Source organism: Salvelinus sp. IW2-2015, linkage group LG19, assembly GCF_002910315.2.
Source record: "Salvelinus sp. IW2-2015 linkage group LG19, ASM291031v2, whole genome shotgun sequence".
Taxonomy (NCBI): domain Eukaryota; kingdom Metazoa; phylum Chordata; class Actinopteri; order Salmoniformes; family Salmonidae; genus Salvelinus; species Salvelinus sp. IW2-2015.
In genome coordinates this window covers 37,526,801-37,588,311 of record NC_036859.1, presented here as the reverse complement: position 1 = coordinate 37,588,311, position 61,511 = coordinate 37,526,801, and the positions used below count along the sequence as shown (strand labels likewise).

The 61,511-nt window shown below is 42.8% G+C and overlaps 4 protein-coding genes and 1 long non-coding RNA gene across 9 annotated transcripts; 2 read left to right on the top strand and 3 right to left on the bottom strand.

The window, feature by feature from the left end:
* Positions 1 to 1,270: 1,270 nt before the first annotated feature.
* riok1 (RIO kinase 1 (yeast)) lies at positions 1,271 to 10,977 on the bottom strand. The gene is made up of 17 exons (XM_024010184.1): positions 10,839 to 10,977; positions 9,699 to 9,900; positions 9,382 to 9,472; positions 8,508 to 8,577; positions 8,340 to 8,382; positions 7,646 to 7,738; positions 7,172 to 7,284; positions 6,633 to 6,713; positions 5,154 to 5,240; positions 4,529 to 4,666; positions 4,098 to 4,201; positions 3,483 to 3,589; positions 3,211 to 3,276; positions 2,970 to 3,089; positions 2,692 to 2,745; positions 2,278 to 2,409; positions 1,271 to 1,893 (listed from the first exon to the last, which is right to left on the bottom strand). The coding sequence occupies exons 1-17, from the start codon at positions 10,892 to 10,894 to the stop codon at positions 1,783 to 1,785; spliced, it is 1,668 nt and encodes a 555-aa protein (XP_023865952.1). The 5' UTR covers positions 10,895 to 10,977; the 3' UTR covers positions 1,271 to 1,782.
* A 6,746-nt stretch (positions 10,978 to 17,723) lies between these two features.
* Positions 17,724 to 19,425, top strand: lyrm4 (LYR motif containing 4). Its single transcript, XM_024009994.1, has 3 exons — positions 17,724 to 17,846; positions 18,552 to 18,672; positions 19,065 to 19,425. The coding sequence occupies exons 1-3, from the start codon at positions 17,761 to 17,763 to the stop codon at positions 19,134 to 19,136; spliced, it is 279 nt and encodes a 92-aa protein (XP_023865762.1). The 5' UTR covers positions 17,724 to 17,760; the 3' UTR covers positions 19,137 to 19,425.
* A 2,780-nt stretch (positions 19,426 to 22,205) lies between these two features.
* rpp40 (ribonuclease P/MRP 40 subunit) lies at positions 22,206 to 30,529 on the top strand. The gene is made up of 8 exons (XM_024010523.2): positions 22,206 to 22,451; positions 22,684 to 22,828; positions 22,954 to 23,022; positions 24,357 to 24,452; positions 24,604 to 24,729; positions 24,996 to 25,194; positions 29,616 to 29,750; positions 30,147 to 30,529. Exons 1-8 carry the CDS (start codon positions 22,335 to 22,337, stop codon positions 30,343 to 30,345), a joined length of 1,086 nt encoding a protein of 361 aa, XP_023866291.1. The 5' UTR covers positions 22,206 to 22,334; the 3' UTR covers positions 30,346 to 30,529.
* A 9,354-nt stretch (positions 30,530 to 39,883) lies between these two features.
* Positions 39,884 to 42,626, bottom strand: LOC139029313 (uncharacterized). Its single transcript, XR_011481624.1, has 2 exons — positions 42,032 to 42,626; positions 39,884 to 42,001 (listed from the first exon to the last, which is right to left on the bottom strand). It is a non-coding gene; the product is annotated as an uncharacterized lncRNA (long non-coding RNA).
* Positions 42,627 to 42,756: 130 nt separating this feature from the next.
* Positions 42,757 to 54,147, bottom strand: LOC111979454 (chromodomain Y-like protein). 5 transcript variants are annotated; one of them, XR_011481627.1, is made up of 9 exons: positions 53,914 to 54,147; positions 48,970 to 49,777; positions 48,058 to 48,323; positions 47,519 to 47,691; positions 46,912 to 47,122; positions 45,412 to 45,555; positions 44,357 to 44,899; positions 44,187 to 44,254; positions 42,757 to 44,156 (listed from the first exon to the last, which is right to left on the bottom strand). XR_011481627.1 is itself a non-coding variant. In XM_024010005.3 (7 exons), exons 1-7 carry the CDS (start codon positions 53,935 to 53,937, stop codon positions 44,741 to 44,743), a joined length of 1,785 nt encoding a protein of 594 aa, XP_023865773.1. In that variant the 5' UTR covers positions 53,938 to 54,147; the 3' UTR covers positions 42,757 to 44,740. The 5 variants fall into 5 exon arrangements, 2 of the variants coding, with proteins under 2 accessions (XP_023865773.1, XP_070305123.1); XR_011481626.1 differs by having other exon boundaries at positions 44,187 to 44,899; XR_011481625.1 differs by having other exon boundaries at positions 42,757 to 44,254.
* Positions 54,148 to 61,511: the final 7,364 nt, after the last annotated feature.

Sequence of the window (61,511 nt, the reverse complement as noted above, 5' to 3'; positions counted from 1 at the left end):
ACTCTTGCTGCTGGTGATTCTCTGATCCACCTCTACGCAGGCGACACCATTCTGTATACTTCTGGCCCTTCTTTGGACAATGTTAACTAACCTTCAGACGAGCTTCAATGCCATATAACTTTCCTTCCGTGGCCTCCAACTGCTCTTAAATGCAAGTAAAACTAAATGCATGCTACCAGCACCTGCCTGCCCGTCCAGCATCACTACTCTGGATGGTTCTGACTTAGAATATGTGGACATCTACAAATACCTAGGTGTCTGGTTAGACTGTAAACTCTCTTTCCAAACTCACATTAAGCATCTCCAATCCAAAATTAAATCTGGAATCGGCTTCCTATTTCGCAACAAAGCATCCTTCACTCATGCTGCCAAACATACCCTCGTAAAACTGACTATCCTACCGATCCTTGACTTCGGCGATGTCWTTTACAAAATAGCCTCCAACACTCTACTCAGCAAATTGGATGCAGTCTATCACAGTGCCATCCGTTTTGTCACCAAAGCCCCATATACTACCCACCACTGCGACCTGTATGCTCTCGTTGGCTGGCCCTTGCTTCGTATTCGTTGCCAAACCCACTGGCTACAGGTTATCTATAAGTCTTTGCTAGGTAAAACCCTGCCTTATCTCAGCTCACTGGTCACCATAGCAACACCCACGCGCTCCAGCAGGTATGTTTCACTGGTCATACCCAAAGCCAATTCCTCTTTTGGCCGCCTTTCCTTCCAGTTCTCTGCTGCCAATGACTGGAACAAATTGCAAAAATCACTGAAGGTGGAGACTCATATCTCCCTCACCAACTTTAAGCACCAGCTGTCAGAGCAGCTTACAGATCACTGCATCTGTAAATAGCCCATCCAAATACCACATCCCCATACTGTTATTTATCTTGCTCCTTTGCACCTCAGTATCTCTACTTGCACATCTATCACTCCAGTGTTTAATTGCTAAATTGTAATTATTTTGCCACTATGGCTTATTTATTGCTTTACCTCCCTTATCTTACCTCATTTGCACACTATGTTTGTTTATTCCACGTGTAACTCTGTTGTTTGTGTCGCACTGCTATGCTTTATCTTGGCCAGGTCGCAGTTGTAAATGAGAACTTGTTCTCAACTGGCCTACCTGGTTAAATAAAATAACGTCTTGGATTGGATTCAAATGCAGGCAATTGGTTTCCAGAAGAAATACACTTTCTCTATGGGCACAATAAAATTAGTAAAGTGAAATTAAGTACTTAATGTTAAATAAAAATGTACACTACAAACATGAGGTAAATAATATTTAATTATTTCCATCCCTATAAAATGTGAGGACTGGCTGGTTGCAAGCCACAATTTTCATGTGGTTATTTTGGTTTCGTAATGACTAGCTTTAGTACAGCCCTGCAAGCTGTTGCAGTAACTGTACATAGAAGAGCCTTGAAACCTCTTTAGTAAAATGTTTCAAGGTAAAGTACAACCTCATTTAGACTTATGTATTTATAATTTTTTTTTTACATTTAATTGAACTGCTTTTCTATAGCGATTATCATAAAACACTAAAAGCATTGTGCATGACACCTGACATGGTCAACAATATTTTTCCCCACATACTTCTTATATAATAAACATGTCATATTTTTTCACTGGCTGTTAGTGTGGCCTAATACTGCACTTCTGTTCACCAGTTTCACTACAGTGTTACTGAAGGCCTGTGTGTTGAGCATGGAGGTTCACATCAGTTCATAAAGTCACTGGGATAAAAGTTCATGTTTAGGTCTGGCGTATTCCTGAGTCTACTCATTTGCCTTTCTTCATCTTTGAAACCCTCTCCTTTCTCTTCTTCACGTGTTTCGGTGTTTTGTTTTTTCTCTTTTCCCTCTGGGCCTCCTTGGCCAGTTTCTTCATCTCCTAAGAAACGCAGAAACAGGTTTGGGTATAGAATGTTAGATTAAAACAAACCGGGTTGGGTATAGAATGTTAGATTAAAACATTGATGTAATTTTAGGTGACTTAAATTCAGACTGAAAGAAATCAAAATAGTTTGGGATATTTGCAGAACATGCTCCAGATGTAGTTTTGTATAGGCCATGTAATAACCTAAAAATAGTGGGCACAGCTGCAGGGTTACAATAACCACAAGGTGCTCACTCCCTCTGGTGGTCAATTTTGTAATTTCCTTATTTATTTTTTATTCATACCTCCAATGCAATAAGATTTTTTATTTGCTGATCGCAGTAAAATATTGCAAGATTACTTGACAAATTCACCTTCACAGCCTTAATAGAAACATACCTTCTTGTCAATCTGAGACTCCTCTCCCACAGACTCCTTTTTGCCACCATCCTCATCTTCATCCTCATCTTCATCTTCATCCTCTGAACTTGAGCTCTCCTCCACATCACAGTCCTGCAGCAGGGCAGGTACCTACAAATGGAGGGACGAAATAACAGTCAACAATTAAACATTTACAACAGTCAATAAACAATCATACTTACCCATTCCTCAACTCATGCAGGGTCATGGTAAAAATATTCACAACCACACATTACTTTATTCTCAATAGAAGCCATTATTAAAATCTGTTTATTTCAGTTGACAGTCGACACAGAAAGCCATACCTCTAAAAAAAATATCAACCTCTCTAATGGACATGTAACCTTTTCTGCCAATTCACAAGGGAAAATGGTGGCATTGAGTATGACTTACTGTCTGAACTCCAGACAGATCCTTCTTCAGGCCCGTCACTGTCTGGTAGAGGATCTATATCACAGCCATCAACACGGAAGAGACAGATTAATAAATCACACAGTGTAGGGGTTGGATCAGTCACATTGCTACTGAAAAAAGTAACAATAAATATCAGGAAGTAGAGAAACCTGTAATTGTGCATACGTTTAAGTGAACCATGAGTTAGGGGGTTGTTGACTACTTTGGTATCAGAATGGTGTGTTTGAGCGGTTACACCAGGGTTTTAGTCAACTCACGTTGTCATTCTGCATGTTGCGCGAGGACTCGTCGTCTTTCATGTTTGTCATGGCATCCACGTCACGTTCGTAGTGGCTCACTTCTGTAAGCGTGCGTGGGATGTACGCGTTCTTAAACACCTGTCACAGTTCAACAATAAACCAAAACAGAGAACGTTAGAATATCGTGGAGGAGCTCAAAAAACATTTCACCTTCATGGTTATCAGATCTTTAAAAAATGAAATAAAAATCAGCCTTTACCTCCTCATTCACACTATCCTGATTGGACCTCTCCTCTGCCGTCCTCTCGGAAGCAATGTCCATCGCCTACAATGAGAAGAGAGCCATCATGAACACAGGCATATCAAATGGCCATGCTCGCTGAGTACTGAGCGTGCACAGAAACGCACTGAGCGCCCACAGTGCAACTTTTGACTTGACAAAACAAATACAAAAAAAACAGCATACGGTTATGATTCAATCGTGTAGATAAGCAAACTTCACATCAAATGAAACATGCCCCCCCCCCCTACCTTTTCCAAGTAGAGGTTGATGTTGCTGCTGGTGATGGAGGGATCGGTGACAAACTCAAAGAGCTCGCGCAACGTCATCGCCGCTACACCTCGCTTCAGGAAAAAGTCTTGAGGAACACAGGACCAAATCTCATGGAGTCTTTCATTCAAACTCATACCCTCATACTTCAACAGAAACCATAGGCACTGGACACTCCCTAGTATATGCACTGCCTCTTGTCTTATAACCTCTGTCTACATTAACCTCTACGTTTCACATACTACGTGCATGTCAGGTTGAAGTGACGGCAATCTCAGATCAAATGTAGCACCATTTGACGATATTAAACAAAACAGAACTTTCATACATGTTTTGTTTGCGAAAACCTTTTAGAATATTAGAACGATATGGCTAAAGGACGCTTTGTCAAATAATAAAGAAAGAATCTGCGATTTAGAAATGCTATATTCTATTACCCACAAGCATTAAGGCTGTGGTTGGTTGACAACGTCACCGAGCACTGATCTAGGATCTCCCCCTAGCCATATGTATTATGATGGTAAAAGGCTAAACTGATCTGGTATCAGAACTCTTTCTCTGGCGTCTATGTGAATACGGGCCTGGACCACACGTACCATTGACATTGGTACAGTCTTTGCGCAGGAACTCCAGAGCGTGGGGGTGGTCGTGCTCCACAGACTGGGACACGTCGATGATGTAGGCGTCACCGTCGTTGTACCTTGAAAGATAAGCAATAATTTAAAAAATAATAATAATAAAAGATATATATTAAAATTAATACAATTGAATGTATGAATTTAGTCAACCCCAGTATCTGACAAAATTACACTTGCAGCGATCGGAACTTCCATAATTGCACCAATGGAAGGGTTTTTACTTAAAGGCACAATCAGTAATATTTCCTGTTGTTCAATTCAAATGGTAATTTCAATGTATGATACAACACCATTGATTCTCTATGAATATATAACGAAGAAGAAATGCCTTATGAATATAACTAATAAGCTTAGTTCACACACACGTCAGATAACAGGAGGGAACTTACAGCATGTTGAACTCACTGAGGTCTGAATGGACCAGCCGGGCCTCTTGGTACATAACCCTCATGTTGTGTATCACCTGGAGGTACAGCTCACGCGCTTTGGACTCGGACAGGGAAGCGTTCTTCAACAGAGGAGCAGGTCTGGGACCAGAGATACAGATTAAAACAGATCTTTAAAAGCCCGGAGAAGCATCCACGTTCATCAATTTGCTATAGTGAACGTAGATTTGTGTGCAGACCAGCGTAGAATGTATCTCAAACACCACACACACACTGCTATAACACAGCAGCAAAAACAACAATGTTCAACATTGACATAGTCAAAGTATAGAAAAACATAGCCTTAACAGTAGTTACCAGAAGTTCCAGAACAAACCCCCTATTGAACCTATTTGCTCTCAATTCATCACATTAGCAATGACTACAGTTGAATAAGTTAATTGTTTATTGTCCTTCTTGAGAGAATTCATTTGGACCACAACTTCACTACACACATACATACAGGCTAGATAAAACCAGAACTTACACATAGAACTAGGAAACAACCTTTAAGCCAGACATACAAACCAAACAAACCGGTATATAATATTGACATGTTAAAACAGAAACGAAGCCTGATCATACTCACATGTCATCCTTGCCGATGAAACTCATAAGGAGTACGTGGCTACGCAGCATGATTGGCTCCGGACTCGGGATGCCTGCCGTCTGCAACCTGGAGACAGGCAGTAGGGAGAGACAAGCAAAAACACAGGGTCGTAAATTCTTTCGGGTACACCGCAGAGTGTTGCAAGTGAAACGGAAAACCGGCGTTTCTTACATTTAACATTTACATTTAAGTCATTTAGCAGACGCTCTTATCCAGAGCGACTTACAAATTGGAAAGTTCATACATATTCATCCTGGTCCCCCCGTGGGGAATGAACCCACAACCCTGGCGTTGCAAGCGCCATGCTCTACCAACTGAGCCACACGGGAACATAAAGTTCTCTTAATTTACAGCATTTCCCTCACTCTTATTGGACAAGTCCAAGTAGTCCCTCCCCTTTTCCAGTCAGTTTTCAAAACGAATTAAAACTTGTTAATTTAGGGTCAAAGGTTATTCATTGACACAAGCGTAGGCTTGTACCATTTGGTGCCAGGTAGTTGCCCAATGGTGCCAGGTGGTTACCCAATGATGTTGAATTATTTGATGTTCCAGAAGGTATCTAGTATAGGTTCTTAACCATTTACACTAAATTAAAATGTTTCTTACAGAAGGAATATGAAAAGTACATGCATAAGCATGGTAGCAATTGAAACAGTCTGGAGATTATGGGAAAAATTATTAGACCAAATGTGAGGACGACAGTTCACCTGACAAGACTGAATCCAAACATTACACTTGGTTTTATGCGCATTTTACATTTACTGTACTTTTCGCTGCATTTTGTTGATAGCGAAATCTGAAAATCCTCTGGATACCTTCAGTAACACGATGAGAAAATTCGTGGACAATGTGTTGTAGGTGCAACATAAGACAAGAGAATGACAAGGGTTTGAGACAGAGGACTAACTGGTGTCTCAAAGTGGATACACACACACAGACCTCTCCAAAGTGTGCATATTTCCTAAGAATATTGAACAACAATATGAAAGCAACATGTAAAAAAAATAAAAAATAAAAAAAAGTGTTGATCCCATGTTTCATGAGCTGAAATAAAAGATGACAGAATGTCCATATGCATAAAAAATTAATCTTTAAAAATACATAAAGTTCTCTTAATTTACAGCATTTCCCTCACTCAGACAAAACATTTAGCAAAAGCCCAATTATAGCGGAAGGGACGGACGCAACTTCTTGTCGCATGCAGTGCTCAAGTTCAGATTGTCTGTCAGTCAAAACCCACACAGAGCTGTGAAGCGCAGTCTGAGCTCTGACGTCATGTACAGCATGTTACTGTACAGCCACCGCGTTCCAATTTAGGCTCTTATTAGTGCCCAAATCTGCAATTTTCAACCAGTATACGGGTATGAGTGTAAAGAGGGTAAATACCACCTTAAACCGGGCGTAAAATAAAGCGTAACCAAGGTTACTTTTCCCATGGCTCATCTTGGGGCTGCTCACCTGATGAGGTTTCTCATCTCCTTCTCGGCCCAGGTTCGCACCATCTTCCTGGGGTTTCCTTTACAGTAGCCATGGCGGAACCTGGAGGGCAGACGACAGACTTCATCAGCTTTAAACATGGCTGATGCAATCCAAGTCTACTGTACGCTAGGGATGGGGGTGAGTACTCGATTAGTTTATATTGGATTAATAATCCCATACAGGTACTCAATATAAAATTGCAATTATTTAGCAGGTTACATTTCTAAGCACTGACAAAATCAACTAATATGCGTTTGTTTGTAGAGTAGGTAAAGTGCAGTAAAAAAAAAGTTTTACTTTCAGCCCTATTTCACATTTAAAAAACGCTAACATGTGAGTACTCAAATATTTTTCAATGCGAGTAAATCCAACACGGAATCTTTCAAATGCCCATTCCTACGGTACACAACAGACCTCACCAAATAGTTAGTTCCACATTGACCCCTTCTGAAATATTGGTTACTTTTAGGTCTTGGTTTTATAACACCATCTTAGACAAGCCAGGAAATGCTGTTCACCTGAATTCTCCACTAACATATTTGTCACGGTCCTTGAACAGTAAGATGGAGGTCTTGTAGATCTTGATGGCTCTGCTCTCACCATTGGCAGTGGTTGCGTGGTAAACATTTGCCTGTTGGTAAAAAGCACTTTGAAATAATGAAACTGAATATGCCATTCGTAGGACGATAAGTTGCCCACATTTTTTATTTATTTTTATAAATATAACTAGAAAAGTCAGTTAAGAACAAATTATTATTTACAATGACGGCCTAACCCGGCCAAACCCTGACGACGCTGGGCCAATTGTGCGCCGCCCTATGGGGACTCCTGATCACGGCCGGATTGTAATACAGCCCGGGATCGAACCAGGGTCTGTAGTGATGCCTCTGGCAATGAGATGCAGTGCCTTAGACCGCTGCGCTACTCGGGGAGGCCCGAGTGTTCCACAGTGGTGGATACGTTTGCCTCATGACGTTGTGCGATCAACTTGCCTCTTTGCCTGTGCTGATACAGCCATTGATCTCTGAAATGACACCCCTGCTGAGCATCTTAAACAGAATCATACGCGTCCGCGGGTCCAACACCTTTCAAACAAACAATACAAGGAAATCAATTCACTGTTGATTTTCTGTTTCTCAGGCTTATGCTTACAATGAAATCAGGTATGAAATCCAAACAGAATGTCATCACCACATAAAATAACATGTCATTTTCATCTCTGATTTAGTACTATTGATTCAATTGGGATATTTTTCTAATCAATCTATAGACAATACCCCATAATGACAAACCAAAAACAGGTTAAGAAATGTTGACTAATTTACCAAAAAAAAAAAAAACTGAAATATCACATTTACATAATTATTCAGACCCTTTCACTCAGTACTTTGTTGAAGCACCTTTGGCAGCAAATACAATCTTAAGCCTTCTTGAAAAAAAAATTACAAATGTGTTTTCACTTTGTCATTATGGGGTATTTTGTGTAGATTGATGAGGGTGAAAATGATTTTATACATTTTTGAATAAGACTGTAATGTAACAAAATGTAGGAAAAGTCAAGGGGTCTGAATACTTCCCAAAAACACTGTATGCATGTATTTATGTATGTATGTATGTATGTGTAATATATATAAACACACACACTATAAAACTCCAACGGGAATAAAACTATTTTTAAAAGCACACCTGCTCAACTGTAGCCCGATCAGATTTGTCTTTCACTCGAAACCTAGCGGAAGGAACCACAAACAGCCAACAAAATTATTCTTTATACTATAACAGAAATAAAAGTACTCTTTATTCCAAGCAGTGCAATGTCATGATGAATGTCATGTTCAGTGACAGGTTACGTACGTGTCAGCATTTTGTTGTTTCTGCATCACGGTCACTTTGTTGATCACAGAGTCAGCATAGTTGAGCTTATCTACAGTAAAACAAAATAACACATTCAGAGCTCTATACAGTTAATTCTCACATTGTATTATCCATCTACCCAGCTAAAATACTTAGTGCTGAGCGATTGGTGCTTTGAGGACTGTTCGGTTTCTGGTTGGATTATCAAAAAAATACCACGGTTTGCGATTATTTGGGTTGAATGCTATAACACAGAATAAAACAACTAATAAAAGTCCCATGATGGTATTAACCATAATTTATCCACATTACTTTAATAAAATATTTCAGTTGTTGTGTATATTATTTGATTACTTTTATTATTTCACTCCAAGTCATCTCTATAGAGCTACTGCCTATGCTGTCTGACAAAAATCACAATTTTGTAGTAAATAAGGCATGCTGAACACCAACTATCAATCACTTTCATCATTTCAGGTAGAGATGTCGCTAAGCAACAGCTGCTCTCTATATGACCTCACAATCGTGCATGCTTGTCTCTTCAGTAGCAGGCGTAAAAGAAACAGACTGTACAAGTAGATGTGCAATGGATTATGGTCATTGTAGTTAATTACCACGTTTTATGCGCCAAAATATGTAGAATATTGGCCTGTTGGAAACTACAACTCCCTACTACGGCGCACAGTTCAGGGTGGATCTTGATTTATCTCTAGAGAAACTGAAATGTGCGCATTGAGCTCAGATAGAAATACAGAACGAAATTGAATTAAAATAATCATTAAATTAAAATAGTCGTCAATTAGTTGTTTAAAAAATGAAAAATTGCCAAAATGTCAGTTCATCGCTCAGCACTAAATATTCTACTTGAACTCACCTAAATTAATTTTGTGTTCAAACTTCCTCAGAGCTTTGTCAGTGGGGGTTGACAGTTTCTGTGATTTGTTACTAAGATTTTGTTTATTTGCCTGAAAAAACAAAAACAGATGACATCAGTTTGCTTCATCGTCTCATATACCCAATATTGGCTTCTGCTATGGGAGCAGATTATTATCAAACTCCACTAGTACATGTACATTCTGAAATAATGATTGATTTTCTGATAGTCTATAAAGTTCCATTTTGGGCTGCCTGGGACTCAACACCACATCAGCCTGGGACATGGCCCAGAATATGTTGAGGTCCTGAACTTACCTGGTGATTCATTCCTGTTCTATTAGCCATGTAGCGTTTGGTCAAGTCCCCAGTCTCATCCCAGTCCCAATCATCATCATCCTCTTCTTCCTCCTCCTCATCATCATATTCACACAAATCATGATATTGTGTGTCCAGGCTAACTCCACTGACCTGGCCCTCTACTGCAAGCATCTCCTCAGCTGGTTGGGTGATGGCAACACTATTTAAGAGAAACATAGCTAGTGTCAGGCTCTGTACATTGAGACAGTGACAGAAAGGAAGCACATAACTGGCTTAGCTAGCTACATGAACAATGGGAGGGGCAATACATGACATGTAGTGTGCTGTTTGTCTTGAGTCATAACATACGTTCCTTGAATAACCTCTGCTAGATTTGCCATGCTAAATGCAATGTAAAGAAACATGGGCTACCTTGTTTTATAGATAACGTTTTATACTAGCTAGCCAGCCCAAAGACCGGCAGATGGCGATATTCTGGCGCATGATTGTGGGAAATTATACATATTTTCCCAGTTCTCTCAGCCTTCTCGCCATTAAATTGAGTTAGGGAGGAAATCAACGCAATTTGTAACCTGAATGGAGAATGTTACGTACGAACCAGTCCACTGTGGATATGAATGTATAAGCTGGCTGCGTACAACAATATCGCCATCTGCCGGGCTTTTGGATACTAGCTAACACTAAGTGAGTAGGCACAGGACATGGGCACAACTCTACTAGCGTTTTAATTTTTTATTTAACTAAGCAAGTCAGTTAAGAACAAATTGTTATTTACAACGACGGCCTACATCTGACAAACCCGGACTACGCTGGGCCAATTGTGCGCCGCCCTATAGGACTCCCAGTCACGGCAGGTTGTGATACAGTTAGTTGGTTAAAGTAGCTAGCTAGATCATTTAGTCAAAACTCATGTTGTGAAATACAAATTCAACACGCTTTTTTTTACATATCCAATAAGTTGTTCAAACAATGAAATAGTTAAATACTTAGCTATAGCTAGCTATATGCCTGTGGTGTAAGTGGTTGGTAGCTAACGTTAGCTAGATAACGTTAATGCCACGCATGCTAGCAACAACAAACAAGGATATAAGTACGACTAGCAGTAAAGGGCTACAAATAAATGATATTTGTCGACACCTGTTTGATTCATCCGCATCATCAAACTGTCCTGGTACAATCTGGGCCATGGACATTTCAATTCAGTATTTTACTCCAATGTGAGTAGCAACTCGTGTACGAAGCTTGTCTGTTTCTACACACTTCCTTCTATTTTTCTTCTTCTTCGATGAGGTTTAACAGCGGTTGGCATCCAATAAATGTTGCATTACCGCCACCTGCTACACTGGAGTATAACTACCTTATACTTTGCTTGAATAAAAAAATATATATATACCTTACCATCTAACACTACACTCACAAAAACATAAAAAATAAGACCACCCTACTCCACTATTCAAATATATTAGTCCTACCTCAGTCCAACAACCTGAAGGATGGGACACCACCCCTTAACACACCCTGTGACACTTCTGATGTCAAGTCTCGCACACCCAAATACTTCTCTGCAGCTGCCACCACAACCTCAATATTCTGCGACTATTCGGAACTCTGACATTTCTGACTTGCTAACTCATTGAAAGTGGAACGCATTATACATATAACTACAACCAGTTAGCAAGTCGGACATGTAGACATTTAAATCCAACTGAAGGAGTACAGGTTTTTAGGGTAGTAGAGGGAATTTTGGTTAGTGTTTCTTGTTTTTGGTAATTAGTCTGAATTTTTTCAACCAAAACAGCTTTTGTTTTTTGGGATGTTTGTTTTTTACTAACTCATACAGTGTGTGGTGGAAATACACCTTATGAGTGTAGTCTGCCTACAAACCTAAAAAAAAATATATAAAAAAATATGTCCAAAATGTCAGAGTTTCCTATTTTGGTCTAGCACGTGAATGTGGCATTACCCCTGGTTGAATGCAGGGTGCAACATCAGGAAGTAGCATTAGCCACTGTAGCATGGTGGTGTAAAATTGTGTTTTATTAAGACAGTATGCATATTTTTTCATTTTTTTGTTGTTGGGCGGCACGTCATTAATGTTAGTTAAGGTGGAAAGCGATGGCTTTGCAGCCTGAATGGAGGATGTTTTATGTAAGAACCGGTCACTGGGGGACACTAGTGTATTACCGGCTAGGCACAAGCCCAGACGATAGTGGTGACCCATAGTGCCCACAATGACCCGACACACCTCAAAGCTGTGTAAGGGCTATTTGACCAAGAAGGAGAGTGATGGAGTGCTGCATCAGATGACCTGGCCTCCACAATCACCTGACCTCAACCCAATTGAGATGGTTTGGGATGAGTTGGACCGCAGAGTGAAGGAAAAGCAGCCAACAAGTGCACAGCATATGTGGAAACTCCTTCAAGACTGTTGGAAAAGCATTCCAGGTGAAGCTGGTTGAGAAGAAAAACCAATGAATGAGAAGGTGCGTCCAAACTTTTGACTGGTACTGTATATATATCTATATATATATATATATATATATATAATAATTGTTTTTCTTTCTTTAAAACAACAATACAGTACACAGACAATACAAATGGCCGCTCCCATCAGTGAGTGCTCTGGTCAGTGGGTGCTCTGGTCAGTGGGTGCTCTGGTCAGTGGTGCTCTTGAATCAAGTGGGTGGCTCTGGTCCATGAGTGCTCGGTCAGTGGGTGCTCTGATCAGTCGGTGTTCTGGTCAGTGAGCTGCTTCTGGTCCAGTGGGTGCTCTGGTCAGTGGGTGCTCTGGTCAGTGGGTGCTCTGGTCAGTGGGTGCTCTGATCAGTGGGTGCTCTGGTCAAGTGAGTGCTCTGGTCAGTGAGTGCTCTGGTCAGTGGGTCGCCCCAAAAGGGATTTCCAAGGGCGGGAAAAACCAAGCTCCGCCTGACGCCCGGCAGCATGGAAGCGAGCAACCTATAACTACCAGGACCAGCACACACACACGCTTACAGCATGAAACCAAACCACAAAACATATATAACGAAACGCAACAAACAAATAATCACATCCCCCACCCTCACCCTGATTGGAGGACCTCGAACATTTTATACTGTACATTTGTGTATATAATTATTCCAACACTCATCAATTCCACCCTTCAGACAGCCACAGATCAGCCCATCTTTCCCAATGAATCATCATTTTTATTTTATTTTATTTAACCTTTTTTTAACTAGGCAAGTCAGTTAAGAACAAATTCTTATTTACAATGACGGCCTACCGAAAGGCTCCTGCGGGGAGGAGGCTGGGATTAAAATAAATAAATAAACTAAATATAGGACAAAACACACATCATGACAAGAGGACAACACAACACTACATAAAGAGAGACCTAAGACAACACCATAGCAAGGCACAACACATGACAACAGCATGGTAGCAACACAATATGACAACAACATGGTAGCAACACAACATGGTAGCAGCACAAAACATGGTACAAACATTATTGGGCACAGACAACAGCACAAAGCGAAGAAGGTAGAAACAACAATACATCACGCAAAGCAGCCACAACTGTCAGTAAGAGTGTCCATGATTGAGTCTTTGAATGAAGAGATTGAGATAAAACTGTCCAGTTTGAGTGTTTGTTGCAGCTCGTTCCAGTCGCTAGCTGCAGCGAACTGAAAAGACGAGTGACCCAGGGATGTGTGTGCTTTGGGGACCTTTAACAGAATGTGACTGGCAGAACAGGTGTTGTATGTGGAGGATGAGGGCTGCAGTAGATATCTCAGATAGGGGGGAGTGAGGCCTAAGAGGGTTTTATAAATAAGCATCAACCAGTGGGTCTTGCGAAGGGTATACAGAGATGACCAGTTTACAGAGGAGCATAGAGTGCAGTGATGTGTCCTATAAGGAGCATTGGTGGCAAATCTGAGAGGTAGTAATCACACCTGTGGGGAGAGCGGCATTCTTCTTACCACATTACCTTTACTTTGGAGGTGTTCAGAACAAGGTTAAGGGTAGAGAAAGCTTGTTGGACACTAAGAAAGCTTTGTTGTAGAGCATTTAACACAAAATCCGGGGAGGGGCCAGCTGAGTATAAGACTGTATCATCTGCATATAAATGGATGAGAGAGAGCTTCCTACTGCCTGAGCTATGTTGTTGATGTAAATTGAGAAGAGCGTGGGGCCTAGGATTGAGCCTTGGGGTACTCCATTGGTGACAGGCAGTGGCTGAGACAGCAGATTTTCTKACWTTATASACTGCMMTCTTKGAGARAGGTAGTTAGCAAACCAGGCCAAAGACCCCTCAGAGACACCAATATTCCTTAGCCGGCCCACAAGAATGGAATGGTCTACCGTATCAAAAGCTTTGGCCAAGTCAATAAAAATAGCAGCACAACATTGCTTAGAATCAAGGGCAATGGTGACATCATTGAGGACCTTTAAGGTTGCAGTGCCACATCCATAACCTGAGCGGAAAACAAACAGATTGCATAGCAGAGATAATGCTATAGACATAAAAAAAAACAGTCAGTGTATTATTGACAAGTTTTCCAACACTTTTGGTAAACAGGGCAAAATAGAAATATGCCTATAACAGTTAGGATCAGCTTGATCTCCCCCTTTAAATAATGGACAAACCGTGGCTGCCTTCCAAGCAATGGGAACCTCCCCAGAAAAAAGAGACAGATTAAAAAGGTTGGAGATAGGCTTGAGTCTAAACCATCTGACCCAGATGGTTTTTTGGGGTCATGTTTCAGGAGCTCCTCTAGCACCTCGGACTCAGTGACTGCCTGCAGGGAGAAACTTTGTAGCGTGGCAGGGGAAAAAGAGAGAGAAGCATCGGGGATAGTCACATTAGAAGAGGTGGGAGATGAGGAAATGTTGGACGGGCAAGGAGGCATGGCTGAGTCACATAGGAATCCTGACTTAATGAAGTGGTGATTAAAGAGCTCAGCCATGTGCTTCTTGTCAGTAACAACCACATCATCAACTTTAAGGGACATTGGCAGCTGTGAGGAGAAGGGTTTATTCTCCAGGTCTTTAACCGTTTTCTAGAACTTCTTGGGGTTAGACCCACAGAGAGAGAACTGCTCCATAAAGTAACTAACTTTGGCTTTACGGATAGCCTGAGTGCACTTATTTCTCATTTGCCTGAGCTAGAGCCAGTCAGCCTGAGTGTAAGTGTGCTGAACCTTTCCTCAAATGTAATTCTTGAGGTGGAGTAACTCTGCAAGATCTCGGTCGAACCAGGGGCTGAACCTGTTTTTAATTCAAATTTTCTTTATGGAGGCGTGTTTGTTAACAATACCACTGAAAATAGGTCCAAGCGTCTTCCACAGAGGGGATCAAGCTGATTCTAAACCATTTTACAGAGGCCAGTTCATGAAGGAAGGCTTGCTCATTAAAGTTTTTTAGCAAGTGTCTATTACAAATCAGGACAGGTCGTTTCACTGAGCAGAGGCTGTAAAACACAGGCTGTAAAACAGTGATCACTAAGGTCATTACAAAAAACACCAGACAGAAACCTATCAGGATTATTTGTGAAGATAACATCAAGAAGAGTAGCCCTTTCTGGGTGTTTGGAGTCATACCTTGTGGGATTGGTAATAATCTGAGTAAGATTTAGGGAGTCCCATTGCTTTAGGACTTGGTCAGGTGGTTTAAGCATGTCCCAGTTTAGGTCACCTAGCACAACAAATTCAGACTTGGTGTAAGGGGCCAGGAGAGAGCTTAGGGCAGGTAGGGTACAGGCTAGTGCTGATGGAGGACGATAGCACCCAGCAACAGTCAACAAAGAGCTATTTGAAAGTTTAATACTTAAAACCAGCAAATCAAATTGTTTGGGGACAGACTTGGTGGAGACAACCGAGCACTGAAGGTGATCCTTGGTAAAGATTGCCACTACCCCACCTTTGGAGGATCTGTCTTGCCGAAAAAGATTATAACCAGAAAGGTTAACATCAGTATTGAAAACGCTCTTCCTTAACCACGTCTCACTAATGACCAAAACATCTGAATTGGAGCTGTGAACCCACACTTTCAATTGATCCATTTTGGGTAATAAGCTTCTAGTGTTAACCAGCAGAAAACCCAGGATTTTACGAGAGCAGAAATCAGTGAAGCAGTTATCAGAGCACAAGTCAGAATTGGGGCTAGCAACAGTAGATGGGCCAGGGTGTACATGCACATTTCCAGATATCATCAACAGTAATACAATCAAGGCACGGCATAGGACAGGGAGAGCTCTGCAGTGCTGATTTATGACATCTGAATGTGCATCAGATGGCAACAAGATCATATTGTACAGCAATTTCATCAGGTAACACGAATACAAAGCCGGCGAAAGGTGTTTAGAATGGGATGGGAGGCCAAAAGTCAGTGTAACCAATAGAGAGTCAGAGTACCGAGTGTGGGAACAAACATAGTCTGTCCCACGGTTTGGTAAAGAAAGTTCGTAGTCAACAAAGCATGCAGGAGTCATGAGGCAAATAGCAAAATGCACAAGAAAAAGGCCAGGGAAGACGGTGAACAGATCGCCAGGTGGAATCCAAGCAGCAGTGCAACAGGCAATGGGAGTAGGTGGGAGATGGGAGCAACTTGGGAGAAGCTTTTATTTCTGGAGGCAGATTTCGTGTAGAAAATGCCAGTGGATGGTCTTTGAACAGCAGGAGGAGGCTTCAAGAACTCTGGATCTGGGTGGGGGTAGCCTGCCAATTGTTGGGCTCAGAGGCTTCGACACCTCTCGCTTCACACGTCAGGGCTAATTGAAGTTGTATCTTTTTGTCCTAGCAAAGCTTGGTAGCCTGAGCATTCAGTCCTTATTATGTAAAATATATAATTATAATGTATTTTTCTTCTTGGCTTTTGAAAGTACTTTTTTTTTTGCTTCAGACTATGGAATCACTCAGCTCCAGGTTGGATGGGGTTTTCAGGTCTCTGCTTGTTTGCCAGAGCATTTGATGTATAGTTTGGGAATAATAATCCTTGAATGTAGGAAGCCTTTCAAGTAATTCCATCCAAAATCAGGTTGTAGGTTTGGAGTTTCGATTTGGAGTGAAGGTTATGTTGTTTAGGGTAGCATCCTGTATATGTCCTGGTGACAAAGTGTAGGTTATGTTGTTTAGGGTAGCATCCTGTATATGTCCATCCCCCCAAAATCTAAGTTTGTCTAACTCTAAATCTATCTATTTTTAAAAACATGCTGAAAAATGTGGGAGCTCATCTGCTCATGACCTCTCTCTCTCTCACATGTTATCATTCTACCATTTCCTATCGCAATTCATCCCTCCATTCTCCCATGGTGTCTCACTAGGGACTTGAACCTCTCCCAATTCACCCCTCCATTCTCCCATGGTGTCTCACTAGGGACTTGAACCTACCCATCTGCAACATTTTACCCAAGAGCACAATGATATTTCCTATTGACTGACTGTGGTCCTTCAAATCCCCCAGCAATACAGTTTGCAGGTCCAACAGCACCCTGACATTATGGCATAACAACCATTCCTGGACCAGACTCCAAAAACAAGCCACCGATGGACAGTGCTAAAAGAGATGCTCTATTGATTCTGTTTCTGTATTCTCCAGAGACTGCACTGGTCTGACTGTTGAAGACCCCATATACTGAGCATTCTTTTTGTAGTAAGAATGTTATTTAATAGTATATATTGAAAAGAATGAATTGATGCATCAATTGTTGTTTTGTATATCAGTTCATAAACCTGATGCCATGGTATCGGGACATCAAAAATCTGTTCCCAACTATCTCGAATTTTATGTGGCATAGTTGTCACTCTTCTTCACCGTAAGTGAAACTGATACGATATATTTTGCGATTTATATTAGTCATTTTAAGCCATTTATGATTTTTAATTGGTGGCAGACAAACTAATTCATTCCTTTCTCTTTTGAGAAATATCCTGTCAGACTGTATCACCGCCTGGTACTTCTCAAAACCGATTGGAGGAGATGGTCAGAGGGGCAGGACATCTGACTTTCTTATCCAATGGGTTTTGAGAAGGAGGTGAGGAGTCAAGGGAACGCAATCATAGTGTTTACATTAACCAACATGGCGTCATGCAGCAGAACGCAGGTGATCTCCTTGTACAGGATGCTTATAAAAGAGAGCAAGAAATTCCCCTCTTACAATTACAGGTAAGGGATTTAATGTAGCTACACTGGTTGGAATGATATGTGTTCAATCTAATGTTGATATAGCTAGCTTACAGTAAGTTCGAAATGTCTTTCACAACGTCGTTAGCCAGTCGTTAACATTTCCATTGCTAGAAGTTGTGGAAATCACAACTTCTAGTGTGAGTTTCTAGTACCACCTTTTTATATAATATATACTTTTTATTTTATTGTGTTGTAACGTTACAGGTAGCTAGCTAACTAGTTTTTTTTAATGAGGTGTAACGTTGCTAGCTAGCTCACGCTGGCGAAAGTAGTGAACGTATTCAAACAAAACACTTTGGGCTTTGCAAAGATCTGACACCAATGATATGATAGCTAACTATCTAGTGGTTGCCCTGACAGGATCTAGCTATGTGGACCAAGCAATTAAACTAACCTCGATAAACTGCTAGTGGTCGCAGTTTTTCCTATCTTTTCCACTTGCCTAAGTCAAGACAGGAACAACAGCGTCCGCTAGCGCTCTCTCGAGGCTACAATCAAATGTAGGTATGAGTCGCATGATTTTATACTGCACAAAAACAAGCCTGCAAGGCGAGCATACAGTGGGCTTTTCTTTATTACCGTCTGAAATGTTTGTTGAATGACAATGCAAGTAACGCAACTTATATAACATTTTTCTCCAGCAGATTTAAGATGTATTTACTTTTTGCTCCTGCCTTCTTTCAGAACATATGCCCTGCGCAGGGTAAAGGATAGCTTCAGGGAGAATCTCCATGTTGACAACCCCAAAACTCTGGATATGCTGCTCAACCAGGCCAGAGAGAACCTTGCTGTCATCAGGAGACAGGTGAGTGACTCTTCAGTAGTGTTGATTTAGATGTGCATATTAGGGATGTTAAATGTTAGTAGAATAGCCTATTCAAATATTCAGTAAGACTTTGTACATGAGTTAGGCAATGAATTGTGAAATAGTAGTTTATCAATATTCAGAAATATTTGTCTCAAATGCAAGGGTTCAGTGAGTACAAACACATTTCTCTACCTGACAATGGCCAAGTGTTGCTCTTGTTTCCTCTAAATGAAACAAATAGCATAAAAAACTTTGAAAATCACATTTTTGAGGGCAGACCTTATACAAATCCATCTACTCTAGTCCATACAACCTACTACAGCCTATAAAAAGTCAGAAAATGTCTGTGCATTGTCATGTAGAGACTGATTGTTCTCTTTCTATTGCAGGTGTCCATTGGACAGATGTACACTGCTCAGAGGACCATTGTTGAGGAAACTGGAGTGCACAGGGACCTCTGAGTTTGTAGTGGTGTTGTGATTGTTGTTATCATAGCATGTCTTGGACCACATTTTGGACAGTTAAAGTCATGTTTTGCTATGGTAACAGCACTGAGGAAAGACTTTAGTCCCAGAAAGCACTTAGACCAGACAACATTTCTCTCTGATGTATTGAAATGTATGATTTTTTTTTTTTTTACTCTTAACTCATGTTATCATTTATATGTATTTGTAACAGCTTGTAGTGATATGTAATACCCTTTTGTTGCAATGATGGCAGCATCTCAATTAAACAGTAATATATGAAGTATGTGGTTTTTAGAGTTTGGCTGGATGTTTTATAATACTATTTAATAATTTCACATGATTTACTCTCAATGTTTAAATTTCACTAGTTCTGGTGTCTAAGCCACAGATTCTTATAAATTCATGCTCTGATTGTTGAGTCAAGCCTCAACGATCACAGAAGACACCGTTTGTACTATGCAGATGTTTAACTTGTGCAGAAAAGCTTTTTCCAAACCGCTGTTGTTGAAGCTCAGATTAGAGAAACTAAGGGTGATAAACATGAGCGCAAATCTGGCCAAGTGGCCCGAAAATTAAGCGGATATCAATGAATATAAAATTTATTATTAGCTTTGTATCTAATGAAATTAAATAACTAAAGCTTAAAGGGGTTAATCTACGTTTCAAACACCAATACCAATATTGGTTAACCAAACAGCTGAGGGATGGGGCTGGAGAAATCGAACCACTCTCAAATTCATAGACGGGGCGATGGAGGCAAGGACTGACCATTCATCAAATCAACGTGAAAGTTTGTAAACAGACACTGTATAGCTTCAAAACAGTAAGACGGTTGAACTAAACTCATTGGGCGTTTATAAATATTCTTCAAGAATCAATGGCAACAGTAAGTCAATTGATGCAGCTCTCGCTGATTGCCCCTTTAATAATACATTTTAACATGACAAATTATAAATATGGAACTGATAGACTTCTCTGACAAGAACTGCCGTAAAGCGCTCTACTCTTAACACTGCTCAACCCTTGTAGTATTCGTCAGTCTGTTATTGTTTGTTCTCACATAAATGACCACAATCTAATACAAATAAATGGGAGAGTGCTCTGATGAGATATTCAGGTAAGGCACAATGAATGTGAACCTCCTCTCCTACCAGATACACTTTCCCTATCCATCACAAGCAGTGGGGGCTGCTGAGGGGAGGACGGCACGAATGGAATGGCATTGATACCTTTCCACTTATACCACTCCAGCCATTACCACATGCCCATCCCCAATTAAGGTACCACCAACCTCCTGTGATCTACATCTTGTATATCTGGAAATGTCTGCTATAAATGACTACTCGTGGCGTCACCAGCATGCAGTATTAATTTCCATTTCATACATCATGAGCTTTCAGCAGATATACCAGGCAGTGGAAATTAAAGTTTGTATCATGTAGAACTCACAAGGGTCTTCCCTAAAGGTGCAATCTGTAAGATTTTCTGCTGCTCGTTGGTCATTTCAACTATGCTGAGCAAAAATATAAACAGAACATTTTAACAATTTCATTGATTTGACTAAGTTACAGTTCATATGAGGAAATCAGTCAATTGAAATAAATTAATCAGGTCCTAATCTATGGATTTTACATGACTGGGAATACAGATATGCATCTGTTGGTCACAGATACCTTTAAAAAAAAATGGGCCTCAAGTATTTTTGTGCATTCAAATTGCCATTGATAAAATGCAATCGTGTACTCAACGTTGACATCAGCAAACTGCTCGCCCACACAACGCCATACACGTGGTCTGTGGCTTTGAAAACGGTTGGACGTGGTGCCAAATTCTCTATAATGACGTTGAATGCGGCTTATGATAGAGAAATTAACATTAAATTATTTGGCAACAGCTCTGGTGGACATTCCTGCAGTCGGCATGCCGATTACACTCTCCCTCAAAACTTGAGACATCTGTGGCATTGTGTTGTGTGACCAAACAGCACATTTTAGAGTGGCCTTTTATTATCCCCAGCACAAGGTGCACCTGTGTAATGATCATGCTGTTTAATTAGCTTCTTAATATGCCACACCTGGCAGGTGGATGGATTATCTTGGCAAATGAGAAATGCTCACTAATAGGGATGTAAACAAATTTCTGCACAACATTTGAGAGAAATAAGCCTTTTGTGCATATGGAACATTTCTGGGATCTTTTATTTCAGCTCATGAAACATGGGGCCAACACAAAATGTGTTTAGATTTTTTGCTCAATGTAATTGAAGTTCCTTCATATTTTATTAATGTGGATACATTGATTGGTATTTTTTTAATGTGTATTTTTTATTACCATCACATCACATTTTAGGGCTCCCGAGTGGTGCGGCGGTCTAAGGCACTGCATCTCAGTGCAAGAGGCGTCACTACAGTCCCTGGTTCGATTCCAGGCTGTATCACATCTGGCCGGGATTTGGAGTCCCATAGGGCAGTGCACAATTGACCAAGCATCGTCCGGATTTGGCCGGGGTAGGCCGTCATTGTACATAAGAATATGTTATTAACTGACTTGCGTAGTTTAATAAAGTTTATTTTTTTAAATAAGCTTTTAAACAAATGTGTAACTTCAATTGCACAGAGTCTCCACACCTTAAAACACATGCACTCACTCACTCACCCACACATCACAACTGCTGCTACAAGACTCTTATTTACTATTGCTAAATACTGCACAATTTAAACACTTGCCCCCCCAATCCCCCCTTCCCCAAAATGTGTAAATATTAGACTATAAATTGTGTATTCTACTGAGCCATTTACTTTACGTTCGAACGTTGCAGATATAAATGCTGTCATGAGAGATTATGTGATTCCTTATACTACATGTAAGAGAGGTATGTTTGTTCTACATAGAATATTTCTATCTGAACGTTACAAAACCTCGCGTCCTTCTGAACGAGCCCAAGGCATATTTGATGGTTTGGACAAAGACTACAGGTTTCTAAACTGTGGTTTAGATTTTTGCTACTGTTTTGCTATTGGCTACTTTAAACACGTGACAAGCAAGCACGCTGGCTCTCTAGCCGGAAGTAGTTTACACGTTCAGAGAGGAACATACTGTATTTCACATGTTTGATTCACAAGTGTGTGCATAGCTAAATGTCTTTGGTTTAAATGTGTTTAGATTTGTTGTTGTTGATACAAGTCTAATAAAATGTACCCGGAGCTAGACAAGTGTCCAAGAAGTTTACTTGTTTGCGAGAAATCGAACTTTGAGCATGAAAAGTCTAGACACGACACTCACGTGTCAAAACATTATTTTAACCACAAGGTAAGCAATTTTATGGTTCTGTGGTAGCTAATGTTAGATGGTTTAGATTATCTGCACGGAACCTGCTGCCACTTCGTTTGCTTTGCCACTTGTTTGACCTACGTGTTAAATCTAAACAACACGGTTTGCTAACTAGCCAGTCTGAATTAAGCAAATTACCAATGTAATGTGTGACACTATAGATGCATGTGATGTGAACTAAAAACATGAGGTAATTAATTAATCCTCTCAGGTGTCGGTTGTAATACCGGAATGTGGTGCCCTTTCTTCCCGGCTGGCCAGTGTCATAAACAATTTCAGCAAGTATTTTCTGGTGAAGAATTTACCAGTCTATGAGTTTTTGGATAAAGACTTCTTGAAGAATGTTGTGTGGAATGGTAAGTGCATAGAAGGAGAACACTATTGCATGCACTATTAAATTGGGTAAATGAAACAACTACCATTCAGTAAAAAAAGTGTTATTTTCATGCTAGTTATAAAGTATGCCTATTTGTTTCCCCAGGTGCTTTCTATGCTCTTTCCTACAAGACAAGCATTGACCAGGATAATACCATTGCACTTCTGCCTAGCAGTGAGTTCCCTTACCACTGTGTTCTACCTATTATCATATTATTACAGGACATGACTCACACTGTAGTCCTATCGCTGTAGTCTTAATAAAAGACCACTGGCAACTTTTAGCCTGTGTGTAGAGTAGTAGCCATGGTCCAAAACAGGCTAGGAAGTACACTACCGGTCAAAAGTTTTAGAACACCTATTCATTCAAGGGTTTTTCTTTATTTTTACTGTTTTCTACATTGTATAATAATAGTGAAGACATCAAAACTATGAAATAATACATATGGAATCATGTAGTAACCAAAAACTGTTAAACAAATCAAAATATATTTGAGGTTCTTCAAATAGCCACCCTTTGCCTTGATGTCAGCTTTGCACACTCTTGGCATTCTCTCAACCAGCTTCATGAGGTAGTCACCTGGAATGCATTTAACAGGTGTGTCTTCTTAAATGTTAATTTGTGGAATTTCTTTCCTTAATGCATGTGAGCTGATCAGTTGTGTTGTGAAAAGGTATGGGGGGTATACAGAAGATAGCCCTATTTGGTAAAAAAACAAGTCCATATTTTGGCAAGAACTGCTCAAATAAGCAAAGAGTAACAAGAGTCCATCATTACTTTAAGACATGAAGGTCAGTCAATATGGAAAATTTCAAGAACTTTGAAAGTTTCTTCAAGTGCAGTCGCAAAAACCATCAAGCGCTATGATGAAACTCTCTCATGAGGACCGCCACAGGAATGGCAGAGGATAAGTTCATTAGAGTTACCAGCCTCAGAAATTGCAGCCCAAATAAATGCTTCCCAGAGTAGTGTATAATATTGGGATCAGAAGACATTACAAAATTGCGGTCATGTTGTCCTGGGCAATAGAATCAATGGAAAAGCCAGGCGTGTATTCACTAGGAAGCAAAGTGTCTGAAAACGGGGAGAGACTAACCTAAATTTGTTTAATAAGAAACGCTAATCTTTGTTGCAAACGTTTTGCTACAGTGTACACTCATGAATACACCCTAGAGCTCCCCTGCCAGGCTGCCACATTGGTCAGTGGAGATTATTTATTTGATTTAACTAGGCAGGTCAGTTAAGAACAAATTCTTATTTACAATGACGGCCTACACCGGCCAACCCCGGACGACGCTGGGCCAATTGTGCACCGCCCTATGGGACTCCCAATCACGGCCGGTTGTGATACAGCCTTGAATCAATGCTAGTTCTATTAAACTAACTCCACTACCATCGAAACTGGTTGTATTTTGACTTCCAATACTAGTACAATGTACTACAAGAAAGGAGGCCCCATGTTACATTGACTGGTCAGTAAATAAACCTCTGCTCTGTCTGAATCCAAGGTCAGCTGATCCTCTCTGTGGATAAGGACACGTATGAACAGCTGGGTCTGGAGGGAAAGCCGTCACAGTACAATCACAGACAGCCCATGAGATATGGTGAGAAAGGATCATGTATCTTTTAATATTATGTTTTGATATTTCATTGCTCCACACCTCACCTGGTTTCTTACCCGCAATTTTTGTTGTTGTGCTGTTCGAAATGAAATCTAACCTGGTTTAATTTAATAACAATGATGATGTTCTGCAGTCGTGACCATTGACCTGACGAACAAATCCATGGATCCGGAAGGGAAACGCTACCAGCGAGTTCTCTCCAGCCTTAAAGAAAGGGTGCCTCTGAAAAGCGACTTCCTGCTAGGACGGCACAATTCAGGTAGGAGAACCTGTTTATGTTTGTTTGCACTGTTGAGTCTGAGGCATGTAAATGTCTAGTCTGTCCAAGTCCTGGGTTGTTTTCACTAGACTAAATGGAAGAAAACAGACTGAAACAGAGAGGGGACCACCTGAACTTGTCCAATAAGAAACTCTAGTTTTTTTTGTTGGCTACAGTATGCTCTTATGAATACGACCCTGAACTTCCGTAAGCTGACCAATGTTTTCTTTCAAAGCATTTCTAAAATTGCGTCTGTCTACTTCAAGGGGCGGATGGGGATAGAGCGCTGCAGAGTCTTCTGTCCCGTTACCAGTGGAAAGAGCACAGACCAGTGGTCAGTAGCCACACCCTGAAGGATCTGCCATGTCCATCCCTGCACGCTTTGGACCTGCGCGGGGACCAGCAGTCTTGTGACCCCCACAGCTTCCTGGAGTGGCTTGGAGCAGTGAGCGCTGGTGTCAGTTGGTACGTGCACAACCATATAGTTCTAATGGATATAAATACAGTGCTTTCAGAAAGTATTCTCACACCCTTTGACTTATTCCACATTTTGTTGTTACAGCCTGAATTTAAAATGGATTAAATAATAGGTGGCATGCACTCACTGTGTGCAATAAGTATTTAACATGATTTTTGAATGACTACCTTAATCGCTATACCCCACACATACAATTATCTGTAAGGTCCCTCAAACGGACACTCAATTTCAAATACAGATTCAACCACAAAGACCAGGGAGGTTTTCCAATGCCTCGCAAATAAGGGCATCTATTGGTAGATGGGTATAAAAAAACAAAGCAAACATTGAATATCCCTTTGAGCATGGTGAAGTTATTAATTACACTACAGATGGTGTATCAATACACCCAGTGACTACAAAGATACAAGCGTCCTTCCTAACTCAGTTGCCGGAGAGGAAGGAAACCGCTCAGGGATTTCACCATGAGGCCAATGGTGACTTTAAAACAGTTCGATTTTAATGGCTGTGTTAGGAGAAAACTGAGGATGGATCAACAACATTGTAGTTACTCCACAATACTAACCTAATTGACAGAGTGAGAAGAAATAAGCCTGTAAAGAACACAAATATTCCAAAACATGCATCCTGTTTGCAAAAGGGAACTAAAGTAATACTGCAAAAAATGTGGCAAAGAAATGTACTTTTTGTCCAGAATACAAAGTGTCATGTTTGGGGCAAATACAACACATTACTGAGAACCCCTCTCCATATTTTCAAGCATAGTGGTGGCTGCATCATGTTATGGGTATGCTAGTAATTGTTAAGGACTGGGGAGTTTTTCAGGATAAAAAATAAATGAAATGGAGCTAAGCACAGGCAAAATCCTCGAGGAAAACCTGGTTCAGTTTGCTTTCCCCACACACTGGGATATGAATTCACCTTTCAGCAGGAGAATAACCTTAAACACAAGACCAATCTACACTGCAGTTGCTTACCAAGAAGACAGTGAATGTTCCTGAGTAGCCAAGTTACAGTTTTGACTTAAATCTACTTGAAAATATATAGCAAGACGTGAAAATGGTTGTCAGGCAATGATCAACCAATTTGAATAATACATTTTTTTTTGGGGGGGGGGCAAATGTTGCACAATCCAGGTGTGGAAAGCTCTTAAAGACTTACCCAGAAAGACTCAAATCAATCGCTGCCAAAGGTGCTTATACAAATATTGACTCAGGGGTGGGAATACTTAGGTAAATTAGATATTTCTTGTAGAAGAAAAAGAGGAGGAAGGGAAGCGCTACTAAGGTACACAATAGTATATTTTGGTAGACAGAAGGTGCTCTTTGGTAAAAGGGGTAAATTGGTCATCAAAAAGAACATGCCATACAAATAAAGGCATTTTAATTAATTATATGAAGAGTGCTTTGGTCCTCCTTTCTTTTTGAAATTTATATTTTTCTATTTAATTTTCAATAAATGTACAAAAACGTCTAAACATTTTCACTTTGTCATTATCAAATCAAACTTTGTCACATGCGCCGAATACAACAGGTGTAGACCTTACCGTGAAATGCTTACTTACAAGCCTTTAACCAACAGTGCAGTTCAAGAAGACTTAAGAAAAATATTTACCAAATAAAAAATAATAATAAAAAGTAACACAATAACAACAATAATGAGGCTATATACAGGGGGTACCGGTACCGAGTCAGTGTGCAGGGATACAGGTTAGAGGTAATTTGTACATGTAGGTAGGGGTGAAGTGACTATGCATGGATAATAAACAGCGAGTAGCAGAAGTGTACAAAACAAATGGGGGTGGTCAATGTAATAGTCCAGTGGCCATTTGATTAATTGTTCAGCAGTCTTATGGCTTGGGGGTAGAAGCTGTTAAGGAGCCTCTTGGTCCTAGACTTGGCGCTCCGGTACCGCATGCCGTGTGGTAGCAGAGAAAACAGTCGATGACTGGAGTCTCTGACAATTTTATGGGCTTCCCTCTGACACTGCCTATTATATAGGTCCTGGATTGCAGGAAGCTTGGCTCCAGTGACGTACTGGGCCGTACACACTACCCTCTGTAGCGCCTTACGGTCAAGATGCCGGTTGCAGTATGCAACCGGTCAGGATGCTCTCGATGGTGCAGCTGTAGAACCTTTTGAGGATCTGGGGACCCATGCCAAATCTTTTCAGTCTCCTGAGGGAGGAAAAGGTTTTGTCGTGCCCTCTTCACGACTGTCTTGGTGTGTTTGGACCATGATAGATAGTTGATGTGAACACCAAGGAACTTGAAGCTCTCAACCCGCTCCACAACAGCCCCGTTGATGTTAATGAGGGCCTGTTCAGCTCGCCTTTTCCTGTAGTCCACGATCAGTTCTTTTTTTCTTGCTCACATTGAGGGAGAGGTTGTTGTCCTGGCACCACACTGCCAGTTCTCTGACCTCCTCCCTATTGGCTGTCTCATTGTTGTCGGTGATCAGGCCTACCACTGTTGTGTTACCAGCAAACTTAATGATGGAGTTGGAGTCGTGTTTGGCCACGCAATCATGGGTGAACAGGGAGTACAGGAGGGGACTAAGTACACACCCCTAATGGGCCCCAGTGTGGAGGATCAGCGTGGCAGACATGTTTTTGCATACCTTTACCACCTGGGGGCAGCCCATCAGGAAGTCCAGGATCCAGTTGCAGAGGGAGGTGTTTAGTCCCAGGGTCCTTAGCTTTGTGAGGAGCTTCGCGGGCACTATGGTGTTGAACGCTGAGCTCTAGTCAATGAACAGCATTCTCACATAGGTGTTCCTTTTGTCCAGGTGGGAAAGGGCAGTGTAGAGTGCGATTGAGATTGCGTCATCTGTGGATCTGTTGGGGCGGTATGTGAATTGGAGTGGGTCTAGGGTATTTGGGAGGATGCTGTTGATGTGAGCAATGACCAGCCTTTCAAAGCACTTCATGGCTACTGACGTGAGTGCTACGGAGTGGTAATCTTTTAGGCAGGTTACCTTCGCTTCCTTGGGCACAGGGACTATGGTGGTCTGCTTGAAACATGTAGGTATTACAGACTCAGTTAGGGAGAGGTTGAAAATGTCAGTGAAGACACTTGCCTGCTTTGAGTACAAGTCCTGGTAATCCATCTGGCCCTGCGGCTTTGTGAATGTTGACCTGTTTAAAGGTCTTGCTCACAACGGCAAACGAGAGCGTTATCACACTGTCATCCAGAACAGCTGGTGCTCTCATGCATACTTCAGTGTTGCTTGCCTCGAAGCGAGTATAAAAGGCATTTAGCTTGTCTGGTAGGCTCATGTCACTGGGCAGCTCTCGGCTGTGCTTCCCTTTGTAGCCCATAATATTTTTCAAGCCCTGTCACATCCGACGAATGTCAGAGCCAGTGTAGTAGGATTCAATCTTAATCCTGTATTGATGCTTTGCTTGTTTGATGGTTCGTTGGAGTGCATAGCAGGATTTCTTATAGGCTTCCGGATTAGTGTCCCGCTCCTTGAAAGCGGCAGTTCTAGCCTTTAGCTCGATGCGGATGTTGCCTGTAATCCATGGCTTCTGGTTGGGATATGTACGTACAGTCACTGTGGGGACGACGTCATCGATGCACTTATTAATGAAGCCGGTGACTGAGGAGGTATACTCCTCAATGCCATTGGATGAATCCTGGAACATATTCCAGTCTGCTAGCAAAACAGTCCTGTAGCTTAGCATCCGCACCATCTGACCACTTTCGTATTGAGCGAGTCACTGGTACTTCCTGCTTTAGTTTAGCAGGAATCAGGAGGATAGAATTATGGTCAGATTTGCCAAATAGAGGGTGAGGGAGAGCTTTGTATGCATCTCTGTGTGTGGAGTAAAGGTGGTCTAGAGTTGTTTTTTTTCTCCTCTGGTTGCACATGTGACATGCTGGTAAAAATGTGGTAACTGATTTAAGTTTGCCTGCATTAAAGTCCCCGGCCACTAGGAGCGCCGCATCTGTGTGAGCATTTTCTTGTTTGCATATGGCCTTATAGAGTTGGTTGAGTGTGGTCTTAGTGCCAGCATCGGTCTGTGGTGGTAAATAGACGGCTACGAATAATATAGATAAGAACTCTCTTGGTAGATAGTGTGGTCTACAGCTTATCATAAGGTACTGTACCTCAGGCGAGCAATAACTCTAGACTTCTTTAATATTAGACATGGCGCACCAGCTGTTATGGGGTATTGTGTGTAGATGGGTGAATTTTTTAAAACTTTTATCAGGCTGTAACACAACAAAATGTGGAACAAGTCAAGGGGTATGAATACTTTCTGAAGGCACTGTACGTGGCACTGGGTTCTAAGAGAGAGGGAAATCTGTCATGGTATTATAAACTTCTCCCTTGTGGCTAATCTCTCTCTCATAACACACATACACTCATGCGGAAAGCTAGTGAATATGTTGTTTGTTGTTTAGTGACAATACAGCAGCCAGCTTCCTTTCGACATACGTCTGTCCAGAGCCCCAAACACTGGTGAGCCAAGCCCTGCATTGCACAGTGTCTGGCCTGCTGCTGCCCGAAGACATCTACTCTCTGCTGCAGGAACTGCGGTAAGTTCACCTTCTGAAACACATGACTGTATCGGTCCTTCTGAACACCAAAGAACGTGCGGTCTTTATACAGTTGACTCCTATGACACTTAGTTCTACCATCTTAATTATCTGGTTTAGTGAAGGCATTTACCAAAGACCCAGGTCATCATATACAGCTGTTACAGAGAGCCTGCAGAGCCGCACGGTCTACAGTGACATGCAATCCACAGTGACACGCGACTCGATAAAAGCTGAGGACTCCGAATGGAGCTTGTCAACTGTATTGCCCCAAAAATTGCTCACCTTTTTGATTTTGTTCATTGTTTGGAAATTCACTCATGAAATAAGTTATATAAAAAAAAATCAAGTCTTAAATATATACTCATTTACTATGTGGTTTTCTCTTAAACCCAGGCGGTACTTTGACGAACCCAAATTCACGTCCTGGCTGTCATTGACTGTGCACGGCTTCATGGACAGTCCCGTTTCCTGGGGAGACGCAGAACACGGGTTTCACAAGGGTGGCGAAAACTTCTACAACCTCGTCCTCTTCAAGAACCAGGACTACTGGTTGCACATGGGCACTGGCTCTCATGATAGATGCCCCCCATGATGACCACATACAAAAAGGTTTTTTTATTTTTTTGTTCAGCTTGGTTTTAGGAAAATATGGTATTATGTGTACAAAACTGTTCGCAAAATTTACTGCTTATCAATTGTGACTTTTGTAAAGAAAACGACTAATTTGCTCAATCTTAATTTGTCTTTGCCATCTTCAATAAAATAATTAAGTCCAACTGAAGTGCTCATAGTAAGTTATTCTGTGTTGCTTTTATACCGGAGTTCCGGAGTTCCAAATTAAGCAGCAGCAGCTGAAAAGATGAGCTCCTACAAATATTGAAATTTAAATGTTTTTTTAGAGTAAAGTACATCGAAAAAAATCAAAAGAAAACTGCAAACTGAATAGGAGACCAAACAAGCAGCAAACAAAGAAGAAAGGCTTTTGAAAAAGTAACAATCTTTCATAAAATTATACCGTTTTCTTAGCTAGCTAAGTTGTTTACCTGTTGCTAGGCAGTTGCTAGGGACATTCCTGAAAGAAGCTAGCTAGCTAACAAGGAGTGTCTAGTTGGCAGAAAGAGAAGGAAGGGACAAAGAAGGGACAAAGTGGGACAAAAATAAGGACAGAAGAAAAGGAAAGGGGACATTAAGGTGAAGCAGTCCTCTAAAGACACAAAAGACAATAATACAAGAAACAACACTTCTATTGCCTCTCCCTCTACGATACGCACTTCCGGTTTGGTTGGAGCGAGTATTTGCATTCGCTTTGCTCCACAGGAGTATACCAGGTAGTATTACATTCATTCATTACAGTACAACAGTTTGATTTGTTTGATCTTAGCTGGCTACATAGCCGTCTTTGTATCCAAGATAATTGTGTAGTCTAGAGTAATTTGTCGAGGTTACCTAGCCAGTTAGAGGTTACTAGCCAGCTACACTTTCAAACAAAGTCAACAACGCAGCCACTGCTAGCTAGCCTATTTCACCAGCCAGCAGTACTATATCATTTTAGTCAATTAAGATTTTTTGCAACGTAAGCTTAACTTTCTGAACATTCGAGACGTGTAGTCCACTTGTCATTCCAATCTCCTTTTGCATTAGCGTAGCCTCTTCTGTAGCCTGTCAACTATGTGTCTGTCTATCCCTGTTCTCTCTCTCTGCACAGACATACAAACGCTTCACACCGCGTGGCCGCTGCTACTCTTAACCTGGTGGTCCCAGCGCGCACGACCCACGTGGAGTTCCAGGTCTCAGGCAGCCTCTGGAACTGCCGATCTGCGGCCAACAAGGCAGAGTTCATCTCAGCCTATGCTTCCCTCCAGTCCCTCGACTTCTGCACTGACGGAACATGGATTACACTGATAACACTGCTACTCCTACTGCTCTCTCCTCGTCTGCCCCACGTGTTCCGGCCCACACCCGAGAGTTCTGGTCAGCGGGGTGGTGGCACTGGGATCCTCATCTCTTCCCAAGTGGCATTCTCTCTTTCTCCCCTGACCCATCTGTCTATTCGCCTCCTTTGAATTCCATGCTGTCACAGTTACCAGCCCTTTCAAGCTTAACATCCTTATCATTTATCGCCCTCCAGGTTCCCTTGGAGAGTTCATCAATGAGCTTGACGCCCTGATAAGTTCCTTTCCTGAGGATGGCTCACCTCTCACAGTTCTGGTGACTTTAACCTCCCCACGTCTACCTTTGACTCATTCCTCTCTGCCTCCTTCTTTCCACTCCTCTCCTCTTTTGACTCACCCTCTCACCTTCCCCCCTACTCACAAGGCAGGCAATACGCTTGACCTCATTCTTTACTAGATGCTGTTCTTCCACTAATCTCATTGCAACTCCCCTCCAAGTCTCCGACCACTACCTTGTATCCTTTTCCCTCTCGCTCTCATCCAACACTTCCCACACTGCCCCTACTCGGATGGTATCGCGCCGTCCCAACCTTCGCTCTCTCTCCCCCGCTACTCTCTCCTCTTCCATCCTATCATCTCTTCCCTCTGCTCAAACCTTCTCCAACCTATCTCCTGATTCTGCCTCCTCAAACCTCCTCTCCTCCCTTTCTGCATCCTTTGACTCTCTATGTCCCCTATCCTCCAGGCCGGCTCGGTCCTCCCCTCCTGCCCGTGGCTCGACGACTCATTGCGAGCTCACAGAACAGGGCTCCGGGCAGCCGAGCGGAAATGGAGGAAAACTCGCCTCCCTGCGGACCTGGCATCCTTTCACTCCCTCCTCTCTACATTCTCCTCTTCTGTCTCTGCTTCTAAAGCCAATTCTACCACTCTAAATTCCAAGCATCTGCCTCTAACCCTAGGAAGCTCTTTGCCACCTTCTCCTCCCTCCTGAATCCTCCCTCCCCCTCCTCCCCCTCCTCACTCTCTGCTGATGACTTCGTCAACCATTTTGAAAAGAAGGTCGACGACATCCGATCCTCGTTTGCTAAGTCAAACGACACCGCTGGTTCTGCTCAACTGCCTACCCTGTGCTTTGACCTCTTTCTCCCCTCTCTCTCCAGATGAAATCTCGCGTCTTTGTGACGGCCGGCCCGCCCAACAACCTGCCCGCTTGACCCTATCCCCTCCTCTCTTCTCCAGACCATTTCCGGAGACCTTCTCCCTTACCTCACCTCGCTCATCAACTCATCCTTGACCGCTGGCTACGTCCCTTCCGTCTTCAAGAGAAGCGAGAGTTGCACCCTTCTGAAAAAACCTACACTCGATCCCTCCGATGTCAACAACTACAGACCAGTACCCTTCTTTTCTTTTCTCTCCAAAACTCTTGAACGTGCCGTCCTTGGCAGCTCTCCTGCTATCTCTCTCAGAATGACCTTCTTGATCCAAATCAGTCAGGTTTCAAGACTAGTCATTCAACTGAGACTGCTCTTCTCTGTGTCACGGAGGCGCTCCGCACTGCTAAAGCTAACTCTCTCTCCTCTGCTCTCATCCTTTCTAGACCTATCGGCTGCCTTTGATACTGTGAACCATCATATTCCTCCTCTCCACCCTCTCCGCAGCGGGCATCTCCGGCGCGGCCCACGCTTGGATTGCGTCCTACCTGACAGGTCGCTCCTACCAGGTGGCGTGGGCGAGAATCTGTCTCCGCACCACGTGCTCTCACCCACTGGTGTCCCCCAGGGCTCTGTTCTAGGCCCTCTCCTATTCTCGCTATACACCAAGTCACTTGGCTCTGTCATATCCTCACATGGTCTCTCCTATCATTGCTATGCAGACGACACACAATTAATCTTCTCCTTTCCCCCTCTGATAACCAGGTGGTGAATCGCATCTCTGCATGTCTGGCAGACATATCAGTTGGATGACGGATCACCACCTCAAGCTGAACCTCGGCAAGACGGAGCTGCTCTTCCTCCCGGGAAGGACTGCCCGTTCCATGATCTCGCCATCACGGTTGACAACTCCATTGTGTCCTCCTCCCAGAGTGCTAAGAACCTTGGCGTGATCCTGGACAACACCCTGTCGTTCTCAACTAACATCAAGGCGGTGACCCGTTCCTGTAGGTTCATGCTCTACAACATTCGCAGAGGTAACGACCCTGCCTCACGCAGGAAGCGGCGCAGGTCCTAATCCAGGCACTTGTCATCTCCCGTCTGGATTACTGCAACTCGCTGTTGGCTGGGCTCCCTGCCTGTGCCATTAAACCCCTACAACTCATCCAGAACGCCGCAGCCCGTCTGGGTGTTCAACTTTCCCAAGTTCTCTCACGTCACCCCGCTCCTCCGCTCTCTCCACTGGCTTCCAGTTGAAGCTCGCATCCGCTACAAGACCATGGTGCTTGCCTACGGAGCTGTGAGGGGAACGGCACCCTCCGTACCTTCAGGCTCTGATCAGGCCCTACACCCAAACAAGGGCACTGCGTTCATCCACCTCTGGCCTGCTCGCCTCCCTACCTCTGAGGAAGTACAGTTCCCGCTCAGCCCAGTCAAAACTGTTCGCTGCTCTGGCACCCCAATGGTGGAACAAACTCCCCACGACGCCAGGTCAGCGGAGTCAATCACCACCTTCCGGAGACACCTGAAACCCCACCTCTTTAAGGAATACCTAGGATAGGATAAAGTAATCCTTCTAACCCCCCCCCTTAAAAGAGTTAGATGCACTATTGTAAAGTGGTTGTTCCACTGGATATCATAAGGTGAATGCACCAATTTGTAAGTCGCTCTGGATAAGAGCGTCTGCTAAATGACTTAAATGTAAATGTAAATGTAAATGTATACATTTCAGGAAACATGAAATTCATTTCATCCAGTCATTTCAAGGGATTAAATAGAAATTCAAGTGAAGGTGCTACACGGGATTTAAAAAAATTAAAAGAAATCTGGATAAAAAAAAAAAGTGCATTGTCATTTCAAAACATTTCCATAATATACTGAACATAAATATAAATGCAACATGTAAAGTGTTGGTCTCATGTTTCATGAGCTGAATTAAAAGATCCCAGAAATGTAACGTACGCACAAAAAGCTTCTTTCTGAAACATGTTTTGTTTACATCCTTGTTAGTGAGCATTTCTCCTTTGTCAAGATAATCCATCCACTTGACAGGTGTGGCATATTAAGAAGCTGATTAAACAGCATGATCATTGCAAAGGTGCACCTTGTGCTGGGGGACAATAAAAGGCCACTCTAAAATGTGCTGTTTGGGCACACAACACAATGCCACAGATGTCTCAAGTTTTGAGGGAGCTTGCAATTGGCATGCTGACTGCAGGAATGTCCACCAGAACTGTTTCCAGAGAATTTAATGTTAATTTCTCTACCATAAGCCGCCGCCATTGTTTTAGAGAATTTGGCCGTACGTCCTACCGACCTCACAACCGCAGACCACATGTATGACGTCATGCTGTGTTAGCCGTTTGCTGATGTCAACGTTGTGAACAGAGTGCCCCGCGGTGGGGTTATGGTATGGGCAGGCATAAGCTACGGACAACGAACACAATTCCATCTTATCAATGGCCATTTTAATGCACAGAAATACCGTGACGAGATCTTGAGGCCCATTTCTTAAGATATGTGACCAACAGATGCATATCTCTATTCCCAGTTATGTGAAATCCATAGATTAGGGCCTAATTCATTTATTTCAATTGACTGATTTACTCATGAACTGTAACTCAGTAAAATATTATAAATTATTGCATTTATTTTTGTTCAGTATACAGTACCATTCAAAAGTGTGGAGACCTACTCATTCAAGGGTTTTTCTTTATTTGTACTATTTTCTACATTGTAGAATAATGGTGAAGACAACAAAACAATGAACACGTAGTAACCAAAAAAGTGTTAAAAAATCAAAATATATTTTATATTTGAGATGCTTCAACGTAGCCACCCTTTGCCTTGATGACAGCTTTGCACACTCTTGGCATTCTCTCAACCAGATTCGTGAGGTAGTCACCTGGAATGCATTTTAATTAACAGGTGTGCCTTGTTAAAAGTTAATTTGTGGAATTTTTCTTAATGCGTTTGAGCCAATCACTTGTGTTGTGACAAGGTAGGGGGTAAACAGAAGATAGCCCTATTTGGTAAAAAACTAAGTCCAAATTATGTCAAGAACAGCTGAAATAAGCAAAGCGAAACGAGAGTCCATCATTACTTTAAAGACATGAAGGTCAGTCAATAAGGAAAATTTAAAGAACTTTCAATCATACTTTCAAAACCTTAGCTAGCTGTCATCATGAATCAAGTCGACTATCTACTGGCAAATCCTTTTTAAGCGTTGTCATGTGAAGAGAAATTATAGATAAAACGTATTTGGTGCTCATCGGCCATTGGACATAAACATTGCACTAGTTGGAAATCACAAATTCAACAGAGGTTTGGAAGGAATCAGTGGCTAACTGCAAGCATTGCACTAGCCTGCTATTCAGTGGAGTGGATGTGTGGTTCCAAGTCTGAGTTTAAGGGTCTCTTTTCCCAGCTTAAAAGGATAAACATTCAACATTGGCCATGCTGTCAATCCAGCATGACTTTTGCAACGCTCAAAACAACTGGAAACTCAGAACTGGAATATCTGATACCTGAAGATAACTGACATCGTTATGATTCTACCTTGTTTTTCCCGAGTTCCCAGTTGTCTTGAAAGCACCATAAATCCAGAAAATGCAGACTTTGATGAAAATTTGATGACATTTGCCCACGAAGGACTGCCGCGCCACCTTCCTGTTCAAGTGAGCACAGCACAAGGTGAGTCCAAAAATGTCTTGTATGCTGCTGTATAAATTATGTAATATGCCAGGGAGATACAGTGGGGAGAACAAGTATTTGATACACTGCCGATTTTGCAGGTTTTCCTACTTACAAAGCATGTAGAGGTCTGTAATTTTTATCTGGGTACACTTCAACTGTGAGACGGAATCTCAAACAAAAATCCAGAAAATCACATTGTATGATTTTTAAGTATTTAATTTGCATTTCATTGCATGACATAAGTATTTGATACATCAAAAAAGCAGAACTTAATATTTGGTACAGAAACCTTTGTTTGCAATTACAGAGATTATACGTTTCCTGTAGTTCTTGACCAGGTTTGCACACACTGCAGCAGGGATTTTGGCCCGTTCCTTCAGGTTTTGGGGCTGTCGCTGGGCAATACGGACTTTCAGCTCCCTCCAAAGATTTTCTATTGGGTTCAGGTCTGGAGACTGGCTAGGCCACTCCAGGACCTTGATATGCTTCTTACGGAGCCACTCCTTAGTTGCCCTGGCTGTACCCATCTTCAATGCTCTTACTGAGGGAAGGAGGTTGTTGGCCAAATTCTCGCGATACATGGCCCCATCCTCCTCCCCTCAATACGGTGCAGTCGTCCTGTCCCTTTGCAGAAAAGCATCCCCAAAGAATGATGTTTTCCACCTCCATGCTTCACCGTTGGGATGGTGTTCTTGGGGTTGTACTCATCCTTCTTCTTCCTCCAAACACAGCGAGTGGAGTTTAGACCAAAAAGCTCTATTTTGTCTCATCAGACCACATGACCTTCTCCCATTCCTCCTCTGGATCATCCAGATGGTCATTGGCAAACTTCAGACGGGCCTGGACATGTGCTGGCTTGAGCAGGGGACCTTGCGTGCGCTGCAGGATTTTAATCCATGACGGCGTAGTGTGTTACTAATGGTTTTCTTTGAGACTGTGGTCCCAGCTCTCTTCAGGTCATTGACCAGGTCCTGCCGTGTAGTTCTGGGCTGATCCTCACCTTCCTCATGATCATTGATGCCCCATGAGGTGAGATCTTGCATGGAGCCCCAGACCGAGGGTGATTGACCGTCATCTTGAACTCTTCCATTTTCTAATAATTGAGCCAACAGTTGTTGCCTTCTCACCAAGCTGCTTGCCTATTGTCCCGTAGCCCATCCCAGCCTTGTGCAGGGTCTACAATTTTATCCCTGATGTCCTTACACAGCTCTCTGGTCTTGGCCATTGTGGAGAGGTTGGAGTCTGTTTTATTGTGTGGACAGGTGTCTTTTATACAGGTAACGAGTTCAAACAGGTGCAGTTAATACAGGTAATGAGTGGAGACAAGGAGGGCTTCTTAAAGAAAAACTAACAGGTCTGTGAGAGCCGGAATTCTTACTGGTTGGTAGGTGATCAAATACTTATGTCATGCAATAAAGTGCAAATGAATTACTTAAAAATCATACAATGTGATTTTCTGGATTTTTGTTTTAGATCCCGTCTCTCACAGTTGAAGTGTACCTATGATAAAAATTACAGACCTCTACATGCTTTGTAAGTAGGAAAACCTGCAAAATTGGCAGTGTATCAAATACTTGTTCTCCCCACTGTATGTATACTGTAGCTAAGAAAGTAATACTAAGTGTATGTTGTGTAGTAAGCTGTTAGTGGCCCATGTGCCTCACCCTAATAATTTGGTCCCGTTTCCCCTCCTAATTTCACCTACAGTTCTGACTTGGTGGTGCACATGTAGCCTATAGCCTGTTTAAGAGAAATGTAATCATCGAATATTGTAAGAGCCTTCATTGTCTGCTTATATCCCCCCTTTAATTTATCCTACGGTTCTGACTTAGTGTACAGGGAGAATACTGTAAGAACGGCCCATGTTCTGAATTGTCGCTGTACATTTCAAAATTGCTGAACAAATAGTTATATTGACTATGTCCATCCTAGCTCGCTCATAATCAAAATTATGGATTGCCTCTTATCCGCTCGTTGTCCCCTTATGCCATAGTTTGTACATCTCAATTGTCAGTAAAAACACTTTTTAAATTAAGTCAGCTGTCATTCAGTAAATGAGGCTGAATGAACTGTTTCGCTGCCAGACAAGCCTCTGCTGATAGTCTGGTGTAGTAAGGTGTTGGGACTGCTGTTGGGACAGCTTTATGTAGGCCCCAACAGTGTGTGGGCACCGTTTGTCACTTTTATAGTGCAATTTGTATATTATTTAGTGTTGTGTAGTGGGTTTACTGGCATGAATCAACATATTTATTTATATTTTTTGCCCCACCAAGATTTACATGCTAAAATCCCCACTGCTTATGTAAATATTCAGACACTTTGCTATGAGACTCGAAATTGAGCTCAGGTGCATCCTGTTTCCATTGATCATCCTTGATGTTTCTACAACTTGGAGTCCACCTGTGGTAAATTCAATTGATTGGACATGATTTGGAAAGGCACACACCAGTCTATATAAGGTCCCACAGTTGACAGTACACATCAGAGCAAAAACCAAGCCATAAGGTCAAAGGAATTGTCCATAGAGCTCCGAGACACAAATCTGTGGAAGGGTACCAAAACATTTCTGCAGCATTGAAGGTCCCCAAAAACAGTGACCATCATTCTTAAAATGGAAGAAGTTTGGAACCACCTCTTCCTAGAGCTGGCCGACTGGCCAAACGGGGGAGAAGGGCCTTTGGTCAGGGAGGTGATCAAGAACCCAATGGTCACTCTGACAGAGCTCCTCTGTGGAGATGGGAGCACCTTCCAGAAGGACAACCATCTCAGCAGTACACTAAATCAGGCCTTTATGGTAGAGTGGCCAGATGGAAACCACTCCTCAGTAAAAGGCACGACAGCCCACTTGAAGTTTGCCAAAAGGCAATTAAAGGACTCTCAAGAGTCAAGACCATGAGAAACAAGATTCTCTGGTCTGAGGAAACCTGGCACCATCCCTATGATGAAGCATAGCAGCATCATGCTGTGGGGATGTTTTTTCAGTGGCAGGGAGACTAGTCAGGATAGAGGGACAGAGAAAAATATAGAGAATCCTTAATGAAAACCTGCTCCAGAGCACTCAGGACCTCAGACTGGGGCAAAGGTTCACCTTCCAACAAGACAACGACCCTAAGCACACAGCCAAGACAACGCAAAGAATGGCTTCGGTACAAGTCTCTGAATGTCCTTGAGTGGCTCAGCCAGAGCCCGGACTTGAACCCGAATACACATCTCTGGAGAGACCTAAAAATAGCTGTGCAGCAACGCTCCCCATCCAACCTGACAGAGCTTGAGAGGATCTGCAGAGAAGAATGGGAGAAACTCCCCAAATACAGGTGTACCAAGAAGACTCTGTAATCGCTGCCAAAGGTGCATCATCAAAGTACTGAGTAAAGGGTCTGAATACTTATGTAAATGTGATCCGTTTATTTTTTATAAATGTGCAAACATAAAAATTAAGAAAAACTTTACCTTTTCATTATGGGGTATTGTGTGTGGATTGATGAGGGGGAAAAACGATTTAATACATTTTAGAATAAGGCTATAACGTAACAAAATGTGGAAAAAGTCCAGGGGTCTGAAAACATTCCGAATGCACTGTATAACCTAACCAACACAATATTACTTTAACAGGTTCACACCGTTTATTTTCACAGCGAGTATATATTTCAGTAATCTATATATATATATATTTTTTTTTAAAACACTTTCAGATTGTACAGCATGTATATTTATATAAGTACAACTACAAAATAGGTCACATGTATGCAAAAATGCTGTACCAGGATTTGAGTCAAGGCAGTTCACACAGTTCTTCAGAAGGGTGAGGGTTATGCGATTTCAGACTTTAAAAATATTTCGCTGCTGTACTAAAATGCAGTCAATTTCAACAACGCTTCTTGGAATCTTTCAACAGAATGAGTGAATTCTGTGTACACTAGACAAGCCTCATCATCATGATGTGTTAACAAGACAAATTATATATATATTTTTTTAAATACAGTACATTTCTTCAATGAGAAAAACGTGTTGAGGACATTACATTAACTAAGCTATGGTCCAAGTGTTGAAGATGCTTGCTAATATTTCTAAATCAGCATTCAGTGAAACATGAAGTATGTTTAAAAAAAAAAACATCTTTATTTAACTAGGCAAGTCAGTTAAGAACAAATTCTTATTTACAATGACAGCCTAACCCGGCCAAATCCGGACGACGCTGGGGCCAATTGTGCGCCGCCCTATGGGACTCCCAATCACGGCCGGTTGTAATACAGCCTGGAATCAAACCAGGGTCTGTAGTGACGCCTCTAGCACTGAGACGCAGTGCCTTAGACCCGCTGCGCTACTCTGGAGCACTCGAGGTATGACATGCTTCTCAGGCACAATTTGGGGAAAACTAAGCAAAAGGACATGTTTTACAAAGAGCATCGCCTTATTGATACGCAATACCTCTTTGCCTTTGCTTACAGAAAAACTCAACCGAAATACTGACTTCTAACCCTTCTAGAAGAAAAAAAATATGCGAAGAAAACAATTTGACTGGTGCAGTTGCGGCGTTAACAATCTATGCGCGAAGGCCAAAACGGAATTCTGACGAAGATCGCGACGAGGGCTGTAATAGACTAGAGCCGAAAGTAAAAATCATACTATGTCCACGAGTAGACTGCCCCGAGAAGATACTTCACATTCCAATAAAATAAAATCAACTGTTAAACAAACCATGAGCAATGACTCAAAACAGACACTACTTTTGTCCAAACCATCTCAACTTTAAATATTTAAATACTCATAGACAATATAAATAATGACATTTTCCATAATTCTTTATGGAAATAGGCAAAGGTAACAGCAGTTGTCCAGATATTGGGCGCTGTCATCTGTTACCCCCGTGCTCTGCTACTTTTATAAATCCAGTGAAACAAGGAATATGGCCAAATGATTGGTGAGGCCACAAAACATTGGTCAAGTCAGAATTCATATATAAAAAGACAAATACAAAACAAACTGTAGGCGAATAACGTTTTTGTTTTACAAATTCAAAAGCTGTACATATTTTTTTCCCCCCGGGGCTTTGACTAATGTAAATAGAATGCCTCCCACAGCAGTTTAGAAGTAACCTTTGCTCAATGCAACAACAAAAAAAAACAGGGTGAGATATGTTGAAGCTGCAAAAGTCCTATATCCATGGTACTGAGTGGTGAGATTAAAGGCTATTCTCACTGATAATCACTCTTCAAATCAGAATTTTGTCATTAGAAAATGGAGGAAAGATTAAGGCATTGCTTAGCCTTGAACCGTGTACCCTAGCCTCGTCACAACTGAGCCTTGAACTGTGTACCCTAGCCTCGTCACAACTGAGCCTTGAACCGTGTACCCTAGCCTCGTCACAACTGAGCCTTGTACCCTAGCCTCGTCACAACTGAGCCTTGAACCGTGTACCCTTAGCCTCCGTCACAACTGAGCCTTGACCCGTGTACCCTAGCCTCGTCACAACTGAGCCTTGAACCGTGTGCCCTAGCCTCGTCACAAACTGAAACTTGACGGTGTGCCTCGTCACAACTGAGCCTTGAACCGTGTACCTCGTCACAACTGAGCCTTGAACCGTGTACCCTAGCCTCGTCACAACTGAGCCTTGAACCCTGTACCCTAGCCTCGTCACAACTGAACCGTGTACCCTAGCCTCGTCACAACTGAACCGTGTACCCTAGCCTCGTCACAACTGAACCTTGAACCGTGTACCCTAGCCTCGTCACAACTGAGCCTTGAACCGTGTGCCTCGTCACAACGGAGCCTTGAACCGTGTGCCTCGTCACAACGGAGCCTTGAACCGTGTACCCTAGCCTCGTCACAACTGAGCCTTGAACTGTGTACCCTAGCCTCGTCACAACTGAGCCTTGAACCGTGTGCCTCGTCACAACTGAGCCTTGAACCGTGTACCCTAGCCTCGTCACAACTGAGCCTTGAACCGTGTACCATAGCCTCGTCACAACGGAGCCTTGAACCGTGTACCTTAGCCTCGTCACAACTGAGCCTTGAACCGTGTGCCTCGTCACAACTGAGCCTTGAACCGTGTACCCTAGCCTCGTCACAACTGAGCCTTGAAACCTGTACCCTAGCCTCGTCACAACTGAGCCTTGAACCGTGTGCCTCGTACAACTGAGCCTTGAACCGTGTACCTAGCCTCGTCACAACTGAGCCTTGAACGGTGTACCTAGCCTCGTCAAAACGAGCCTTGAACCGCTGTACCCTAAGCCTCGTCACAACTGAGCCTTGAACCGTGTGCCTCGTCAACAACTGAGCCTTGAACCGTGTGCCTCGTTACAACTGAGCCTTGAACCGTGTACCTTAGCCTCGTCACAACTGAGCCTTGAACCGTGTACCCTAGCCTCGTCACAACCGAGCCTTGAACCCTGTACCCTAGCCCCGTCACAACTGAGCCTTGAACCGTGTACCCTAGCCTCGTCACAACCGAGCCTTGAACCCTGTACCCTAGCCTCGTCACAACTGAGCCTTGAACCGTGTGCCTCGTCACAACTGAGCCTTGAACCCTGTACCCTAGCCTCGTCACAACTGCATTCAGAATCTTGTAATTGTCTCTCCTTTGCGTGTATGTTTCAAGGATGGAATAATTCAGGAGTTGCAGAATATTTAATACAACTATATTGTAATAGTCTTAAAAAAATAATAATAATCTGTTTACAGAGAAACTGTTTGGTGGAAAATACAGTCCCCCAAACCAAATAAGACGACAACAAAAAGATGACCTGGGTGAAATATCATCTACAGAAAGATATCAGACAAAAAGTAAAAATACAGTCAGGAGCTGTGTTACAAATGTATATGACAGACTCTGTCCTGGATTCAATCAAAGGCTTGCTGTTCAAAAAGCACTGCACTGTTGACAATGAGTCTTTTAAAAGGCAATTTCCCTGACGTTCGAAGATGGTATTCATGGTGAACGCTACAGATGACGGCTCAAGCTTAAATGACCTTTTAAAGTCAAGTGCAGTACATTTCTCGACAACGCGCCTTTAATTTAATCCAGGGGCCTCTATTCAGTTCAAATAGCAATAAGTCCTGTTTTGAATGGAAAGCTTTACAGGTGTCAATATGGAGAATCCAATAAGCCTCCCATCCACTGGGCTGCGCTGTTTTCCCAAGAGTTCAGAGTGTTAGATCTTATTGCAGGCTCCACAATGGAAAGTCGCCTAGGTGTTTGTCAAAGTTTTCAATGTGCACTTTTGTTGTGTCATAAATTCTGATCCATGTTGATACAACATCCCACCCAAATCAATCCTGAGGTGAATAGGACAGACACCCCACTATGCAAGACACTTTTTTGTGTATTCATCAATGTCTTCACCTCCTCCAATCCCTCCATCCCTTTCAATCTAGGCCACGTTTAGTTGAACCTGTAATGTGGAATGGTATTTCGCGCAGGCCAGGGCTATTGGGTAGAGCAGTGTTTCCCAACTCTGGTCCTCCAGTACCTTCAACGGTCCTCCAGTAACCCCAACAGTGTTTCCCAACCCTGGTCCTCCAGTACCCCCCAACATTGTTGTCCAACCCTGGTCCTCCAGTAGCCCAACTGTGTTTCCCAACCCTGGTTCTCCAGTACCTTCAACAGCCCAACCCTGGTTCTCCAGTACCCCCAACATTGTTGTCCAACCCTGGTCCTCCAGTACCTTCAACAGCCCAACCCTGGTTCTCCAGACCCCCCAACATTGTTGCCCAACCCTGGTACTCCAGTAGCCCCAACAGCCCAACCCTGGTTCTCCAGTACCTTCAACAGCCCAACCCTGGTCCTCCAGTAGCCCCAACATGTTGTCCAACCCTGGTCCTCCAGTAGCCCCAACAGTGTTTCCCAACCCTGGTCCTCCAGTACCTTCAACAGTAAACCGTTTTGTTGTAGCCCTTGACAAACATACCTCATTCAACTCATTGAGGGCTTGATGATTCGTTTACAAGTTGAATCGAGTGTGCTTGTCCAAGGTTACAATAAACATGTGTACTGTTGGGGGTACTGGAGGACCAGGGTTGGGAACCACTGGGGGTAAAGGGTCAAAGGCCGGGGGTTATTGGGTAAAGGGTCAACACATGGTCACCGGGATGCTAGGAAGAGTTAAAGGTCCAGCAGCAACATCTCAATGGGCACACACACATACAATAGATCACACAGATTGCAGATTGAACCTGTTGCACTCTCAGTGCTGTTTGTCTGGTTCCCCCACTGAATGGGGCTTGGGAACATGGGGGATACATGCTTTCCTTAAAACGCATCTATCTTCTTCTGCAGGTATTGGAGGATGGAGTCCATCCCCTGCGAGGAGCCCCAAACTCTCTTCAGCGCCTCACACTCGCGTTCGTTGGCCTGCTCCAGGGCGGCCCGGTTTGCGTTTCGGACCAGTGCTTTGGACTCCCGCAGGACCTACAGTGCAGCAGAGGCCCCCACCCCACCCGGCGGGAAAAAGGAAAGGAAAATGACTGATGGATATGGATGCATTGAAGGATATTGGCATAGACTCGCTTAACCATTCATTGTGGGACATGAGATCACTCTTATGTCAACAATGTCTGCACAGACGATTCATGAGAAATTTTGCAACATCCAGATATTGTGACTTGATCTCAATTCAATGTATTCCTAAAAGCATTATATTATTTTTTTTATTTTTTTTAAACACACTCTTGGTTCCGTTTCGGGTTGGGAGACATTGAAAAGTTAACAATTCAAGTGGCCACTTGTGGCTAGGAGAGTGTGTGTGTGTATATATATATATGAGTGTCAGTGACGTAATGTTTATGGTTTTTGATGAGACAAAAACGTGAACAAAAAAAGAGGGAGGACAATGAGGGCTGGGGAGGGCCGTGGGCGTACTGTGACTGTGTAGAAATATTTTTTTTAAATCTTCAAAAATCAAATGAAAGAGGATGACTTACAACTGAATTACAAGAGACTAGCTCCCTAATGCGAACCATCACCTCCTGAGTGAAAGTCCCGGGCCACAGCACCTGGGAGACAAGCCCTTTAGCACAGGCCTCCTGGGCCGTCAGCTTCCTCCCACTCAGCAGCATCTCATTGGCCTGACAGACGAGGGAGAGAAACAAAAAGAGAAGAGAGAGGGAGGTTAACGAGCCACTGAACACAACGATTGGCACGTGTTTTCCAGTTGCTCATTTGACAAACTAGATTTCAGTCTTGGAGGTGTGTTTCCTGACCGATTCAGTTTGGTTAATGATGATTGTCCCCTATGAGACACTGTTGGAAGCCTATTTCACTTTCTCAAAATCCCCAGAATGAATCTAAGATAAAGAAATCTGTAATAAAATGTTGACATTTTTGCCGAGGATGTTTTAGTGAAGCAATTTGACATCTAGCTAAGGTCTTTGGTGCAGTATTTCTGAAGTAAAGAAATGCGCAACGTATTTTCTATGCTATTAGATCGGAGATAAAATCCCCATGTCATTGCCTACTCGGGGGGGCACTGACGCTCGATTAATGTGAGCAGGTGAGGGACGCAATCTGACGGCCGATCCCGTCTTTGGGCAGTCTTAGTATTTTGATACATGGTTTGAAAAAAAAAATAATAGTAATTAAACCGGGACAAAATCTTCAATGCTCTTGTAGTGTGAGATGTGCAACGACAAGTTTTGAGAACGGTGATCAGCAGTAGCCAATGAGAGCTCACCAGAGAAAAAGCCAGTAAGATGATGACATCACCCAGGATGTGTAGACTCTGGAGCAGGAGCCATGATTACTACTAGTATGGGTCTGTACTTGCTTTTAACCAAAGCGTCAAATCGTTACAGCTCTGATGTTCACAAGCAATGTTATTTAATTCAAAATGTTGGCTAGATATTTCAACTCTGTAATGGCAAGCGTGAATGTCTCTGACTGAAAACAGTTACGAGACTGCTTTGAGCCATAGATCATTCTAGCTACGTTAACCTAAATCACATCATTGTTTTCACGAGACAGCGTGGTATGGAGAATCGTCACGACCAAGTGAGGAATCTTGTAGTCTGACCCGGATCGCTTAGTGCGCACCTCTACGTTCGGCAAGACAAAACAATACAAGATAAGACGGTCGTTTAACGTCTAGAGGCTCAGCGATGTTTAGGATTTTGAAAGTGGTGTACTGTACACCCGGCATTAGTGGGGAAAATGGACATAGCCAAATCAAAACCCAACCTTCATTTACCCGTTGTGAAGCACGGATACTTGATTCAAACCCCACGATCGCAGCAGTACAATGTGATCTAGAAACCACTAGCCCACCCCAAATCATTGACATAGATTAAACCTAGTCCTGGAGCAAAAAGCAGCTAAAAAAATGGTGAGTGCTACACTTAAAACCAGTTCCCCAAACAATATCTGTATTGCTGTGCTAAACAACTCCCCCCATCTGAGAATGTGGAGGATTTTCAGCATCAACTCACCGAGGCCACGCCCATGATGCGAGGGAAGGTGATGGAGGCGCAGGCGTCGGGTGTCTGTCCGTAGGTGGTGTAAGGCGTCTGGAACCAGGCTCTCTCGTTGGCCCAGACTACGTCACACAGCGGGAGGATGGAGGCTCCGAGGCCCACGGCCGGTCCGTTCACGGCTACGATGATAGGCTTCTTGAATTGGATGAAAGTGTTCACGAATGTCCTGAGAGGATGAGAACAACAGACTGGGTTTGAATCACCATCTTCTGTGGCATTATTACAACGACTGACACTACAACATAGCATTCTACTCATCTTTTTCACCAGTTTCAAAAATAACCGATGATTCCAGACAATCTGTCATTTGCACTGATCTGAAAGAACTGACCAGAGATAAAAAGACAGCCTAATGATGAGCTTCCACCATTTTGTTTTCTTTAAATCAGTGCAGATGAAGATAAGGGGGACAAGGAGGATGAGGACAGATTTTTGGACAATCGAGAAATGAGGAAGTTGAGTCATCCTGCCGACCTTTAAAAAAAATATATATATTTTTTCTCCCTTTTTGAAAATCATCCACATAAAAAAAATAGAAACAGAGGTAAGCCTTCTGACCTACCTAATGGTCTCGGCCATCTTGATGCTCTCTTTCTTACGGTCGTCGGTAAGCCGCCTGATGAAGTAGATGAAGTCCAGGCCGAAGCAAAAGAAGCTGCCTACGGCGCTCAGTAGGACCAGCTTACTGTCGTCTGATGCCGCTGTGGCCATGGCACTCTGTATCTCCTTCATCACCTGAGGCAGCCAAGGGAGGGATTCAAAAATATTATACATTTTTATGGGCCAGTTTCCCAGACACAGATGAAGCCTAATCTTGGACTAGGAAGCCCTTTCGATGGAGAATGATCACTGGAAATACTTTTTTAGTCTAAGGCTTAATCTGTGTCCAGGAAATCATCCCAATATATTTTTGAAGAACCAGTCTTTGACTTTCTTTTAAAGAAATGTTGCTTACATTCAACAATTATATTTGACTACCAACTGTTTGGAAATGTTGGCATAACAAAACTATAAAAGTACTACTAACTGTCACGCTGTATAACAATTGTTTTGTTAGGGCAAAGACAGGCAGGCAGAAAGACAAGCAGGCATATGACTCACGTTGGGGTTGAGTGAGTTGTTCTCCGAGGTCTTGGTGGAGAGCAGGATGTGGGTGAAACCGTCCTGCTTCTTGACGACGAGGTCCCTGTAGCGATAGGCACTTTCCGTCTGCCGTACGCTGAACCGAAGGCGCTTGTCGAAAACCGAGCGCTGCTCTTCGAAGCGCCGTTTCCCCGCCACTCCGGAGACGGCGGTTACTCGCGCCACGGTACTCCGCAGGTTAGCCGTCCCGTTGGCTGCCAGAGCCTCCATGAGTGTCGATGTACCTGGTGGTTAAAAAACCACATAAGATACAGGGGGATGGAAATGGGAAGCATTTCTGCCTTTCTTAATATTGTCTGTTGTAATAATCAGCAATATTAATTATCTGGAACAGGCTGAATAGTTTACTGCATGTCATGAGTAGGTCTCAGTGCTTTTCTGGGCTTCCCTTCTGTTCTACTCAACAGTAGATGAACAGTGCACCAAATTTGAGTTAATTGATAACGAAAGGGGAGAAACGGAATTGGCCTGGAGTAAAGATTTGCATGGTATTGTCCCCAATCACTCCCCTCGGGCATTGTGGTCTACATAGACCAGAATGAGAAGTCTGTACCTTCATAAGTCCTCCAACGCTACTTCCAGCAGCATCTGGTCCTCCAATGATAAAACAGGTCCAATCAGAGGCAACACAACAATGGCTTCTGCCATTTACTGCTGCTCTTAAATTGATTGTTACTTTTATTTCTTAACTGCATTGTTGGTTAAGGGCTTCTAAGTAAGCATTTCACTGTAAGGTCTACTACACCTGTTGTATTCGGCGCATTTAACATAACATTTGATTTTATGACTTTTGAACGTTCAACTACAAGACCTGGGTTCAGTAAACAGCACAACAACAACAGTCATTGCAGTCTATTGAAAAAGCCTTACCTTTCCCATTGAGGGTGTGTATGGATGCGGGTGTTATGGGGACTTGCTGAGGGATCAATGGGACTTGGCTTTGAGTCCTGGGCCGAGTCCCCATGCGTGCCCTTTCTTCCCCGGGCCCCAGCAGCAACCCCAGAGGCTTTTCCAACAGGGCCACCTCTGGAGGCACAGAGTCCTGCTCCTGACCCCCCTGTTCCAGACTGTGGGCCGCCTCGCTGGGCGACTCTTCAGAGTCCACCCAGCTGCTCATGGGGCTTTTGGGAACCAGGATTTTGATCCCGGACTTGGCCAGGTCCATACTCCGACGCGCCGTGCCCACTGGAGAAGCAGCGGGACCACTTGTAAAGCTTGGACTAGAAATGGCACAGGTAGTGAAATCACTGTACTTCTGGCTCAAGATAAGCTGCTGTGTGTCCGTTTTGGAATTTGCCAGGCTAGAGTCAAGTGGTGGCTGCGGCCGTTTGGAGACGGCCGTAGCTGCTGTGGTGGGCGAAGAGGCGGGTTTCACTAGAGCGTGGTTTCCTGCTCCACTATTGCCGCAGAGTGGCTGAGGCCTGCAGATCTGTTTGCGGGCGTTGTTGCTCGAACTGTGGCTGTGGGCCATGCTGGGAGAGCTTTGAGTGGAGCGCAGTAAACTGCCGTCTCTCGGTCTTTCGCCGTGTGACTGATTAAAATGGTGAATGAACTCCATGCAAGCGGAGAGGTGCGACTCGGGCTCCCAGGTGTCCCCCTCGTATCCGTACCCCCTCCAGCGGACCAGGTACTCCATCTTTCCCTTCTTGTTCTTCCGTTTGTCCACAATTTTCTCAACCTGTGACAGAATTAAACAAAATAGTTGGCAGTGGCAGTGACTAGACGTGGGGCAGTCACTAAGTCACGATCATTGAGACTGAAACGTCTAGGCTATAGCCCACACTGGGCAAATGTTTATTTGGTATAATGGTGTTAGCAACAATTTATATGTGCATTCCGCTACCTACTAAAAGGAAAGAAATGCGCGTGTCAATTTTTTTATTCCATACAAACTATCAATAATGATATGTTAAACTAAATCAGCCTGCTTTTCTGTTTTTAAAATCAGGTCCCTACACATGCTCAGAATCCTGTGATGGTGGGACATTTCCTGGCGACAGTAGTCCTTGTAGTGCTTCTGCCGTTAAGTCTTGGAGACGACCGTAGCTTCTGTGGTGGGCAAAACCTTCCAACTGCAGATATAATGGATGTCCAGCGTCTTGGACTTCTTGTGCAGTACAATTACTAACTGCTATAAAATGTTACAAGATCCACCTTCTTCACAATAAGTGTATCCAGATCACTTGATTGACGTATAACATTTTCAACTGGTTGAGATGTATCCACTGCCATATCTTCTTCAGCACTGTGGCCTTTAACCCCTTCAACTCTCTTCACCGCCTCCACATAGGAGAGTTGCTGTACAACCATGATCCTTGACACCTCAACCTTTTTCACCCCAACAGGGAACTCTGGGTATTCGGGAAAATATGATCCCTACCACAGTTGCAACATTTTACATTCACAGACTCTACAAAACATATTCCTTCTGTCTGCAAACACTGGACAACAAACTTTTTACACTTCTTGCGTCGCATCGGGTTTTGCACGAACGCTCTTACGGCGTATCTTATATATCCCAAACTTTACATAGGGTGGTAAATACTCAACATCAATAATACAGATGAACTTTGCTCCTTTTTCCTATTCTCTATACAGAATATTTTTGGGGGATTATCAAAATGTCCAACGGGACACCAGAGAACACCTTTTACTGGTGCCCTGCGTCGAAAATAAAAGCTGTCCACTTCATGTGTCGATCATTTCACGACCCACAATGCACGCTCCTTTAACTCTTTAGATACAAAGGATATCAACACCATACCACTCCTGGTTCACACTAGGCTACATGTGAGACATCAGAGATGTATTCAGTAAACCACTGGGTTCATAAAAGGCAGTTACTCTACCCAACAGGCAAGTAGTGTGACTACTGAATAGATGACTTCATGGCTAATTGGGCCTGTTGATTGTATTAGCCTACTTTTAGATATTCCTCCTATCGTGTGTGTGTGTGTGTGTGTTACCTTTATTTAACTAGGCAGTTGCAACAGCTTTGATTTATATATACACACACACACGCATACTACCGTTCAAAAGTTTGGGGTCACTTAGAAATGTCCTTGTTTTCCATGACAACATACATGAAATGAGTTGCAAAATGAATAGGAAATATAGTCAATACGTTGACAAGGTTATAAATAATGATTTATTTGAAATAATAATTGTGTCCTTCAAACTTTGCTTTCGTCAAATAATCCTCCATTTGCAGCAATTACAGCCCTTTGGCATTCTAGTTGTCAATTTGTTGAGGTAATCTGAAGAGATTTCACCCTATGCTTCCTGAAGCACCTCCCACAAGTTGGATTGGCTTGATGGGCACTTCCATCACCATACGGTCAAGCTGCTCCCACAACAGCTCAATAGGGTTGAGATAAGGTGACTGTGCTGGCCACTCCATTATAGACAGAATACCAGCTGACTGACATTTTACTAAATAGTTATTGCATAGTTTGGAGCTGTGCTTTGGGTCATTGTCCTGTTGTAGGAGGAAATTGGCTCCAATTAAGCGCCGTCCACAGGGTATGGCATGGCGTTGCAAAATGGAGTGATAGCCTTCCTTCTTTAAGATCCCTTTACCCTGTACAAATCTCCCACTTTACCATCGCCAAAGCGCCCCCAGATCATCACATTGCCTCCACCATGCTTGACTGATGGCGTCAAGCACTCCTCCAGCATCTTTTAATTTTTTCTGCGTCTCACGAATGTTCTTCTTTGTGATCCGAACACCTCAAACTTAGATGTGTCTGTCCAAAACACTTCTTCCTCTGCCCAGTGTCTGTGTTCTTTTGCCCTTCTTAATCTTTTTATTGGCCAGTCTGAGATATGGCTTTTTCTTTGCAACTCTGCCTAGAAGGCCAGCATCCCAGAGTCGCCTCTTCACTGTTGACGTTGAGACTGGTGTTTTGCGGGTACTATTTAATGAAGCTGCCAGTTGAGGACTTGTGAGGCGTCTGTTTCTCAAACTAGACACTCTAATGTACTTGACATCTTGCTCAGTTATGCACCGGGGCCTCCCACTCCTCTTTCTATTCTGGTTAGAGCCAGTTTGCGCTGAGATCTTCAGTTTCTTGGCAATTTCTCACATGGTATAGCCTTAATTTCTCAGAAATAAGTCACTGACAGTGTCACCAGTAAAGCACCCCCACACCATCATACCTCCTCCTCCAAGCTTCACGGTGGGAACCACACAAGCGGAGATAATCCGTTCACCTACTCTGCGTCTCACAAAGACACGGCGGTTGGAACCAAAAATCTAAAATTTGGACTCATCACACCAAAGGACAGATTTCCACCAGTCTAATGTCCATTGCTCGTGTTTGTTGGCCCAAGCAAGTCTCTTCTTGTTATTGGTGTTATGGTGGTTTCTTTGCGACACTTCGAACATGAAGGTCTGTTACTTGAACTCTGAAGCATTTATTTGGGCTGCAATTTCTGAGGCTGGTAACTCTATATGAACTTATCCTCTGCAGCAGAGGTAACTCTGGTTCTTCCTTTCCTGTGGCGGTCCTTGAGAGCCAGTTTCATCATAGCGCTTGATGGTTTTTGCATCAGCACTTGAAGAAACATTAGAAGTTCTTTACATTTTCCGTATTGACTGACCTTCGTGTCTTAAAGTAATGATGGACTGTCGTTTCTCTTTGCTTATTTGAACTGTTCTTGCCATAATATGGACTTGGTCTTTTACCAAATAGGGCTATTTTCTGTATACCACCCCTACCTTTTCACAACAACTGATTGGCTCAAACGCATTAAGAAGGAAAGAAATTCCACAAATTAACTTTTAACAAGGCACACCTGTTAATTGAAATGCATTCCAGGTGACTACCTCATGAAGCTGTTTGAGAGAATACCAAGCGTGTGCAAAGCTGTCAAGGCAAAGGGTGGTTACTTTGAAGAATCTCTTGTATACAATATATTTTGATTTGTTTTAACACTTTTTTGGTTATTACATGATTCCATATGTGTTATTTCATAGAGTTGATGTCTTCACTATTATTATTCTACTTATTAAACTTTTGACTGGTACTAATATATATATATATATCAGATTTCTGTAGCTATGTGTCAGCTCTCTTGCTGTTTATAATGTGAGAGCTCTGTGGGTAAGATTTCCAATGTAGGCAATTTAACTACCAGTATATGGCAAACCTGAACGTGATAAAGACAATGAGCATGTTGAGTTTGAAACGAACTTTACGCCATTATATCACATGGTCGAGATAGGGGTAGACTTGACTACCTATAATAATTAGTCTACTAACTAAAGATGGAAAGCATTCACAGAATTGCATATAGAATAGTCATGGAATAGTATATCTGAAAGAATACGCCTAAAGTTTTGGATTGGCATGTAAAAAAAATTACCTGGCCACAATTGTTTGTGAATCATTATTAGGAGTACACATGGAGAAGTGAGGCACAATCTGGGTGCAACTTGTAACAGAGTGTTAAGTACAAAAGCTCACTAGTTAACTAACTTAAAACTAGCCAAGAAGACAACAGACCCCGTGCCGTGACTATCGCTGCCCGCATCTAATCACAACAACACACAGATCTAGCTAATCACACAGCAGCTCCTCATGCTAATAAATATGGAAGGCTAACGTTAGCTATCGTAAGGTGGCCCAACTTCGACCTACAGTAGTACTCTAGTAGGCAACGAGTCTTGAGCTGACATTTTTATGAAGCTAATGTTAAATGGCTTTCAAGCCAAGTATCTAGCTGGCTAAGTAGCGTGCTAGCTACACGAACCCCCCAAAAAACCATTTCAGATCACGCTAGCTAGCAGTCGATAGTAGCTAGCTAACTCACCTCATAAAGCTCTTCCGAGGCCATTATGAGCAATTTATCTCGCCGTTTGGCTATCAAAATGTATTAGGTTGTAGGCACCTTCTCCTCAAAATGTGATGAAGCCCAATTTAGGTGTCTTTGGACTACGCCCAATCCTCCTAACGTTAGCTATCTAGGTACTCGGTGTGGTGTTCTGTCCAGCCCAGCATGCGAACTTTTTGTCTGGGGTCTGTGTACCGAACTATTTATTTTGCGCTCTCACTGCTGCGCATATTTTGCGCATAAGGATGCGGCTTTGGAACTTAGACAGACTGCTGGTAGCTCAGTGATGCACAATGTATATATTTTTCGCTTCAGTGTATATATGGAGTCAATGTTCAATACATTAGCCTTCATACATGACTGTTTGATATTGTCCTTTGCAATTGTTGGGTGATCACAAATTACATCCTTTCCTTTCTTGCTTTTTCATATGCTCTGCACTGTATCAGTGATGTCTTTTACTGTATGGACTTATGCATTAAAGCCATTTTCATTACTTTACTTAAACCTTTCATGCTGTAGTTACACATAGGCCTATATACATTACATTATTACATTACATTTATACATCTTACATGTAGGCTTTGCGACTTGAAATCCTTCATACAAAGGCACATACATGTGGATGGCGGAGGATGAGTGAGTTCATGTGCATTATTATGTCAAACCTCAGTGCTGCTCTCTCTTAGCAAAAATATACCAGATAGTCCTTGGTAAGCAAATCCAGTGTAGATTTGGCCTCGTGTTTTAGTTTTTTTCCCCCCTGCTGAAAGTGAATTAATCTCCCAGTGTCTGGTGGAAAGCAGACTGAACCAGGTTTTCCGCTAGGATTTTGCCTGTGCCTAGCTCCATTCCATTAATGTTTTTATCCTGAAAAACTCCCCAGTCCTTAATGATTACTAGCATACCCATAACATGATGTAGCCACCACTATGCTTGAAAATATGGAGTGTGTTGTATTGAATGTGTGGTATTGAGTGTGTTGTGTTGGATGTGTTGTGTGTTGTATTGAATGTGCTGTATTGGATTGTTGTGTGTCGTATTGCATGTGTTCTATTGCATGTGTTGTGTGTTGTATTGGATTGTTGTACTGGATGTATTGAATGTGTGGTATTGGATGTGTTGTATTGGATGTGTTGTATTAGGTGTGTTGTATTGAATGTGTTGTATTGAATGTGTTGTATTGAATGTGTTTTAATTGGATGTGTTGTACTGAATGTGTTGTACTGAATGTGTTTTAATTGGATGTGTGGTATTGAATGTGTGGTATTGGATTTGCTCCAGTCTGTAAGGACATAAAGTGAATTGCTTTGCCACATTTTTTTGTTGCAATATTACTTTACTGCAGTATTACTTTAGTGCCTTGTTGCAAACAGGATTCATGTTTTGGAATATTTTTTATTCTGTACAGGCTACCTTCTTTTCACTCAAAAAAACACAATTCTACTTTGACATTATGGGGTATTGTGTGTAGGCCAATGACAACATATCTAAATGTAAATCCATTTAAAATTCAGGCTGAAACACAACAAATTTAGGAAAAAGTCAAGGGGGTGAATACTTTCTGAAGGCACTTCAAGTCCTATATGATTGAATATTTTGATACTACAGTGTTGATGATGCCTACACGTTCAAATCAACGTTTATTTGTCACATGTTTCGTAAACAATAGGTGTAGATTAACAGTGAAGTGCCTACTTACTGGCCCTTCCCAACAATGCAGAGAGAAAGTAATGACACATAATAATAAAAGTATTTAACTAACTATTTATCAGTCTTATGGCTTGGGGGTAGAGGCTGTTTAGGGTCCTGTTGGTTCCAGACGTGGTGCATCAGTACCTCTTGCCGTGCGGTATCAGAGAGAACAGGCTTGCTCTGACACCACCTGGTATAGAGGTCCTGGATGGCAGGGAGTTCGGCCCCAGTGATGTACTGGGCCATACGCATTACCCTCTGCAGTGCCTTGCGGTCGGATGCCAAGCAGTTGCTATACTAAGCAGTGATGAAACCAATCAAGATGCTCTCAATGGTGCCGCTGTAGAACTTTTTGAGGATCAGAGGGCCCATGCCACATTTTTTCATCCTCCTGAGGGGGAAGAGGCATTGTAGTGCGCTCTTCACGACTGTGTTGGTGTTTTTGGACCATTATAGATGCTTAGTGATATGGACACAAGGAACTTGAAGCTCTCAACCAACTCCACTACAGCTGACTTGAATGGGGGTGTGCTCGGCCCTCCGTTTCCTGTAGTCCATGATCAGCTCCTTTGTCTTGCTGACGTTGAGGGAGAGGTTGTTGTCCTGGCACCACACTGCCAGTTCTCTGACCTCCTCCCTATAGGCTGTCTCATCGTTGTCGGTGATCAGGCCTACCACTGTTGTGTCGTCAGCAAACTTAATGATGGTGTTGGAGTTGTGCGTGGCCACGCAGTTATGGGTAAACAGGGAGTACATGAGGGGACTAAGCACGCACCCCTGAGGGGTCCCATGTTGAGGGTCAGCGTGGTGGATGTGTTGTTGCCTATCCTCACCACCTGGGGCCCATCAGGGAGTCCAGGATCCAGTTGCAGACAAGCAAAGCATCAGTATAGAGACAAAGTAGAGTCGCAATTCAACGGCAAAAACACAAGAAGTATGTGGCAAGGTCTACAGTCAATCACGGATTACAATAAAGAAAACCAGCCCCGTCGCGGACATCGATGTCTTGGTCCCAGACAAATTAAACAACTTCTTTGGTCGCATTGAGGACAATACAGTGCCACTGACATGGCCTGCTACCAAAGCCTGTGGGCTCTCCTTCTCCGTGGCCAACATGAGTAAAACATTTAAAACGTGTTAACCCTCGCAAGGCTGCCGGCTCAGACGGCATCACTAGCCGCGTCCTCAGAGCATGCGCAGACCAGCTGGCTGGTGTGTTTACGAACATATTCAATCAATCCCTATCCCAGTCTGTTGTCCCCACATGCTTCAAGATGGCCACCATTGTTCCTGTTCCCAAGAAGGCTAAGGTAACTGAACTAAATGACTATCGCGCTGTTGCACTCACTTCTGTCATCATGAAGTGCTTTGAGAGACTAGTCAAGGAGTATATCACCTCCACCCTACCTGATACCCTAGACCCACTCCAATTTGCTTACCGCACCAATAGGTCCACTGACGATGCAATCGCCATCACACTGCACACTGCCCTATCCCATCTGGACAAGAGGAATGCCTATGTAAGAATGCTGTTCATTGACTAAAGCTCAGCATTTAATACCATAGTACCTTCCAAACTCGTCATTAAACACCCTGTGCAACTGGGTCCTGGACTTTCTGACGGGCCGCACCCAGGTGGTAAAGGTAGGAAACAACATCTCCACCCCGCTGATCCTCAACAATCGGGCCCCAAAAGGGTGCGTTCTCAGCCCTCTCCTGTACTCCCTGTTCACCCATGACTGCGTGGTCATGCACGCTTCCAACTCAACCATAAAGTTTGCAGACGACACTACAGTGGTAGGCTTGATTACCAATAACGACGAGACGGCCTACAGGGATGAGGTGAGGGCCCTCGGAGTGTGGTGTCAGGAAAATAACCTCACACTCAACGTCAACAAAACAAAGGACTTCAGGAAACAGCAGAGGGATCACCCCCCCATCCACATCGACGGGACAGTAGTGGAGAAGGAGGAACGTTTGAAGTTCCTCAGCGTACACATCACGGACAAACTGAAATGGTCTACCCACACAGACAACATGGTGAAGAAGGAGCAACAGCGCCTCTGCAACCTCAGGAGGCTGAAGAAATTTGGCTTGTCACCTAAAACACTCACAAACTTTTACAGATGCACAATCGAGAGCATGCTGTCGAGCTGTATCACCGCCTGGTAAGGCAACTGCACCACCCTCAACCGCAGGGCTCTCCAGAGGGTAGTGCGGTCTGCACAACGCATCACCGGGGGCATACTACCTGCCCTCCAGGACACCTACAGCACCCGATGTCACAGGAAGGCCAAAAAGATCATCAAGGACAACAACCACCCAAGCCACTGCCTGTTCTCCCCGCTATCATCCAGAAGGCGAGGTCAGTACAAGTGCATCAACGCTGGGACAGAGAGACTGAAAAGCAGCTTCTATCTCAAGGCCATCAGACTGTTAAACAGCCATCACTAACATAGAGAGGCTGCTGTCAACATACAGACTCAAATCTCTGGCCACTTTAATAAATGGACTTAATAAAGGTATCACTAGTCACCTTAAATAACGCCACTTTAATAATGTTTACATATCCTACATTACTTATCTCATATGTATATACTGCTCTATACCATCTACTGCATCTTGCCTATCATTAGTCGCTTTAAATAATGGCACTTTAATAATGTTTACATATCCTACATCACTCATCTCATATGTATATACTGCCCTATACCATCTACTGAATCTTGCCTATGCCACAAAGCCATCGCTCATCCATATATTTATATGTACATATTCCTATTCATCCCTTACATTTGCGTGTAAAAGGTAGTTGTTGTGAATTTGTTAGATTACTTGTTGGATATTACTGCATTGTCGGAACTAGAAGCGCAAGCATTTCGCTATACTCGCATTAACATCTGCTAACCATGTGTATGTGACCAATAACATTTTATTTTATGATTTGGTGCTGAACACTCAGCTGTTGTCAATGAACAGCATTCTCACATTGGTGTTCCTCTTGTCCGGGTGAGAGAGGGCAGTGTGGAGTGCAATAGAGATTGCGTCATCTGTGAATCTGTTGGGGTGGTGTGGAAATTGGAGTGGGTCCAGGGTGTCTGGGATGATGGTGTTGATGTGAGCCATGACCAGCCTTTCAAAGCATTTCCTGGCTACAGATCTGAGTGCTACGGAGTGATAGTCATTTAGACAGGTTACCTTGGCGTTCTTGGGCACAGGGACTATGGTGGTCTGCTTGAAACATGTAGGTATTACATACTGGGTCAGGGAGAGGTTAAAAATATCAATGAAGACACTTGCCAGCTGGTCAGCCAATGCTCTGAGTATGCGTCCTGGTAATCCATCTGGCCCTGCAGCCTTGTGAGTGTTAACCTGTTTAAAGGTCTTACATCAGCTACGAAGAGCGTGATCACACATTCGTCCGGAACAGCTGGTTCTGTCATGCATGGTTCAGTGTCACTTGCCTCAAAGCAAGCATAGAAGGCATTTAGCGCATTTGGTAGGCTCACGTCACTGGGCAGCTTGCGGCTGCGTTTCCCTTTGTAATACATGATAGTTTGCAAGCCCAACCACATCTGACGAGTGTCAAAGCCAGGGTAGTAGGATTCGATCTTAGTGGCGCTTTGCCTGTTTGATGGCTTGTCAGAAGTCGTAGCGGGATTTGTGTCCGTATTACTGTTGCGCTCCTTGAAAGTGGCAGCTCTAGCCTTTAGATCAATGTGGAAGTTGCCTGTAATCCATGGCTTCTGGTTGGGATATGTACATACGGCCACTGTGGGGACGATGTCGTTGATGCACTTATTAAATTAAGCTGATGTGGTAAAATCCTCAATGCCATTGGATGAATCCCGGAAAACATATTCCATTCTGTAGCTTAGCATCCGCTTCATCAAACCACTTCTGTTTGAAGTATGACTGGTACTTCCTGTTTTTGCTCGTAAGCAGGAATCAGGAAGTTAGAGTTATAGTCAGATTTGCCAAATGGAGGGCGAGGGAGAGCTTTGTATGAGCTTCTGTGTGGGGTAAAGGTGATCTAGTAAAAATGAGGTAAAACAGATTTAAGTTTCCCTGAATTAAAATCACCAGCCACTAGGAGCACTGCCTCTGGATGAGCATTTTCTTGTTTGCTTATGGCTCTATAAAGATCTTTTACGTAGGTCTTAGTACCAACATCATTTTGTGCTGGTAAATATACAGCTACAAAAAAATATAGATGAAAATTCTCTTGGTAAAAAGTATGGTCTACACTAGCTTATCATGAGGTATTCTACCTCAGGTGAGCAGAACCTCCAGACTTCCTTTAATATCATGCACCAGCTGTTGTTTAACAAAAGACACATCTCCCCCTATTGAGTTTAACCGAGGCTGCCGTTCAATATTTCACTTTCTCTTGTCATTGTATAAACACAAATTGGTGCATGAAGTTTCGCCATTAGCTGGAAGACCATGTCCCCTTTTCTCAGCGGAGGGAGTGAGAGAGGAAGGACGGTGAGATGGGTGAGAGGCCGCCTTACCGCGGCTCCCTCCCTCCCCACAGACTGACTAGCAGATGCAGGCCATCAGTCCAGTAAAAAAATTAAATAATTATTATTATGCTCACTCAGCTGTGCCTCACAAGTAATACAACAAATGATCTAGTACCTGTGTGATCATATATCTAACATGTTGAAATATAATTTCAAAATGGTCTGAGAAGAACAACATTGGCAGGGCAATTCAAGGGTAGTGATAATGTATTGGGCCTATAGCCTACTGCAAAAACCTCATTGCTACATAACTATTTTTAATTGGTTAATGTTGCATAGACTTATGTTAATTAAGTCATGTGCATGTGCAAGCCGAGCTGTACATCTCGGCTTGCATAATTGACTCAAAGTGATCTATACTCAGAAAAGGTTGGTGACCAATGTACTAGGCTATTCAAAATCAAATACACATTCACTATAATTGCAGGCTAATTCTGTAACCGACCCTGCACAATCAATGAACCAAACAGCATCGACTAGACTCTCTACGAGACTCATGGATAGAAAGTTTGGCGCGTAGGCTAAGGTACCCATTCCATCCAGTATGCATAATAATACAGTCCACACTCAAAGGCGATTAGTAGAATTTGTTTTTTAAGTTCAGGCTAAACCAATTATGTACCAAAGACATCAGTATTTGTTTTGATCTTTCTGCTGTGCGTAATATGCGGTAAGCTATATATTGTATAACGGCACAGTCATTATTGTAATTCTGTTTTTTTCCTCCACGTGCCTATGCGTACGCATCAACTCTAATATGCATATGGTTGTTTTGAATTAACCATCACCTTAGAAAACACTGTCCATTTCGTTGTGTTAGGCTTTCAAACAGCATCCACATAACTAATCATTGAAAATGACAAATTATCCAAAGGATCATGATGATATTTTGTAAAAAAATAAATAAATGGCGGTGCAAAAACACATTTGCGCCCTTATTTTGAAAGTGGGGTTGCAGCTGCACCGTTTGTGCCATTGCTCAGTCACCTAATGCTTTGGAAAGGTGTACATTTCCTAAGTCTGAATCGGCCCCATGGCTACTTAGGTGTGCATTGTTTACCTTAAAAGGGGTGTTCATTATCCCCGCCCAATTTCTCCTTTATTGGCAAAATCCCCTTTTCCCACTCTTCCACTACTGAGAACAAACAGTATTTTTGTTGAAGATTAAATGTAAATTTAGTGAAGCGTTTCTTATCTTGCACCCCTCTTTTACTTTTTTATTTTAAACTTTAACAAAATTATTGGGAGGAAAACAGCCATCTAGTTTGCACCAAGTTGTCCCCCAACATCAAATTTTTTTGTTTGTTGATTATTTCCCCCATATTACCCCTAAAACATTTTTTTTTACAATTCCAT

What these genes read in the sequence shown, in the direction of transcription:
- lyrm4 (XM_024009994.1), top strand. Translation starts at nt 17,761, where the DNA reads ATGGCGTCATGCAGCAGAACGCAGGTGATCTCCTTGTACAGGATGCTT. An exon ending in TTCCCCTCTTACAATTACAG is followed by an intron (nt 17,847 to 18,551) that starts GTAAGGGATTTA and finishes GCCTTCTTTCAG; the next exon opens with AACATATGCCCTGCGCAGGG. An exon ending in TTGCTGTCATCAGGAGACAG is followed by an intron (nt 18,673 to 19,064) that starts GTGAGTGACTCT and finishes TTTCTATTGCAG; the next exon opens with GTGTCCATTGGACAGATGTA.
- riok1 (XM_024010184.1), bottom strand. Translation starts at nt 10,894, where the DNA reads ATGTCCATGGCCCAGATTGTACCAGGACAGTTTGATGATGCGGATGAA. An exon ending in TATGTTAGTGGAGAATTCAG is followed by an intron (nt 6,714 to 7,171) that starts GTGAACAGCATT and finishes TCTGCCCTCCAG; the next exon opens with GTTCCGCCATGGCTACTGTA. An exon ending in TTCATCGGCAAGGATGACAT is followed by an intron (nt 4,667 to 5,153) that starts GTGAGTATGATC and finishes CTCTGGTCCCAG; the next exon opens with ACCTGCTCCTCTGTTGAAGA.
- LOC111979454 (XM_024010005.3), bottom strand. Translation starts at nt 53,937, where the DNA reads ATGGCCTCGGAAGAGCTTTATGAG. An exon ending in AAGATGGCCGAGACCATTAG is followed by an intron (nt 47,123 to 47,518) that starts GTAGGTCAGAAG and finishes TCATCCTCTCAG; the next exon opens with GACATTCGTGAACACTTTCA. An exon ending in GCATCATGGGCGTGGCCTCG is followed by an intron (nt 45,556 to 46,911) that starts GTGAGTTGATGC and finishes CTCGTCTGTCAG; the next exon opens with GCCAATGAGATGCTGCTGAG.
- rpp40 (XM_024010523.2), top strand. Translation starts at nt 22,335, where the DNA reads ATGTACCCGGAGCTAGACAAGTGTCCAAGAAGTTTACTTGTTTGCGAG. An exon ending in AACATTATTTTAACCACAAG is followed by an intron (nt 22,452 to 22,683) that starts GTAAGCAATTTT and finishes TAATCCTCTCAG; the next exon opens with GTGTCGGTTGTAATACCGGA. An exon ending in GAAGAATGTTGTGTGGAATG is followed by an intron (nt 22,829 to 22,953) that starts GTAAGTGCATAG and finishes TTGTTTCCCCAG; the next exon opens with GTGCTTTCTATGCTCTTTCC.